Source organism: Xenopus laevis, chromosome 2L (genome assembly GCF_017654675.1).
Source record: "Xenopus laevis strain J_2021 chromosome 2L, Xenopus_laevis_v10.1, whole genome shotgun sequence".
In the NCBI taxonomy this organism is placed as follows: domain Eukaryota; kingdom Metazoa; phylum Chordata; class Amphibia; order Anura; family Pipidae; genus Xenopus; species Xenopus laevis.
In genome coordinates this window covers 160,861,223-160,933,311 of record NC_054373.1, presented here as the reverse complement: position 1 = coordinate 160,933,311, position 72,089 = coordinate 160,861,223, and the positions used below count along the sequence as shown (strand labels likewise).

At 40.3% G+C, this 72,089-nt stretch overlaps 1 protein-coding gene across 2 annotated transcripts; it reads right to left on the bottom strand.

The window, feature by feature from the left end:
* Positions 1-37,340: 37,340 nt before the first annotated feature.
* Positions 37,341-59,661, bottom strand: spart.L (spartin L homeolog). Of its 2 annotated transcripts, XM_041582638.1 has the most exons (9): positions 59,295-59,661; positions 52,369-53,189; positions 48,167-48,364; positions 45,505-45,637; positions 43,879-44,073; positions 41,727-41,885; positions 41,547-41,637; positions 39,603-39,648; positions 37,907-38,028 (listed from the first exon to the last, which is right to left on the bottom strand). In XM_041582638.1, exons 2-8 carry the CDS (start codon positions 53,185-53,187, stop codon positions 39,603-39,605), a joined length of 1,641 nt encoding a protein of 546 aa, XP_041438572.1. In that variant the 5' UTR covers positions 53,188-53,189; positions 59,295-59,661; the 3' UTR covers positions 37,907-38,028. The 2 variants fall into 2 exon arrangements, with proteins under 2 accessions (XP_018103167.1, XP_041438572.1); XM_018247678.2 differs by lacking the exon at positions 39,603-39,648 and having other exon boundaries at positions 37,341-38,028; positions 59,295-59,503.
* Between the last annotated feature and the right edge of the window lie 12,428 nt (positions 59,662-72,089).

Here is a 72,089-nt window from a genome sequence, read left to right as displayed (position 1 = left end):
GTACTATGCCCAAATTCGGTGAAAAATACTTCGACTTCGAATGTCGAAGTATTTCAATTCGATGGTCGAATTTTGAAGTATTTTACACTTCGAAATTCGACCCTTGATAAATCTGCCCTTCAGTGTTGGGATACATGGGAAAGATGAAGCTTCTCTCTGCTCAGGGCACAGCAAAGGAAACCAATGAGTAGTTACCAAACCAATTTGTCTCCTAAATAGCAAAAGGCAATTAGTATCAGCAGGGAGCCTGTTATTCTGAGAGCATGCGGCATCTCATGCCTTCTCTTAATAAGTCAAACATTTAATAACTAATATTTACCATTTTGGAAGGTCATAAAAAACATGAATTCTTTTTTTTGGGTTCCATTTTTAGAGGTAGTAGGAAAAAAAACGTTTGCAGCAAAAAACATCTATTGCAACAATGGTAAACAGATATTTCATTTTAAGCCCACTAAAGCAAGTATGCGGCTTACTCTGTGATCAGCAAAATAAGCAGAGGATTATACAAGAACTGGACATGTGGAAAGTAGGGCATTGCTTTTTTGTCTCTATTGGTATCATAACTTCAGTTTATATATAAACACAATTCTTTATTCTGTGCTACTAGCAGTCCCATTTCAGATATGGATTTCATGCTCTCATTACAACTGCAACAATCAGCCCTTTATCCCTCTGTTCCCTTTTTTCAATAAATGTAACAGATGTAGTTGAGTCAATGTTTGTGCACAGTTTAGAAATTAACCGTCTGGTTGCTAGGGTCCTATTTATCCTATCAACCAGGCAGCGCTTCAAATGAGAGCCTGGAGGATTAAAGGAGAACTAAAGCTTAACCAAAGAAATATGCTCGAAATGTTGTGCATTATTTTTTGGGTTTCAGTACCAGCCCAAGGCAACCACAGCCAGTAAAGATCTGTGTCTCAAAAGATGCCCCAGTAGCTCTCCATCTTCTTTTCTGCTGATTCACTGCACATGCTCTGTGCTGCTGTCACTTACTGAGCTTAGGGACCCACTCACAATATACAGTACACATAGAATAGAAATGTTACAATATAAGACTGATTAGTAATTAATACAGATAATTACTACATGGCAGCTCATAAACCAGTGCAATTAGCATCAGAATTTAAAATTCAAATCAGTGCATGGCGGCTAGCGTAACCTGGACCCTAGCAACCAGATTACTGAAATTGCAAACTGGAGAGCTGTTAAACAAAAATCTAAATAACTAAGAAAAAAAACTTAAAACTCAAAAAAACAAATAATAAAAAAGGAAAACCAATTGCAAATTGTCTTAGAATATCACCCTCTACATCATACTAAATGTTAACTAAAATGTGAACAACCCTTTTAATAAGGGTGGTGGCAGACAGGGAGCTCAGCGACAAATCTTCTCCACTTCGGCTGAATAATCTCCCCAAAATGCTTTCCCGCTGGCAAGATTACAAATCGCAGGCGGGATGGCATATGAATCACTTCGGATTCCGGAAGTTGCCCAAGTTGCCTCACGAGAAAAACTTTGGGTTACTTCGGAAATCCAAAGCGATTTGTATGCCATCTTACTGGCGATTCGTATTTTTGCCGACGGGAATGCTTTTGGGGAGATTAGTCACCCTAAGTAGAGAAGATATGTAGCTGGTTGACTAATATCCCCATCTGCCACCACCCTTAAAGGAAAACTATACCCCCAAAATTAATATCTCAACAGATAGTTTATATCAAATCAAGTGGCATATTAAAGAATCTCACCAAACTGGAATATATATTTAAGTAAATCTTGCCCTTTTACATCTCTTACCTTGAACCATTATTGTGTGATGATCTGTGTGCTGCCTCAGAGATCACCTGATCACTTGCAGCTCTAACTGTAACAGGAAGAAGTTTGGAAGCAAAAGAGAGAACTCTGTCTGTTAATTGGCTCATGTGACCTATCAAGTATGGTTTGTTGGCATGTTTGTGTGCATAGTGAATCCTACGATCCCAGGGGGAGGCCCTTATTTTTTAAAATGGCAGTTTTCTATTTATGATTACCCAATGGCACATACTACTAAAAAAGTTTATTATTATGAAAATGGTTTATTAACACGGAGCAGGGTTTTACATATAAGCTGTTTTAATGAGGGAAAAATGTGCTGGCTCTAATCCCGATCACTAATTACATAAGAATACTATTTAAAGCACAAAACTCCTATATATGCTGTAAAACTGTAGCTCACCCTTAGGGCGAAATGCCCTGGGTGTAAAAACCCCAAGCCCAACACTTCAAGGTTCAATCACAGTTAATGTGCTTGCAAAGTCAGCAAATAGGCGAATTCACCAAATCCATCTGCTGGCCCGGGTGCTGCACCCCAAACCCGTAGCTTGAGGTATAAATCACATCAGAAGAAAAAGCACACACTCCTGCAGCCAGCCAGTAAGGTAAAAGAAAAAGTTTATTTCATCTTATTAAAAGTCAATAGTCCTATCAGCGTGCTTTTTCTTCTGATATAAACTGTTTTATGCAATATCTTTTTATACCAACATTGTTCGGGGGTATAGTTTTCCTTTAATAAAACTGTTGTAACTGGGAAATAATGCAGCAGTGCAATGCCCTGTAGAAACTAGGGATGCACTGAATCCACTATTTTGGATTCAGCCGAACCCCCAAATCCTTCTGGAAAGATTCGGTCGAATACTGAACCGAACCCTAATTTGCATATGCAAATTAGGGGTGGGAAGGGGAAAAAATGTACTTCCTTGTTTTGTGAGGATTCGATTAGGCCTGACAGAAGGATTCAGCCAAATCCAAATCCTGCTGAAAAGGCCGAATCCTGGCCGAATCCGGAACCGAATCCTGGATTCGGTGCATCCCTAGTAGAAACCATAAGGAACACCTTGTTTGCAATATGAAAGAGATCATTTACAAACAAAAATGTGTCCAATGTTTTAAAACAAGCACCATTCTCCCCAGTTCATAAAAACATACAATCACAATTGTAGAAGTGGGGATAGCACCATTTCCATCGCTCAGCATTTAAATCTCAAATCACATCTGTATGTGACTCTTTAGGCACAAGTCTGCTCATGCAGCCCCTGGAACCTTGGCATTACAGTCATGTTCAGGGTGTTGGTAGCTCCATGGTCCCTGAGTCAATAGGTGCTCTACTGTGTGATACATCAGACTGGGCAGCCCCAGTGGTGCTTGGCACAGATACATGTGTAAGGCTATAGTATCATGGAGCCAAACCATTTCTCCTGAGCTATAAGCTTTACCATCAACATGCCCACATGAGACTCTTTACACTCGTGAAGATGTTGAACTACAACCATAATTTGTCACCAGTGGTTCTTATAATTTAACCATAGAATTTATTTATTAAATAACACAATCCACATAGGAGTTTATCAATAAAAATCAGTACCAAGGAACATTGGTGGATAGGCATATACTCACAGCACCAATGATGAATATATATCCACAAAGTAAGTAAATACACAGCAAAGGTTGAGACACTCTCAGCTTTTACCTGGGTGTATCCCTAAACACTAGCTCTGACACTTAGTCCCTACTTATGGGCAATTCGTACCAGCGATCATGGTCCCACTGAACACTAATCAGTGGATCCTGTGCTGCTCAGCTAAATAGCCCTGACTATCTATAACTCCTAGAGTGACCTATTAAAGTAAGTAGCCTAGCCTTACTAGACCTGACCTGTCTAGGTTCCACTGCAAACCCTTCCTGCCTGCTCAGGTAAGGGAACTGGCAAAATGGACCCTAAGCACACGTGTGCTCAGCTTATATATTGTAATGCACAGCCACCTTGTGGCTAAACTATGGAAAGCTTGGGGTCATGCTTTAGCCCAGAAAGAGGATCATAGCCCGTATAAACGAAGGGGCCCTATTGTGGCCAAACTTTTGGGGGAAACTATTTATCAGTCCCCTACACATGAAAGTGCAAGAAGTGTGAATGAGTGGCACTGTCCAGTTTTCCATGACTGAACTTGCAATGACTTCATAAATGAGCCTTTATTTCTCTTTTAATATGTTCCAGGCCCTAGATAGGGCAGTGACAATTGCAACAAATTAATATTGAAAATACAGAACAGAAACATGGATGGCACACTAGCCTTTGCTACAACTTATAATGCAGAGCAGATGATAGTCAGGTAGATTCAACAAAATAAAAGACAGTGGCACATGTAACGATACCTGACCACAGAGATCATCTCCAGCCCCAAGTGATGTCTTCCACAGAGATATGGTCAAAGGAAGACACCCTGATGGTACAAGTGGGCCTCAATAGAGGAAACTGCACCACATTTCCAATTTCCTCAGTTAGCGAGACAGGAAATTGTAATTTGCTCACCATTTGTCAAAGCTTTTATGTGGTTTACTTTATTACAGGTCCCTGTCAGCTGCAGCACAGTGTGTTGTTAGCACTAAACAGATGTGGATTATTACAATTGATGAACATCTAAACAAATAAGAATATTTTCCCAGAAGACACTGCTGTTATATCTGTTAATACCAGTAATTTGGGATTTATGAAAGACATAAATAAAAACTTGGATTAAATACTTTAAAGTAAAAAATAAAAACTAAATATTTTTAGCCAAAATGTAATCTATAAAGGCTGGAGTGACCGGATATCTAACGGAATAGTAGGGTTGCCACCAGCGTCGATCCGCGCCTATATGCCGCCTGAGGCGGCCTTCCGTTGCCGCCCCGACCCCTCCTCACGGCGTTCACATTTTCTGCGCAGGAGGGGGTCGGGGCGCTGCACGACGCCAGTGCAGAGAGCGCAATTGCCCTCTCTGCACTTGAAGAGCCGAATTTCCGGGTTGAACCAGGGGGGGCGCTGCCGCCTGAGGCGAGTGTCTCAACTTGCCTCATTGGTGGAGCGCCCCTGGTTGCCACCTTTCCCCGCTGGGAACGCCGGGTGAGCCAATGACACCATGTGGGGCGGTGGCATTGTGGGCGGGGTGGGGACATTGAGTGGGTGGGTCAGTGGGTGAAGCTATGACGTGGCGATCGGCAATCCTGCCCAGTTTCCAAATTAGGAAAACGAGGCAGGCAGTTTTGACCCGGACAGCACTCCTGAAAACTGGGCTGTCATAGGTCAAAATCGGACAGGTGGCAACCCTAAGTAATAGTCAGAACCCAACTGAATAAAAATAATATTAAAAATAATAATAAATTTTTCCTAAATTTTCCTAGATTTTTCCTAACCAGAAGAACATCAGAGCAGCCTCTTTCTTTCTCCTTCCAACTTCCTTGACTGCTTGGTTTGCAGAATGGTCAGAAAATTACCCACAGGTGGTGCTGCTGTAACAAAATTCAGTCATATAAACAGTACACATATCCCTTAATATCTTGGAACTAAAAAAAATAATTAATGTACATTGCAAAAGTTCTAAGAATAGCACTCTCATCTATTTTACATTCACTTATTTTAAAGGTTTACTTATCTTTTAATGTACTTATATTTTCTAAATGTCATTTAGTCTGTTTGCTATCATTATCAATATACCTAACGTAAAACATCAGCCATCCCCAATTATTCAGGTCACACACCCCAAAATGAGGAACACCTCACAATTAATACTTGTTTTGTACATGGTTTTAGTATATCAGTTAGGCACTATCTCAGACTCTGTGCTTGATGAAACAGCCAAAAGGCAACTGAATAACACTCAGACAAAGGTAGAGAGAAATCCTGTTGGAAGGCCAAGATATTGTAGTCACAGGGAATTCGGCACAATAATCAAGATTACTGAAAAACATACTTGTTATGTTTTGGGTAGCCGAGGATGAGTAGAGTATACTCATTCTGCTAATTCTTTATTAGCAGAATCATGCAGCCATTACACAACAGTAAGCAACTCTAACACCACAAGCTGTATAGAAAGTATGCACAGTAGAAGTCTTAAGCACAGTGACATCTACAGGCCATTTGTATAAACACCACAATACTTAATACATCGACATAATATCAACAACCCTTTGGAGGTATCTGTATTTGTAACATACCTGAGAAATTTCAGAGACATATATTCTCCTTTCATTGTTAACTTTATAGTATGCCTGAAATGCAGAAGGAAGATACAGTACAAAATGCCAAAAGAAGGTTATAATTCAACACATACAAAGGATAATGTGTACATTTAATAACAGATCTATTTGTCTAAATATACATTTTTAATATGTGTTATTGATCATAATAAAGATATGGGATCTGTTATCCGGAAACCGTTATCCAGAAGGCCATCTCTCATAGATGCCATTATAATGAATAACTCAGATTTTTAAAAAAAGATTTCCTTTTTCTCTGCAAATAATAAAAAAGTACCTTGTTCTTGATCCTAAGTAAGATAGAATGAATCCTTATTGGAGGCAAAACAATCCTACTGGGTTTATTTAATGTTTACATGATTTTTAAGCAAGGAGATCAAAATTATGGAAAGACCCCTTATCCGGAAAACCCCAGGTCCTTAACATTCTGGGTAACAGGTCCCATACTTGTAATACTATTTTTTTTCTATAGCACTTTGTCCATGTGGGGGGCTACTAGCTTGAAATGTTTGTGGGGATTAATACAACTGAACCAACAATAAAAGTTTATGAAACTCTGATGCTCTTATACAGGTTGGTAGAGCAATGCCCTAAACAAGGGCAGTGGGTTCCATAAAACTGAATATGTCCCACAGAGCTGTAGGGTAAATATCCTCCAGTTGGACAGTCCTTCCTTAGAAAGTAGTGATGAGCGAATTTGTCAGTTTCGCTTCACCAACAAATTTTACGCATGCAACAGTTTTTCTTGCTCCAAATGCATTAAAGTCAATGGGCGGTTTTTCTTATGGAGACTTTTTTTGTCCTAATGCATTTAAGTCAATGGACTTTTTTTATTATGCCAATTTTTTTTGTCCTAATGCATTACAGTCAATGTTCATTTTTTCTTGTAGCGCATTTTTTTTCCAAATGCATTCAAGTCAATGGGCGTTTTTTCTTATGGCGACTTTTTCTTCCAAATGCATTAGCGTCAGGGCACACAGGCAGATTCGCACGGTGACAAATCTCCTCTTCTTTGGGGTGACTAATCTCCCCTAACTGCCTTCCCGCCGGCTAAAATATAAATCGAGCAATTCGTTTTCTGAAGTTTCCCAGTGAAGCAACTTCGTGGACTTCGGAAAACGATTCGCTCCGAGTGCCATCCTGCCGGCAATTTACATTTTAGCCAGCGGGGAGGCAGTCTGGGCAACTAATTTTCGCGGATCTGCCGGTGTGCCCTGACCCTCAAAGCCAATGGACGTTTTTTCTTTTGGTGACTTTTTTTTCAAAATGCATTAAAGTCAATGGGCGACTTCAGAAAACAAATCGCTCCGAATGCCATCCCGCCGTTTACAGACAGAGGAGGCAGTTCAGGGACATTAGTCGCTCCGAAGAAGAGGAGATTTGTCGCAGGCAACTAATCTCCCCAAATCTGCCTGTGTGCCCTGACCCTTAGTCAAGTCAATAGGCATTTTTTCTTATGGTGACTTTTTTCTCCAAATGCATTAAAGTCAATGGATGTTTTTGTTATGGCATTTTCCGCACAAAAATTTGCACATGGTGAAATTTGGAATTTCGCCGCAAATCCATGGCTGCCGTATAATAGCTCATCGCTATTAGAAAGCTGTATATGGCCTTTTAGACAATCCTTTTTAAAAAGGCTAGACAGAAATATAAACCCCCACTATGCCTCATCTGGTTAGACATTGCTACAGAATATCCTGTAATGGTGGTTATTATAAAACAAACCAGTAATAGCAAAACCTAGAGACACACTGGGGCTCATTTATCAACACTGGGCAAATTTGTCCTGGGGCAGTTACCTATAGCAACCAATCAATGATTATCTTTTTAAAACCAGCTGCAAGTAGAACAATGAATGCAGCAATTTGATTGGTAACCATGGGTTACTGCCCATGGGCAAATGTGCCCAGTGTTGATAAATGACCCCCACTGTAGCTTTGATTACAAAAAATAATCTGGGCCTCATTTACAGACATGGCTCATCTACCCAAAACTGTTTTTGCACAGTGAAAGAAAATGTGATCCTCAGCAACTTTCCAATGCAGTTAATTAACATTTTTAGTCGGTGTAAAGTTATTTCCAATGTATTTGCTATTACAGGTATGGGATCCATTATCAGGAAACACGTTATCCAGAAAGCTCCGAATGACGGTAATAGTACTTGATCCAAACTAAGATAATTAATCCTTATTGGAATCAAACTCAGCCTATTGGGTTTATTTAATGTTTACATGATTTTCTAGTAGACTAAAGTTATGAAGGTATGATCCATTATCCGGAAAGCCCCAGGTCCAGAGAATTCTGTATAACAGGTCCCATACCTGTACTAAATAGAATGAAGAACACAAGAGTTGAATCTTGCTACCCTGGGTATAAATGTAAATGGGATTAAATGAAAAGATTATCATACTGTTGCTGGTGGGAGAGCTGTTAGGAAGTATAGAAGAGAGAATGTTAATAAGGTAAAAGCCTTCTGTAAGAAGATGTAAAGCTTTAGAAGGGATAATTGGTGCAATAAAAAGACAAATGAACATAGCTGTATAGGTTTGTATCTGAGAATGTAGGAAATGTATAGTGGGCTGACAGAAGTGAAATGTTCTTATCCCAGGGATGGCTAATGTATTTGTGTTCTGTGTGAGCCTTTTAAACTGTTCTGCAGCTCATTCAGCAAAACTATTATTATGAGTAGAGATGTCGCGAACTGTTCGCCGGCGAACTTGTTCGCGCGAACATCGGGTGTTCGCGCTCGCCGGAAGTTCGCGAACGTCGCGCGACGTTCGCCATTTTGGGTTCGCCATTGTTGGCGCTTTTTTTTGCCCTCTCACCCCAGACCAGCAGGTACATGGCAGCCAATCAGGAAGCTCTCCCCTGGACCACTCCCCTTCCCTATAAAAACCGAAGCCCTGCAGCGTTTTTTCACTCTGCCTGTGTGTGCTGAAGAGATAGTGTAGGGAGAGAGCTGCTGCCTGTTAGTGATTTCAGGGACAGTTGAAAGTTTGCTGGCTAGTAATCGTTTTGATACTGCTCTGTTATTGGAGGGACAGAAGTCTGCAGGGGTTTGAGGGACATTTTAGCTTAGGTAGCTTTGCTGGCTAGTAATCTACCTTCTACTGCAGTGCTCTGTATGTAGCTGCAGTGGGCAGCTGTCCTGCTTCTGATCTCATCTGCTGACTGCTGCAATAACAGTAGTCCTTGTAAGGACTGCTTTTATTTATTTTTTTGTTGTTTTACTACTACTACTACTACTACTACTATAAGAGCCCAGTGCTATTAGTCTAGCAGTGTTGGGGAGTGGGACTGGTGTGCTAATCTGCTGCTCCTAGTAGTTCAGCAGCACCAACTTTAATTTTTTTTTTTAATATTCATTTTTTTTTTATTTTACTTTTTTTTATTTTACTACCGCTGTAGTAGTGTATAAGTTGACCTTTTAGGCATTATTTGCCCTGTAGGCATTATTTGCACACTGTTTTCTTCAACCCGCCATCGAGCTGTGTGACCTTGTTCCCATTCTGTCTAAATATCCATAATATTACCGTCTCCAGAAAAAACACCGGAGTCACTTTTTTCAAGCAGCATTCATATATTTTACGTAATCCGTATCCACCGCTGTAGTAGTGTATACGTTGACCTTGTAGGCATTATTTGCACACTGTTTTCTTCAACCCGCCATCGAGCTGTGTGACCTTGTTCCCATTCTGTCTAAATATCCATAATATTACCGTCTCCAGAAAAAACACCGGAGTCACTTTTTTCAAGCAGCATTCACATATTTTACGTAATCCGTATCCACCGCTGTAGTAGTGTATACGTTGGCCTTGTAGGCATTATTTGCACACTGTTTTCTTCAACCCGCCATCGAGCTGTGTGACCTTGTTCCCATTCTGTCTAAATATCCATAATATTACCGTCTCCAGAAAAAACACCGGAGTCACTTTTTTCAAGCAGCCATAATATATTTTACGTAATCCGTATCCACCGCTGTAGTAGTGTATACGTTGGCCTTGTAGGCATTATTTGCACACTGTTTTCTTCAACCCGCCATCGAGCTGTGTGACCTTGTTCCCATTCTGTCTAAATATCCATAATATTACCGTCTCCAGAAAAAACACCGGAGTCACTTTTTTCAAGCAGCCATAATATATTTTACGTAATCCGTATCCACCGCTGTAGTAGTGTATACGTTGGCCTTGTAGGCATTATTTGCACACTGTTTTCTTCAACCCGCCATCGAGCTGTGTGACCTTGTTCCCATTCTGTCTAAATATCCATAATATTACCGTCTCCAGAAAAAACACCGGAGTCACTTTTTTCAAGCAGCATTCATATATTTTACGTAATCCGTATCCACCGCTGTAGTAGTGTATACGTTGGCCTTGTAGGCATTATTTGCACACTGTTTTCTTCAACCCGCCATCGAGCTGTGTGACCTTGTTCCCATTCTGTCTAAATATCCATAATATTACCGTCTCCAGAAAAAACACCGGAGTCACTTTTTTCAAGCAGCATTCATATATTTTACGTAATCCGTATCCACCGCTGTAGTAGTGTATACGTTGGCCTTGTAGGCATTATTTGCACACTGTTTTCTTCAACCCGCCATCGAGCTGTGTGACCTTGTTCCCATTCTGTCTAAATATCCATAATATTACCGTCTCCAGAAAAAACACCGGAGTCACTTTTTTCAAGCAGCATTCATATATTTTACGTAATCCGTATCCACCGCTGTAGTAGTGTATACGTTGGCCTTGTAGGCATTATTTGCACACTGTTTTCTTCAACCCGCCATCGAGCTGTGTGACCTTGTTCCCATTCTGTCTAAATATCCATAATATTACCGTCTCCAGAAAAAACACCGGAGTCACTTTTTTCAAGCAGCATTCATATATTTTACGTAATCCGTATCCACCGCTGTAGTAGTGTATACGTTGGCCTTGTAGGCATTATTTGCACACTGTTTTCTTCAACCCGCCATCGAGCTGTGTGAGCTTGTTCACATTTTGTCTAAATATTGATAATATTATCGTCTCTAGAAAAACCACTTGAGTTACTTTTTTTCAAGCAGCATTCATATATTTTACGTAATCCGTATCCACCGCTGTAGTAGTGTATACGTTGACCTTGTAGGCATTATTTGCACACTGTTTTCTTCAACCCGCCATCTAGCTGTGTGTATTATCGTTTCCAGAAAAACCAACTGAGTTTTTGTTGTTGTTGTTGTTTTTTTAAAAATAATGCCAGGCAAAGGCAGGCCGCCACGCAGAGGCCGTGCTAGGGGCCGTGCTGCTATGCAATCCTGTGGCCCTAGCAAATTGCCCAGTTTTAAAAAGCCAATGACCCTGAACTCCCAAAATGCTGAAGAGGTAGTTGACTGGCTTACACAGCACACCCCATCCTCTACCGTTTCTAACTTTACCACAACATCCTCCTCATCCTCCACTGCTATGGCCACCCCACGTAACACTTCCTCCACCACCGGTGCCCCTTCTTCACTGGGGTCAGAGGAGTTATTTTCCAATGAGTTTCTTGAACTGAGTAATGCGCAACCATTATTGCCAGAAGAAGATGAAGGAGATGAGGACCTTACACCAGATTTAATTCTGGCAGAGAACACGATAGAGATGGACATAATGAGTGATGAGGAGGAGGTCCCCGCTGCTGCTTCCTTCTGTGATGTGTCAGAAGAAATTGATGCATCTGAGGAGAATGATGATGAGGAGATTGATGTTTTGTGGGTGCCTAGTAGAAGAGAGCAAGAGGAGGGTAGTTCAGATGGAGAGACGGAGAGTCAGAGAGGCAGTAGGAGAATAAGACTTAGAAGAAGCAGGGAGGACAGCCCGCAGGGATCAGCAGGGCAACAACATGTATCGGCACCTGTGTTCAGCCGGCCAACGCACCCGCCATTGCCGCCAATACCGCCAACTCCGCCAACTTCTACTGTTACCGCCAGATCGCACACTTCCAAAAAGTCAGCAGTGTGGGATTTTTTTAATGTGTGTGCCTCTGACAAAAGCATTGTAATTTGCAATGAGTGCAGTCAGAAACTGAGCCTTGGTAAGCCCAACAGCCACATAGGTACAACTTCTATGCGAAGGCACATGAGCGGCAAGCACAAAGCACTTTGGGAGCAACACCTCAAAGGCAACAGGCAAACTAAAAGCCACACTCCTTCTGGTCCAGCATCTTACTGCTCTACCTCTGCTCTCCTTGACCCGTCTGAACCACCCTCCACTCCGCCTTCCACCTTGACCACCTGTTCCCATTCCCAGTCATCTGCCACCAGCCAAGTTTCTGTGAAGGCCATGTTTGAGCGTAAGAAGCCAATGTCTGACTGTCACCCCCTTGCCCGGCGTCTGACAGCTGGCTTGTCTGCACTCTTAGCCCGCCAGCTTTACCATACCAGCTGGTGGACTCTGAGGCCTTCCGCAAATTTGTAGCAATTGGGACACCGCAGTGGAAGGTACCCAGCCGCAATTTTTTTTCTAAAAAGGGAATACCACACCTGTACCAACATGTGCAGAGCCAAGTTACCGCATCTCTGTCACTTAGTGTTGGGCCAAAGGTCCATATGACTACTGACGCATGGTCCTCCAAGCATGGTCAGGGCAGGTATGTCACCTACACTGCCCACTGGGTGAACTTGGTAATGGCTGGGAAGCAGGGAATGGGTAGCTCAACAACAACAGTGGAGTTGGTGTCACCGCCACGGATTGCACGCGGTTCTGCCACCACCTCTACTCCTCCATCGCTCTCTACCTCGTCTTCTTCTTCTTCTTACTCTGCTGCTGGGTCCTCCTTCTCCTCCTCCACACCTGTGCACCCCCAGCTCCCCCTAGGCTATTCGACGTGCCAGGTACGCCGTTGTCACGCTGTCTTGGGGATGACGTGCCTGGAAAGCAAAAACCATACCGGATCTGTACTCCTGTCATCTCTGCAGTCACAGGCCGATCGGTGGCTGACCCCACACCAACTGCAGATCGGAAAAGTGGTGTGTGACAATGGAAGCAATCTGTTGGCAGCGTTGAGACTAGGCAATTTAACACATGTGCCCTGCATGGCACATGTGTTAAATTTAATAGTCCAACGTTTTGTCTCCAAGTACCCAGGATTCCAGGACGTTCTCACCCAGTCCAGAAAGGTGTCGGCCCATTTCAGACGTTCCTACACAGCCATGGCACGCCTTGCTGACATTCAGCAGCGCTACAACATGCCAGTCAGGCGTTTGATTTCTGACAGCCAGACTCGCTGGAATTCAACGCTCCTTATGTTGGAACGTCTGCTGCAACAACAAAGGGCCGTCAACGAGTACCTTTTTGAACTGGGTGGTAGGACTGGATCTGCACAGCTGGGGATTTTTTTCCCCCGTTACTGGGTGCTTATGCGCGATGCCTGCAGGCTCATGCGACCTTTTGAAGAGGTGACAAATATGGTCAGTCGCACCGAAGGCACCATCAGCGACCTAATACCCTTCGCTTTCTTCCTGGAGCGTGCCGTGCGACGAGTGACAGATGAGGCTGTAGACCAGCGTGACGAGGAGCTGGAAGCGCACGATTTCTGGTCGGAATCACCAGAACGAACCCAGGCACCTGCTGCAACGCAGGGAGAGGTGCCAGAAGTGGAGTCAGAGGAGGAAGGTGGCTTTGTGGAGGAGGAGGAGGAGGACCAACAGGAGCAGGCTTCCCAGGGGCTAGTGGTGACCTTTTGGGGACCCCTGGTCTTGTACGTGGCTGGGGGGAGGAGACCGTGGATGATGCAGTCCTTGATAATGAGGAAGCGGAGATGGATAGCTCTGCATCCAACCTTGTGAGAATGGGGTCTTTCATGCTGTCATGCCTGTTGAAGGACCCCCGTATCAAGAGGCTTAAGGAGAAGGACCTGTACTGGGTCGCAACGCTACTAGACCCTCGGTACAAGCATAAAGTGTCAGAAATGTTACCAACATACCACAAGTCCGAAAAGATGCGGCATTTACAAACCAGCCTGCAAAACATGTTGTACAATGCTTTTAAGGGTGATGTCACTTCAGGAACTCATCAACATTCCAGGGGCAGAGGTGCCAGTAATCCTGCCACGAGCACACCTGCAAGGACAAAGCCCTTTGGCCAGTCTGTAACGTCAGACATGCAAATGTTTTTCTGTCCAAGGCAGCGCCACAACCCTTCTGGATCCACCCTCAAAGAACGCCTCGACCGGCAGGTAGCGGACTACCTGGCATTAACTGCAGATATCGACACTCTGAGGAGCGATGAACCCCTGGACTACTGGGTGCGCAGGCTTGATCTGTGGCCAGAGCTGTCACAATTTGCCATGAACCTCTTGTCTTGCCCAGCCTCAAGTGTGCTCTCAGAAAGGACCTTCAGTGCAGCAGGAGGGATTGTAACTGAGAAGAGAACTCGCCTAGGTCACAAAAGTGTCGATTACCTGACCTTTATTAAAATGAATGAGGGGTGGATCTCGAGGGTTACTGCACGCCGGAAGACTTGTTCTGACTTCTATGCAGCTGTCCTTCTCTTCAAGCCTCATGACTCCACACACAGCTGTCCTTTAGCGTCCTCCTCCTCCCTCCGCCACCGTTACAAACTAGGGTGCAAACCCTACTGGTTTAATTTTTTCTGGCCTCTGTGCTTCAGTGGCTGCAACCAAAAAAACTGGGCAAACAATGTCTACAAGGTCAACGTATGGCAAAAAATGACTATTTTCAGCATTTAATATGCATATTTTTTCTGGCAACTGTGCTTTCAGTGGCTGCATCCAAAAAAATGCATATTTTCTGCATTTATATGGCATAATTTTTCTGGCCTCTGTGCTTCAGTGGCTGCAACCAAAAAAATTTATATTTTCAGCATTTATATGGCATAATTTTTCTGGCAACTGTGCTTCAGTGGCTGCGACCAAAAAAATGACTATTTTCAGCATTTATATGGCATATTTTTTCTGGCCTCTGTGCTTCAGTGGCTGCGGCCAAAAAAACTGGGCAAACAATGCCTACAAGGTCAACGACGTTGACCTTGTAGGCATTGTTTGCCCAGTTTTTTTGGCCGCAGCCACTGAAGCACAGAGGCCAGAAAAAATATGCCATATAAATGCTGAAAATAGTCATTTTTTGCCATACGTTGACTCAACGTATATGGCAAAAAATGACTATTTTCAGCATTTATATGGCATATTTTTTCTGGCAACTGTGCTTCAGTGGCTGCGACCAAAAAAATGCATATTTTCTGCATTTATATGGCATAATTTTTCTGGCCTCTGTGCTTCAGTGGCTGCAACCAAAAAAATTTATATTTTCAGCATTTATATGGCATAATTTTTCTGTCAACTGTGCTTCAGTGGCTGCGACCAAAAAAATGCATGTTTTCTGCATTTATATGGCATAATTTTTCTGGCCTCTGTGCTTCAGTGGCTGCAACCAAAAAAGTTTATATTTTCAGCATTTATATGGCATAATTTTTCTGTCAACTGTGCTTCAGTGGCTCCGACCAAAAAAATGCATATTTTCTGCATTTATATGGCATAATTTTTCTGGCCTCTGTGCTTCAGTGGCTGCAACCAAAAAAATTTATATTTTCAGCATTTATATGGCATAATTTTTCTGGCAACTGTGCTTCAGTGGCTGCGTCCAAAAAAACTGGGCAAACAATGTCTACAAGGTCAACGTATGGCGAAAAATGACTATTTTCAGCATTTATATGGCATATTTTTTCTGGCAACTGTGCTTCAGTGGCTGCGTCCAAAAAAACTGGGCAAACAATGCCTACAAGGTCAACGTATGGCAGTTGTTTAAAGAGAACAGTAGATTACTAGCCAGCAAAGCTACCTAAGCTAAAATGTCCCTCAAATCCCTGCAGACTTCTGTCCCTCCAATACGGAGCAGTATCAAGCAGATTACTAGCCAGCAAACTTACTATCATCTGTCCCTGAAATCACTAACAGCTCTCCCCCTACACTATCTCTTCCAAGCACACACAGGCAGATTTTTCAGATACATTTTTGCCCTTGATCCCCCTCTGGCATGCCACTGTCCAGGTCGTTGCACCCTTTAAACAACTTTAAAATCATTTTTCTGGCCAGAAATGTCTTTTCTAGATGTTAAAGTTCGCCTTCCCATTGAAGTCTATGGGGTTCGCGAACCGTTCGCGAACCGCTCGCGTTTTTGCGCAAGTTCGCGAATATGTTCGCGAACTTTTTTTCCGACGTTCGCTACATCCCTAATTATGAGTTATACAACCCCTAAATGCTGGCACACCATCGTCTGTTAGTTTGCTATATATCCAATGATAAAGTGTGCCATGAGGAATGACAGAGTGCTGTTAGATGAGGGCATGAGAGTAGTGAAACAGACACCCTACCTAGATTTCATCACCGGGGACTTTGGGAATTAACAGACTGAGACCAATGATTCAGCTGAAGTGATTAGCCAGCATATTACAGGCAAGCAGAAAACAGGAGCTAAATGCCCGCACTGCAGGAAAAGCCATAAACAGATAGAGAGAAATGAGAATTATAAAGTTGTTTTGGTAACAAGCCAGTCGTTTCAATAACAAAACCAGGATGTTTTGTCTCTGCAGCGCTGTGATGAACGTGTAGCTGTCTAATCATGTATGTTATTTGTATTAGATTCTGATATCTAATAATAACAAAGAGACAGGGCACTCAATACAGAATAAACTTCTTATGACCAATACAAGCCCTACAAATATTTTACCAACAGCCTTTGTAGCTCCTTCCTCGCTTACTGGTAAATTAGTCGCACGTTTATAATGCCAGCTCTCACATGTAAACAGGTGTCAAATGCGTGGAATGCATGGTTTAAAAAAAATTATGTTACATATTATTATAAGGCTTATAATGACTACATACTGCATAGCGTTGTATAGACGCAAAACTGTGATACATCGACGCCAATGTCCCTGCCAACCTGCTGTGATGAATTATGTGCAAGCAAACACAAAGGGAACACTCAAATTAGCCTGGCCCTGGCAGTAATTCTAGGGTTTCCTATGCAAGTTGAAACAATTTGTGTTGCACACCATTTCCAAAGCATTTGTGTTGGATTGGCGTCACTTGGATCTACCTTAGGGGTAGATTTAATAAAGGGTGAAGTGACAAACACTGGTGATGATTCGCAATCGTTACCGCTTTCAGGCACTTCGCCAATTTACTAACGGGTGCAGGCGTAACTTCACTAGCGAAAGAGATAGACACTAGCGGTCATTCGCACTCTATTTTCAGGCAAATTTTCGCTCTGGCCAATGGACGTTACTCCGCAAATTCACAAAGATGCGGATTTTACTGAACGTTACCTCTTTCGCCAGACTTGCCTTCGCCAGCTCAGACCAGGCGAAGTGTATTAGAGTGCATAGATCTTTCTCAATCTTCTGTTACTTACATCATATTTTTAGTGGAAAAAGTTTCTAAGTCCCAAAAATTGCTGGTGTCTTTTCCTTTTTTCAGAGGGATAGCCTGCAAAAGTCCTCAAACCTTTTTTTGGGTAACCGGGTTCCCCCAAACATTTTCTAACATATGGAATATTAACTATACAGTGGGCTCATGTGTAGGGCATTATAACAACTATATTTTCTTTATTAAGGTTCCCTGGTCTTGTGTAATGTAATGTATTTGCTGCAACATATACGTCCATTCAACTTTATAATTTCCCGCCGTATGCAAATTAGCCTGAGCGAAGACCTCTAACGAAGTTGCGCCTAATTGAACGCTAGCGCATCTTCGCTTTGATTGCCATAGTAACATTAGCGAAAACTCAACAGCGTTTGCCGCCCTGGACGCAACTTTGCATTTTAGTAAATTAGCGTTGTCTGTGGAGTTTTTCGCCTGGCAAAGTGTAGTGATGGGTGCGAAGCCGTCGCTGCCGAATTTTCACTGCTTTGTAAATTTACCCGTTAGGAGGTTATTTAATAAAGGTCGAGTTGTTGAAGGTAGTAAAAAGGTTAAAAAAAAATTTCTTACGATTTATTATTCCCCCGAAGCTGGAAATAGCTTAAATCCGAAAATACTCCCGCTAAAACCTGTTGAGGTTATATAGAAGTCAATGGCAGAGGTCCTTTGAACCACATGAAGATGTTAACATGATGTTCAAGTTTTTTTCGTTGGTTTTCACTCGAACACTCAATCAATTCATTCGATTCAAGTTTTTCACCCCGACTACACTAATTCAAGTTTTTTACATTAGAGTTTTTTTTGATAAATTAGAAAACATTTGAATTGTGAGTTTATTCTAATCATGTCACTTCCACCTAAGGAACATATCCAAAATACAATCATTTATCACCCAAGACGCTGCCAAAATTCTTATTCACTCTCTCGTCATATCGCGTCTAGACTACTGTAACTCTCTTTTAATTGGCCTCCCCCTCCAGAGACTGTCACCTCCCCAGTCCATAATGAACACTGCGGCGAGGCTCATACACCTCAGCAACCGCTCCTCCTCTGCCTCGCCATTCTGTCAATCCCTGCACTGGCTTCCGTTACCTTTCAGAATCAAATTCAAATTAATGACATTGACTTTCAAAGCACTTCACAACTCTGCTCCACCCTACATCTCTGAACTCATCTCTATATACTCACCCACTCGCTTACTACGCTCCTCTACTGACCTGCTACTCAACTCTTCTCTCATTACCTCCTCACATGCTCGCATTCAAGACTTTGGAAGGGCTGCACCCCTCCTCTGGAACACTCTCCCACGATCTGTCCGACTTTCTCCCAACCTTTCTGCTTTCAAAAAATCTCTGAAAACGCACTTCTTTCGAGAAGCCTACCCTCACTCTGCTTAACTACCAAACGCAACACCACATACAACACCACATTTCTCACCCACTTACTTCGATCTTGCCCACTCCCACACCTTGTGTATTACTCCCTTCCCTTTAGACTGTATGCCTATGCATAGGGCCTTCCTCACCTCTTTGTACCTGTATTGATTGTGATGTTTGTTACTCCATATATTCTATGTATGTAATTCATGTGATGTAGTTGTATAATCACAGTTACTTTACAGTGCTACGCAATATGTTGGCGCTATATAAATACATGTTAATAATAATAAATAATAATAGGTATAAAAAAACCTCAAAAACTTAAACTTTGATAAATAACCCCCTTGGGGGAACCATTTATTAAAACTCGATTTTTTTCTGGTCGAGTTTTTTAGGAGGACAACTCAAATTTTTCATGGAAAAATAAAAACTTGAATTTTTAGAGATTTATCATATTTCAAAGCTGCTAAAAATCTGAATCTGAAAATACTCCATCTCAAATCTGTTGAGATCATGTAGAAGTCATTGGCTGATGTCCCTGATGTTGTTTCTTGACATTGTAATCTGAGCTGGATAATCCAAGAAATTTTTTGCAGCGAAAATTCAATAAAATTGAGTTTTCGAAACGTCAGTCGTATGATACGTATTGATGCACAATTTTGTAGAGACATTTTTCCGCCTTGAATTTTTTGAGAAAAATTATTGATAAATGTGTTCAATTCATGGGTGGGAGTGAGGTCAACTTTGTTATAAAACAAAAATAGATAAATTCATGTTTTAGTAAATAGGCCCCATAGTGTTAACAGCTTTAGCATTCGATTCTCTGGCCAACGAATTAGTGGCACATGAATCATATGCCAGCGCTACTATTAACACCGTTTGTCAATGAGAAGCCTTTCCAACACAAATGCTATGGAAATAGTGTATTTAATGGGATTTACCAATAACAGATCCACACAGTTTGTGGACAAGGTGTTATGTTGAGGTGCATTAAATACATGCTCACCTTTTCATTACAAGTGGTACCATGTTGTTTTTTGTTTACAGTGTGTCAAAATGTCATATTCTAGTAAAGGATACAGTAATTAGGGTTCATTTACAAAAAGGGAGCAAAGTGCAAAAAAAACAGGCGCAAAGCCTCAACTTGGTCTTTTTTTTTTTGCTCTTATTGTAAGAAGCAAATCTTTGATTTCTCGGCATGTGGCACAAACAGTGTCGGACTGGCCCACCGGGATACAAGGACCTCTTGCTTCTAAACATTTGGCCTATTTCATGGTAACAAAGAGGCTTAATAATGGAAGAATAGAGTATAGTATGTAGAGAAAAGAGAGAATAAAGAGGTTGAGTGAAGAGAGGAGGTATAATAGTTTGGAAAGTGGGCCCTCAGCCTAAGGCTTTCTGGTGGGCCCCTGGCATCCCAGTCAAAGATTTGTACCTGGCATAGAATGGTGCTCTGGCATGTGCCCACATGTAAGGGCAACACATGGGGTGGCCAATGGGCCTGTACACTCCTTACAAACACAGTAAGGAGTAGCCATGGATGCAACGTAGTGTTTTCTCCAACAGACAATATCTGAGTTGCAAAAAGGAACAACCAGCAAAAAGGATCAGAATGCACTTTCCACTGTGGACAGACACAAATTCTCTGATTTTGGGCTGCTTAACAAAGCTACCACCTGCCCCTATATCATATTATATCAACTGCTGCTACAAATAAGCTGTATATTGTCCAACAAGCTATCTTTTACTAGGCACAGCTCCCACATTCAGATACAGTATTTACCTCCTTGAATTGATTCCAGAGGTCCATTTTCTACATTTCATTCAGCGGAGGAGAAATATTTCATGGTATATATGAATGGCTTGCATTAGGGATTACAAATGAAATTGTGGAAGTCAGAGGCTTGCTGTGCTTAAGTGCTGTGAAGTCACCTGCTGGCACAACATATACATTAGAATCAAGTCAGAAAGTGCAGCATACAATACTGTATATAGGCAAGTTTACTGTACATTTACAATGACCCCTATGTCTTTTAGCCGAAGTAATGGATTCACTAATCATACGTTACACATAGCGCTTCAGGAGCCCTCCCTTCTCTAACCACTAAGCAAGTGTGCTGCCATCTCATTTGAAATCAATATGAATAACACGGAAACATTAAATTCCTAAATGATTTACAAAATATTTAAATTGATGACAGAATAATAGTTTTCCTCAAAACAGCGTTTGCAAAGCAACTTATCACTGTATTATGTTTTGATTTTAAATGTGGAGTTCACCTTGATCTCTGGTAATCATAGCCCTAATTTTTGTATATGTGTTAAAAAATGTCAGCCTTGATGGGAGGTGTGTACAGCCTGGTGGTAGGGTCTCAGCAAGTCTGATATGATGCAAATACACTTCCAGGTATGACAGTTCCAGGTAAATCTATCATGATGTAGTAGCGGTGCTAAGCACGATAAGGGCAAGGGCATCAAAACAACCCAAAATAATTCCAAGTCCAAAACTGCACAAAAAATGCATCCTTCAACATTTTCATGTGTTTATGTAATACAAGTGTTGTGGATTTGGTGATTCCTGCAGCAGCAGAATGGGGTTTTTGGGTGTTTTTTGGTAGCCATTTAAAAATACCCCCCAAGTTTCTTGCCTTTTCTTGCCAGTAGTGCACCATACTTTGGATCAAGTGAGCCCTATTCTAAACACTTGCCTTGGGTCGGAGTTAATTACGGAGATCTCACTGCACTTTGCACCTATAACCCAATATAAGGTGGCCAGCATCAGGACCATATAGTCACTAGAACTAGGTAAAGGAGGAAACTGAAGCTATGAATTGCACACATAGTCAAATATCAAGGTACCAGGTAAAAACATAATGAAAACTCAGGCAAGAAGTCAGGGCAAGCTGCAAAGAAGTCAATCAGGAACAGGCCAAGAGTCAAACATAGAATACGTGTATCCAGTCACTCATTATAAATTGTACAATTGGCCAAGGTGATATGTTTGGCCCCTTCAGGTTTATATTTTTTCAGGGGAAATTACAGGTATAGGACCTGTTATACAGAAAGCTCAAAACCTGTGGTTTTCCAGATTAGGGATGTTACCATAATACTTTACCTCTACTAACAAAATCATTTAAACAGTAAATAAACAAAGGGCTACAATATTGTAGTTGGCATCAAGTACAAGGTACTGTTTTATTATTACACAGAAATAGAAAGCTTTAAAAACTTTACTTGCTTAAAATGGATTCTAAGTTAGACTGCCTTCCTGTAAACTTTCTAGATATATGGTTTCCGGATAAGAAATCCCATACCTCATATGGGGTTATGTAATAAAAGGCACTAAGTTTGCCCAGGAGTAGTAACCCATAGCGACCAATCATCATATACTGGTCATCTGTTTAAATGCAAATGGCTTTTAGGCAAATGTAATTCCTTTTAATACATATGGGGTATATTTTTGCAAAGCAAAAAAACATCTGTTATCATGATATACATTAGACAATGCATATTTCATTCTATATAAATATATGTCTAATCCATTAAACAAGTGTGTGTACAAACCCTGTAATACAGGTACGGGAGCTGTTATCCAGAATGCTTGGGACCTGGTATATTCCAGATAAGTAATTTGGATCTCCATACCTTAAGTCAATTTAGATATAAAACCCAGTTGGATTGTTTTGCTTCCAATAAGGATTAATTATAGCTTAGTTGGGATCAAGTACAATGTACTGTTTTATTATTACAGAGAAAAAGGAAATTATTTTTTTAAAAAATGATTCTTTGATTATAATGGAGTCTTTGGGAGATGGCATTCCAGTAAGTCAGAGCTTTCTTGATAACAGGTTACTGGATAACGGATCCTATCCCTGTAATACTATCTTTTTATTTTGCAGTTATCCATTATCTAGGCATTTGCTGTACAATACATTTTGGCATACAGAGCTTGCATACGCCACCTGGTGACCAATCGCCTAAATGAAATCTAACATTATAGCCTGGGGTTACCCAAACCTAAATAAATAAGGGGGAATTGTTTAATAATTGTCTAAAGGGCATCCTGTTAAGAGAGCAAATGTGACTAGGGAACAGAAATAAGTACACACACACATATTCGTTCTCCTGTCAGTGACCTTGCTGCTGCACAAGGACAACTGCTCCTGTAATTGTTTGTATGAGCTGTGAGTGTTATAGTGCAGGCTATTATCCTCCTTGTGCAAGTCAGTCTTTTTCCCATTATCATGACATCATACCTTATCACTGCAGGCAGGAATCCATTTGCCTGTACAGAGGAAGCTAATCAGGAGCTGAAGCTTAGCCTATTAAATGTGCTACAGTTAGACATCAGAATGGGTAGTCATTTCATGATTTGTCTGTTTCTGCCGTGTACTGTACTTGTATTTTCCCCCACTCAATTTTTATGAAGAAGAATATGATGTCGGATTAACTCAGTGGAATATTTTATTCGGCTGTTTGCCACAAATGTAATTAGTCAAATAACCTTAAACGGGTTGTTCACCTTTAAATTAACTTTTCGTATGATGTAGAGAGTGCTATTCTGAGACCATTTGCAATTGGTTTTCATTTTTTATTATTTGTGTTTTTTTAAATGTAGCTTTTTATTCGGCAGCCCTCAAGGAGAGCTTAAAGGAACAGTAACGCAAAAAATAAAAGTGTTTTAAAGTAATGAAAATATAATGCAGTGTTGCCCTGCACTGGTAAAACTGCTGTGTTTGCTTAAGAAACACTATTATTGTTTCTATAAATAAGCTGCTGTGTAGCAATGGGGGCAGCCATTCAAAGGAGAAAAGGATCAGGTTACACAGCAGATAAGCTCTGTAGAACATAATGGTGTTATCTGTTATGCATTAGTTAACCTGTGCCATATAGCCGTTTTTCAATTTCCACCATTGCTACACAGCAGCTTGTTTATATGAACTATAGTAGGGTTTCTGAAGAAAACAGATCAGTTTTACCAGTGCAGGGCAACTCTACATGATATTTTTATTACTTTAATCACTTTCATTTTTTGGTGTTACTGTTCCTTTAAAGCAGACCTGTCACCCACACATAAAAAGCTGCATAATGAAAGTCTTTGCAAATGAAACATAGAACACAAATTATTTTTTTCGTTAAAACATCCATACCTGTTATAAAGGTGTTTAAATATCTGAGCTGTCAATCAAATATTATTTTCCATGCCTCTATGCCTAAAGGTCCCCATAGACGCAAAGATTTCCCTTGCCGAAAGACCGATTTTAGGGAAGCCTGACCAATCCTTCGAAATTATCGTGCGGTTAGTGGGATTCGAACGATCGTACATCTTACGATTTTTCGCCCGACATCTGTTAGGAAATTGATCGGCCAGGTCAAAAAATCTTTGTCGGCCCCAGTGCAATCTATCTATGTTTGCAGGGCCAAGCAGGCAGCTCCCCTTTGTTTTCCTGGCAAATTGGTCTTTTTAGTTGATGGTCAATTTGTACGATCGCACGATCGTTCCATGAAGATCGTGGTCTCACGATCAGGATCTGATCTTTTAAAAATCAGTTTAAGCATAGAGGCAGGGCAGTCAATTACTTTCACTTTCCATTTAGCAATTCCTACATGTCACTGCTCTCCTCACATTCCCCTTCCCTCCTCACACTGTATAATTGTGTAGGACACTGTGCATGGATAGTAGGTCCCCCATTCTGGTGCATACACTAGATTTTGGGGGTGATACACAATTTGTTTTAAGAACGGTGTACACAAAATGTCAGCTGCCTGCTCGCTGTGATTGTGTCATTTCAAGACTAAAGGAAACAAAATGTAAATAATAAATATAGTGTAAGAAAAGTTTATGTTGGTCAACTAACATGATAGAAAAGAATTTGGAATTATTTCTTAGGGTTACATGTCCCCTTTAAAAGGGAAGGAAACCTAGTCGGCGCAAACCCCCCACCCCCCCTCCCGTTTGTTGCCCACCCTCCCTCCTCCCCCCTGGCCTACCCGTCCCGCTGGGCAAATGCCCCTAACTTGTTACTTACCCTTCTGCGCAGGTCCAGTCCAGGGAGTTCACAGACGACATATTCTTCCACGCGATCTTCTTCCTGCTGTGAATGGTGTTTTGGCGCATGCGCAGTAGGATCATTTCGCCGGTACTACTGCGCATGCGCCAAAAGTCACGCGCATGCGCAGTAGATCGTACCGGCGAAATGATCCTACTGCGCATGCGCCGTTCAAAGCAGGAAGAAGATCGCGTGGAAGAAGATGTCGTCTGTGAACTCCCTGGACTGGACCTGCGCAGAAGGGTAAGTAACAAGTTAGGGGCATTTGGCCAGCGGGACGGGTAGGCCAGTAGATAGACTAGAGATAGACTCTAGCACTACTTCGCTCCCTAACGCCAGACGAAGTTGAACTCTGGCGAAGGGACGTAACTACGCAAATTTACTACATTTTTTTTTCTTCTGAACGTTATCTTTCACCAGAGTTTATTTCGCCAGGTCAGACCAGCCGAAGTGCAATAGAGTAGATAGGAGTTTGTAAAAAAAAAAGTTGAAAGTTTTTCTAAGTCACAAAAAAGGCTGGCGTTTTTTTTTACTTTTTACTGGGTAATAGGCTGAAAAAGATCGAAAATAATTTTTGGGGTACCCTCCTTCCCCCTTACATTTGGCACCTAAATTATACAGTGGGCATATGTGTAGGGCAATATAAGACCTCTATTTAATTTTATTTAGTTTCCCTGGCCTTGTGTAGTGTAATTTAGTTGCTGCAGCATACACGTCCATTGTACTTTAACTGCATGCCGTATGCTAATTAGGCATCGCTAGCGTAATTTCGGACTGCTTATCGTATTATCGCTAGCGCAATTTCGCAAGCGTTCGGTAACCTGTACGCAACTTCAGATCTTTGATGTCCTGCCGAAGTGTTGCGGATGTGTGCAAAGCCAGTGCTGGCGGATCTTCGAAGGTAAGTAAATTTCTCCCATAGACTCCATTTTATTCAAATAATCAAAAATGATTTCCTTTATCTCTGTAAAAGGATCATTGTACTTGATTCAAACTAAGATATAATGAATCCTTATTGGAAGCAAAACCAGCCTATTGGGTATATTTAATGTTTACATGATTTTCTAGTAGACATAAGATACGAAGATCCAAATGGAAAACGGGTCCTAAATCTGTGTAATATGGTTTGAGGCCTGTTTTTCCACTGAAACTCCATGGGCAACAAAATGTCCAGAATTACTTTTCTTTGATTTCAACTGCAATCGATTGGACCTAAAGCCCTGGGATCTTATTGAATTATACTATTGGATTACATTATTATGGCACAGAACTGATGCAGCAACACCCAATCACTGTAGAACTTTGCAGACAAATTATTTTCCCTCAACTTGCTTTCTGGGTCCAGATCCCAGGCCCTGTGGCTGACGCAGCTTTGGAATATGCTATCCTAGGATGCAGGCTTCTGATGAACATCTAGGAATGGACAGTGTTCTGGTATTGGTAGTGTTCCTGTAGGTAGGAAAACTTTGCCTGGACAGCTTTCCTGTACCTAGCAAATGAAGGGCTCCCCATGTTTTCCCAGAATCTCTATATCCTGCGTTGGCCTACAACCTTTATTTTAGAACTCCATTGTATTTAGCAAATGTTGAGTTGTTTTTTTCCTGAAAAAATTTGAGTTTTTGAGTGTAGTTTTGGTAAAACTTGAATTTTTGGGGTAAAAAAGAAAAAAAACAAAGTTTTCGAGTTAAGTTTTTTCATAAATAAGAAAACATTTGAGTTGTGAGTTTATTCAAGGTATAAAAACCTCACAAACTGGACCTTTGATAAATAACCCCCTTAATTATTCAACAAGTTCAGTGTTTGATCTGTCCTCCACACAGAAGAGAATATAAAAGCATTTCAGATAATTAATCCTACAATCCATGTCTGATCATGACACCTATGCAGGGTCAGGCTGACATGTGAGAATACCAGAAGTTTTCCAAGTGAGCATTGACAATCCCCCCTTTTTATTTCTATCATAATCCTATATAAAACCTATAATATGTAATATTTACACTACATCTACATTTAACTGCTATGAGAATGGGCGCTAAATGCCGGGTTCTCTGATGGGCCCTTAAGGCCCTGTTCCAGTGAATCATTGTGTTTATGTAGAATTCCTGCAACAATGCAAGAGAGGACTGTTGTTTTATGCCCGAAAGGAAGTAGAAATAAAAACCCGCTGCTATTATATTTACACTTATATATTACACTTCTGATTCTATTGATTTGTGAAGTAGAGCCATTTACAATGGAATAACCACAAGAAGCTCAATAATCCCCTTACTGGAGGCAATAATTCTTTACAAATTATATAAGCATTCAGCGACTTAAACATTTTAACATTCCGTAGCTAAACATTTTAAAACAAGTAGGGTTTCCAGCTTTCAACCTAAATACACCAGTGAAGGTGAAAGCAAGAATTTAAAGGAGAACTAAAGTTTAACTAAAGAAGTAGCTAGAAATGTTGTACATTATGTTTTGTGCTTCTGTACCAGCCCAAGGCAACCACAGCCCTTTAGCAGTTAAGATCTGTGTCTCCAAAGATGCCCCAGTAGCTCCCCATCTTCTTTTCTTCACTGAACATGCTATTGCTCTGTGCTGCTGTGTCACTTACTGAGCTTAGGGGGTGATTAGTAAATAATGCAGATTAATGGCAAACTCGATTCTGCCACCAATATGGATCCATGCAGTTTAGAAAGGATCAAGTACAAGCTACTGTTTTACTATTACAGTGAAAAGGGAAATCATTTTTTTTTAAATTAGAATAATTTGCTTAAAATGGACTCTATGGAAGATGACCCTCCTGTAATTATAAGCTTTCTGAATAACAGGTTTCTGGACAAATAGGAATGCACAGTTGCCTGCCCTTGAGAATTCCTTAAAACCCCAACATTTATATGCTAAGTAAACCAATAAAAAAATCTTGCTATGCATTTCTGGGTTAATATTTTCACACAAAAAATTAACAGCATTCACTCAAACATTTCTGCATTATTCTTTAAATGCTTGTATCAAAGTACTTGGAATGGAATAATTGAGTAACTTGCATCCCCCACCCAGTAGCTGTAGAACCACAACACATACCAGACAGTGAAATATTTTTTACCCTCTTTCTTTATAATAACGCTTTATATACATATCTATGTCTCAGGGACTGGATATATCCAAAGATGACAGATAAGGAATTTTGTTTATTAGTCCGTCAGTCAGTATCTACTATTGGGTCACTGGGGATTGCTGCACAATAGACAAGGGGATGGAAAACACCCAATGGTGGGGACCAGGGCACTAGGAGCTCCCAAAAACCTTTTAATGTTCCATATACTCCAAGTTTAAGAGAAGCAACAGAAATAGTAAATTATTTTAAAAATTATATTTGGTACCAGATTATTTTTATTACAAGCATGTAAGGATTACTGACAAATAATGCAAACAACAGAAAACATTATGGGGCACATTTACTTAGCTGAGTGAAGGAATAGAATAAAAAATACTTTGAAGTTGGCTACTTCGACCATCGAATTGGCTACTTTGACCTTCGACTACGACTTTGAATCGAACAATTCGAACAAAAAATCGTTCGACTATTCGACCATTCGATAGTCGAAGTACTGTCTCTTTAAAAAAATTTGACCACCTACTTCGCCCCCTAAAACCTACCGAGCATCAATGTTAGCCTATGGGGAAGGTCCCCATGGGCTTTCGAAATCGTTCGATCGATGGATTAAAATCCTTCGAATTGTTCGATTCGATCGTACTAAATGCGGTAAATCCTTCGACTTCGATATTCGAAGTCGAAGGATTTTACTTCAACGGTGGAATATCGAGGGTTAATTAGCCCTCTATTTTCGACCAATAGTAAATGTGCCCCTAAATCTTGGTTTCTAGTAAAGTATATTTTCTTACCTGTGGGATTGCAAAACAAATATTTTCATACTTTTCTTGAAGAATAAAAATCTGCTTGTTGAGTTCAATTTGGGTTTCATATAAGACCCGTAAAATTTGCCTGCGAATTAACGTAGCAGTTTCTCGAATTTATTCACCGTCAGCAAAGCGCGGAAGTTCACCACAAATTCGCGCCTGGTGAATTTATTCGCCCATCACTACTGGTAATTTAACAATGTTTTCCTGCTCCAACAATTGCTCTGCAAAACAAAGGGGATGGGAAATAAAAGTACTTTCAATAAGCTGTTCAGCTCACAGTGTTACCAGATCTAGAGAAAATATAACACCGGTTTTTGTTACACAGATGTTTATGCAGAGAAACATAGCAGATGTAGCTCAGGAAGATGGCAGATTGTCCTACAAGCCCAGGGACATTTAAACATACTCATTTTAGGCACAACCTGACTTTGCTAAATATTCCATTAGATCTAATCTGTAAATATGTATTTTTATAGAAAAGCTAACAAGCTAACAAACGAAGAAGCTGCTTTGGAAGAACATTGCAAACGAGCCAGAGAACACAATGTGGCCCTTACTAACTAACCAAACAAAAGCTTCAATGAGGTGAGTTGGTGCTCACAGTGCTGTTTTTTTTTATATTCACAGCCAGGTAACTGACCAGAGAGACTACTAGGGCTCCTTCCTTAAATGGGTTGTTATAGTAGGTTATGGTATGGCACCAGTGTCGGACTGGCCCACTGGGCTACCAGGAAAAGTCCCGATGGGCCAAGGTGTCATTGGGCCCTCATGCTGCTAAACATTTGGCCTATTTCATGGCCATTCTCTATTTCTATGAGAACTAAGTGGCTAAATAGATGGAATAATAGATTATAGTATGTAAAGAAAAGAGACTAGGAGAATAGAGGTTGAGTGAGGAGAGGAAGAATAATAGTACTGAGAGTGGGGCCCTTGTCTAAGATTTATTGGTGGGCCCCTGGTCAAAAGTTTTTGGGTGGGCCCCTGGTGTCCCAGTCCGACACTGTATGGCACATTTTGAGCAACTTTGCAATTGGTTTTCATTACCGGTATGTATGTTTTATAGTTTTTGAATAATTTGCCCTTCTGATTTATTCCAATCGTCAAATGAGGATCACAGACCCCAGCAGCTAAGAAATTATTGCTGTGGTTCCTTTTTTTTTTTTTACTTCTCTTCCTATTCAGTCCCTCTCCTATTCATATTCCTCTCTCTTGTTCTAACTACTGTCTAGTTGCTAGGCTAAATAACATCCTAGCACCTAGATTGCTGAAATACAAAAAAAAAAATAAAAAAGATCTATTGCAAATTGTGTTAGAATAGCAATGTCTGCATTAGTGAAGTGTGGGCTGGCCCGATACCCATGTGTTTACCCATCTCAGCACACCCTTTGCGGGTGGGTTTGGGTTGATCGCTTCTTCCTGCTCTCATACTAAAGATTCATGTAAAGGCAATTGAACCCTCCCCAGCTCAGCACTTCTGTGACTTTAAGTAAGGCTGCTATTTAAAAAAAAAAAAAGTGATTGAGTGATACTAACACACTCCTCCCATTGATTGGAACATTTTATTATTGCACCCGTTTCATTCTTTGGAATCACTTGAAAATAATATTTACAATTATTTTTAACACTTATGCAGAAAAACTGCAGTTTAGGGATGCAACGAATCCAGAATTCGGATCGGGATTCTGCCTTTTTCAGCAGAATTCAAATTTGATCAAACACATCTGCCCAACCGAACTGAATCCTAATTTACATATGCAAGTGGGGAGGGAAATTGTGTGACTTTTTGTCACAAAACAAGGAAGTAAAAAGTATTTTCCCCTTCCCACCCCTAATTTGCATAAGCAAATTAGGATTCGGTTCGGTATTCAGCCGAATCTTTAGCGAAGGATTTGGGTGGTTCAGCCGAATCAAAAATAGTGGATTCGGTGCATTCCTAGTTCCATGTAGATACCTCATTAGAAATAATATGGTTTTACATTGAGGCAAACCAACATATGCTCTAGTGATGTGCGGGTCAGGCTGGTTTGGGCCGACTTCCGCACACCATTATCGGGTTCGGGTTGAGCTCTTCCTTCCGCTCTACTTGCCTGCGACCTTAAGGTGGCAGCTTCTACCTCCAGTACATGATTCTTATAGACTCACACCTGCTTGGCCCTGCCCCCTTCATGATGTCATAGTGGGACGGGCGTAGCCTATAAAATCAGAGGCGTGTCGGTTAGGGTGGGGGTTTTGGAGAAGTGGGTTAGGGTTTGGTGGTAGGGTTGCCACCTTTTTAAAAATTCTGTACCGGCTGGTGGGGGGCGGGGACACAAAGGGGCAGGCCGTGACGTCAAAATGGGCGGCCGTGATGTCACAAGGGGCGGGCCGCGCCACGGACACTAAAAGAAGCACAAGAAAAGCTAAGTTCCAGAGGATTGGGGGCAGGCCGAGGGCTCTTTTTAATTGTATTACAAATTTACCGGCAGCTACATTGCCGGTAAATTTGTAATACCGGCCCCGGCAGGTATTTTACTGGCTAGGCCAAACACCGGCCGGGTGGCAACCCTATCGGGTGGGCAGCACATCACTTATGTGCACATACATATTCTAAATAAAGATGATCAGAAAATACTTTGGACTGACTTTTGCTCTTTTACAGGTCCAGTCGAGACTTGAGCGAGTAGCAGCTATAAGGCCGGCTTTAGCCAAGTGAACCTATAAAGTATTCCCATAGAATTTTTCAGCTTTGGTTTTGAGAACCTTTTTGGTTGTCTTAAGAGTCTAATAGGCGAATTCCAAATCTGTCCATGTCAAGATGACAATTCACTTGCACTTTAAGTGGCACAAGAGTGAAATGCACTTGGACTGTCCTTCAGATTTACAACCTTACTACTGATCTCTTAATTGTGGCAAAAATTGTGCTGATAATAGGGATCTAAACAAGTGCTCAGTGTTCCTGAGCATTTTTTCTATTTTAAGTATTTTGAGATATTTGCTGTTTTAGACAAGTTTTTCAGCAAAATGCCCTGCATAGTAGACAGGGCATTTTGCTGAAAAGCTGTCTCTGAAAGTCACAGTCTTAAAACGGATTAGCAGGCAGCACACCGTCATTAAGGTTGCTGACTTTGAAAGATCGCTGTTTTTCAGAAAGCCCGGTATTGCAAGTATGTCACAACTGCAGAAAATGGAAAATACATTTAAAGTGGACCTGTCACCCAGACATAAAAAGCTGTATAATAAATGTCCTCTTCAAATTAAATATGAAACCCAAATCATTTTTTTTAATTTAACCATTCATAGTTGTTTTAAACTCATTTAAAAATCTCAGCTGTCAATCAAATATTGCCTGCCCCTCCTCTATGCCTTAGTCATAGAGGCGGGGCAAGCAATTACTTTCACTTTCCATTCAGCACTTCCTGGATGTCACTGCTCTCCACACATTCGCTGACTTCTCTTCACCATTTAATTGTGTAACCAGGGCATGGGGATGGATATCAGGTCCCCCGTCCTGGTGCAAATTATTTATATCAAAAGATATATGTCCCAAGGCTTAAATCCAGTACAAACTAATTGTTTATTAATGTTCACGTTTAAAGATAGATACATACTGACCCCACACGGTCTACCTTACGCGTTTCGTACCCTCCGGTGTCTCTAATATTGCTAGATGTCTCTAATAGTGCCGGAGGGTACGAAACGTGTAAGGTAGACCATGTGGGGTCAGTATGTATCTATCTTTTAACATGCGAACATTAATAAACAATTTGTTTTTACTGGATTTAAGCCTTGGGACATATCTTTTGATATAAATATTTTGTGTCGACTGCCTTCTGAACCGGGGCAGGTCTCTTTGGCTGTGGTAGAAGATACATGGCAAGCAGCTGTATGGACTCCCAATCACATAATGACCCCCGTCCTGGTGCACAAACAAGATTTTGAGATGATACAAGGCTTGTCTTAATAACAGTGTCCACAAAATGGCTGCTGCCTGCTTGCTATAATTATGAATTCCCAGACTGAAGGAAACAAGATTCATATAATTAATATAGTGTAATTAAAGTTCATCTTGCTTGACTAACATGATAAAATAGGATTTGGAATTATTTTTTTGGGTGATGGGTCCCATTTAAACTGCAAAACTGTTCAGCCGAGCACTCTGGGTAAGTTTACATCAACTAATTATTTTGGGTTTATATCCAAATTAATGATTCCCACGGCAAGTTGAAAGGCATTCTTAGGGCAACAATGGCACCTGTAGCTTACAAGCATTGCCAAAGGGCATGGCTAAATAGAAAGAACTTACATTGTAAGTTAAAGGTATTTTTTTCTTGTCTAATGCGAAAATATCTGAATATATAAAATATTTTTATATAGGGATTAACGCAAACCTTAAGTCTCACCAAAGCTTTCTGTAGTCGTATAATGGCACTTGTAGAACGTAATCACGTAAACACAGAAGGGGCTTGTCCCGTTTGAATCGCTCTGTGTGCCGGTCCTAATTCCATTTTGTGGTATAATTTCATACAGTTGCATGCAGCTTGTTTTTATACAGATCATGGAACTTGAGCACAAGGCCGAAGGCTACTAGGTGACTTCTAACATCCTGATATTTTGCAACAAGGGGTACTTTATTTATTATAATACACAGGTTACAGTAAGTCATGTGACAGAAATGACATCACTAAGCTCCGATTATAACCGATGACATCACAAAGCACCATTTATAAGGATATAATTTACAGGATATTTATGGCTCGTGTATTATGTCGCTGTAAAATGTATGTCTGTATGAGTTCCATTTCCATATAAAGGTGGCAGAGTACTCTTCCACAGGGCATAGACCTTTAAGATTATTCCTTATATTCACAAATTTTACAAGAATGGGAAATCTAAAATGTTTTAGAGTCGCGTGACAAGTTACATCACTAAGCAGCTATTCTAACGGACAGCAATTATATAGTCAATAAAGTACCCCCTATTGTAAAATATAAGGATATTATAAGTTTCCGAGGAGTTTCATGACCATATAAAAACACGAGGCCGAAGGTCGAGTATTTTTATACAGGTCATGGAACTACGAGGGAACTTCTAATATCCTCATATTTTGCAACTGGGGGTACTTTATTATAATACACAAGTTTCAGTGAGTCATGTGACAGAAATGACATCAGAACTCACCGTTTATAACTGATGACATCAGAACTCACCGTTTATAACGATATAATTTACAAGATATTCATGGCTTTTGTGTTTTATATAGTGAATAAAGTACCCCCTCTAGTAAACAATAAGGATATTATAAGTTACCGACGTTTTTTATGACCATTGTTTACATTATACAAACATGGCTCAGAAGGCCGAGTGTTTTTATACAGGTCATGGAACTCCTTTGTAACTAATAATATCCTCATATTTTGCAACTGGGGGTACTGTATTTGTTATAATACACACGTTTCAGTGAGTCATGTGACAGAAATTACATCAGAACTCACCGTTTATAACTGATGACATCAGAACTCACCATTTATAAGGATTTCCTTTACAAGATACGCCGACCCCCCCACAAAATGTAGATTATATTGCATAATGTACCCCCTACTAGAGATTTATAAAGATATCAGAAGTCACCTCGGAGTTTTGTGACCTGTATAAAAGCACGGGGCCGCTCACATAACTCCTCGGTGACTTATAATATCTTTATAAATTACAGAAGGGGGTACATCATCCACTATATACAGTATTTTACAGGATATTCCTAGTGCATTACAGATTTATTCATGGCTATCACGTATTATTTTTATTAATTTTTCCTGTCTTGCATTGTGGTTTCAGTGACCACTGTTAATTCCATTAGTGCTTTCAACTTAACACTTACAATATATGATGCCGTTTGTTAAACAAATAGGTTCTTTATTAACAGCAATGGAAAACATCAACTGCCAACGCTTTTCAGAATATTGCATTAAATAAAGCTCTTTTTATATTTGATAAAGTGCGGAAGTCATGTGAAAGATCATATAAAGTCATTCAAAGTTAACGGGTTAAACAGTTAAATTAAGTATGGACAACTGGCAGGCCTCCAAAATTTCAACTACAAATTCAGAACACCCCTACCACTATTGGAATCAACAACTGCAGGGCCTTTAGTTGTTCATGCCCGAGCTAAATGCTTTTAACTGTATTGAATTACATACTTATGCCTGTATGGGCTTATAATAGTAATTGTGTCTGTATAACCTACAGCAAGTAGTAAATTGTCAGGTATTGCTTATACATGTCCTTAAATCTAAAAGTGATGGGAACATATTTTCCAGTATTAAACATGGCCTGTGATTCAGGCAGCATTAAAAGGAAGTGCGGTGAATAAGCCTGCTTTGTATGTATGGTACACAATATCAGAGAAATTACATAGGGAGAAAATGTAAAGGTAGACATTTAAAACTTATGGTAAACATTCAGTGATGTGACTTTTAGTACCGGAAAACTTAGACATATGGGGGTAAATTTATCAAAGAGTGAAGTTCCACCACTAGAGTGAAATTCCGCAGCTCTCCATTCATTTCTATGGGATTTTGAAAGGCGTATTTATCAATGGGTGAAAGTTCACCCTTTGATAAATACGCCTATAAAAATCCCATAGAAATGAATGGAGAGTGGCGGAATTTCACTCTAGTGGCGGAACTTCACTATTAACTTCACTCTTTGATAAATATACCCCATGGAGGCCAGGACAGCTGCACAATCCTATCCGTGACACACGCACACAACTAAGTAAAGTTAATCAAGCTGTCCCTGATTATAATGCTGACAAACGTATAAAAGGATATTGCAGTCACTAAATATAACCTAAATATACTCATATGCTTTAGAGAAAAATTCATGAGTAAGTGTAATTCATGAGTATGAGTAAGCATAATACTGTCCTTCAAATAATTCCATGTACAGGCAGAAGTCTAGTTGCCTTTTAACAGTTATCAGATTTATGTGTTCAAATTTATGCAGAAAACACATAAAAACTGAATATTTTCATTATTCTCTCAAAAAAAAAAAAGTTCTTGGGATGTACTAGGGGTATGGGATCTTTTATCTGGAAACCCATTATCAAGAAAGCTCTGACTTACTTAAAAGCTGCCTCCGATAGACTAAATTTTAACAAAATAATCCATTTATTCTGTGTAATAACAAAACAGTACCTTGTACTTGATCCCAACTAATATATAATTAATCCTTTTTGGAAGCTAATCCCAACTAATATATAATTAATCCTTGATTTTCCAGTAGCCTTAAGGTATGAAGATCCAACTTTATACAGAAAACCACAGGTCTCGAGCATTCTGGATAACAGGTCCCATACCTGTATTACATGTATATATACATGTACACGTTTAGTGAATTAAGTACCCCCTCTTGTAAAATATAAGGATATTATAGGTTACTGAGGAGTTCCATGACCATATAAAAGCACAAGGCCGAAGGCTGCTTCAGGTCATGGAATTTCGAGGGGTCTTCTAATATCCTATTATTTTGCAACAGGGGATACTTTATTTATTGTAATACACAAGTGTCAGTGAGTCATGTCACAGAAATGACATCACTAAGCTCTGATTATAACCGATGACATCACTAAGCACAGTTTATAAGGATATAAGTTACAGGATATTCATGGCACTTGTGTATTACATAGTAGATACTGAACCTTACATTTCCTGTATCATATGTAAGGAAAATTGGAATTTGGCTAAGATGTTTGCATATACATTCCAATATAGTCTTGCTGGGCAACAAGCTAGAAATAACTAGGTGATACGCCTGACTGCTTCTAGGATATCTAGCATCGGCATAGGTTTGAGACCCAATGTTCTGTGATTTTGGACTCTACAACACTCTAAATGAGGCAGATTGGTGTAGTACAAGGACAAATTACTTTGTCCTTCTTCCCCTAATCTAATTTCCCAGCATTTAAACAGCTCCCATTTCTACACTCTGATCTACCTTTTTACTCTTAGCTTTTACTTGTTCAACTTTTCATCTCCTCATTTCTTTTGTACCACTGTGATATGCTTGGTTACAATGCTACTTACAGCTTACATTATTCTATACTAAAAAGGTCACTAAATTACAGCCTGTGAGTCAAATACTTTGGATGGAAATGCCCCTAACTTTTACTTACCCCTCGGTGCAGATTCAGGGATCGCAGTTCACGACAGCCATCTTCCGGGTCTTCGGTAATCTGAGACTGAGACCGGCGAAGCGGTGCATGCGCAGTTGGAGCAATTTTCATGGTCGCGACAACTGTGCATGCGCCTAAATAGATGGAAATTGCCGAAGTGGAAGTGCTGGAAAAAGACATGAAGACCCGGAAGATGGCTGCAATACTGAGATCCCTGAATCTGCACAGAGGGGTAAGTAAAAAGTAAGGGGCATTTTCCTGGGTTCGCAGCTAGGCTGGGAGGGGGGGGGAGGAGAGTCTACGTAGGGTAGGGTTAGAGAGCTGAAAAGCAGAAAGTTGGGTTCTGTTCTGTTAGACATCCAATCACTCCAGCCTTTATACATTACATTTTTGACTAACTATATTAGAAACATTTTTTTATTTTGCACAGCCTATTTACCCAGTTTTTACACAGAACTGTTAATGTAAAAGCTATTTTTATGTTCATCTTCACTTACTCCTTTTGCATATAGACCTGCTCAGAAAGTAATAGTTCAACACTCAGATGAGAGACCTGAAATGAATTGACAGTACAAACAAGGCATTAAACTAAACATATCTGGTGATGTAGTTTCTTGAAAATGTACTATTAAGCACGTTTCTAAGCACACACATTAAGGACAGCTCTCTTATAAAGAATTTCAGTATTGATGGCAGTTTCTTCTTTGCTATACAGAGACATACATTTGGAGATGCCTTATCATTGCAGCAGAGCTCTTGTTTGGTTATTGTTGTGGTGTTGGATCCCAGCATGTTGATGACCGAGCTGCTTAAGGGCACCCCTGTGGTGTTTTTTTTCCTTCTACAGTGAGAAAGTTAAGATTCACATGTTAAGGCAATTTACGCATGTTAGCGTTGCTTTTATTTTAGTGTTTTTCCCCTTTCTCCTCTTGCTTCTTAGTGATCTTGTATTCATCGAGAATCGCATGGCTAGTCTCTTTAGCAGTTTTCTTCACCAGTGCTTTGATACCTACGTTATCAATGTTAAATGCTGTGGCGCCCATGTTCATTGCAGAATTGACAGCGTTGTCAGTCGCGTGGCCAGCATCTTTCCCGTACCTGCAGCACAGACATTGAATAGTACATGCTTACATCTTCCATGTCATAAAATACCGTATGCAGTTGTGTGAAAATGTTCGGATCAATTCCATGATAATTACACTGTAACAATTAGCTGAATTATAAGGAGAAGCAGCAGCATTACTTGGTTCTTTTTCACGAACAAAATTATTTTCAAGGAAAATACAAAAAAGGCATAGAATATTTTATAAAAGAGAGAGGTGCTATATTGTACATTTCTTGTTGTACAGGAATATAAACAGAAATATCTGCTCTATACTGTAAAGCTTCTTCAGCCAAAGGTGATTTGTGTTTGATTTGTTCATTCCATTACAAATGAAGAATTTGTGCAATGTAAACTGATACAATAATACTTCATTTGCATGCTTTATACCATTATATGACTTTTTAATTAAATTCTTAAAAGGGAAGTTTACCAAAACATTGTTTCTAAGCATGTTGAAGACTGTGCTGCTTTAAAAAGCAATATGGGCATGGTCCGATGTTATTTCCTTAAATGTAGTCCAATGGGAGACAAATCACTGAAAAATACCTTAACATTTACAAGTTTGGGGATCGCTGCAGGAAAATACTGAATAAGGCTGCCATCTAGTTTCTAGAGACTAGATCACGGGTTCCCAACCTTTTTTTTACCCGTGAGCCACTTTCAAATGTAAAAAGAGTTGGGGAGCAACACAAGCAAATGAGGGCTGTGATTGGCTATCTGGTAGCCCCTGTGTTGACTGGCAGACTACAGGAGACTTTGTTTGGCAGTACAACTGTTTTTGTGCAAGTTAAACTTGCCTCCAGCCAGGAATTCAAAAATAAGCACCTGCTTTGAGGCCACAGAGAGAAACAGCCAACATGTGGTTGGTGAGCAACATGTGGTTTGCGAGCTACTGGTTGGGGATCACTGAACTAGATACTGTTTTGAATTACAGGCTGCAATGTAAGTGCGTGTGATGATAAAAGCATGTAAGGGTTAACTGGCACAGCTCAAGGCATTCAAATGCATCTTTTTGGTAAAAATAAGACAGGAAATCTCTCTCTCTCTCTCTCTATATATATCCGAGATATCTCAAATAGAAATATCTAGAACTGACAGTCAGTATGTTAACACACAAAGGTGTCATATTCTTTGGTCTAGTCCGTACAGACAGCAGATTGATAAGAAAGTCATAGCATTGGTGAGTTACATGCCCACAGGGGGACACTTGAGTTCACCTTAAATCATAACCTACTAGATGAAAAATGTACTATTTTTAGGTAAACTTCCCACTGATATAGCATGAAATTATATTGTGACCAAGAATTATTTCATGCAGCAGAAATAGATTAAATCACTATTAATACTCATATTCCTTTATCCAGATTCAATTAAAGGGAAAATGGTTTCATTCACTGCACCTTGGTGCTTTAATAGCCAGGATTTTTCTATAGGCTATTTTACAAGTGTGTTAGCCAATTGATGGGTTTCCTTGACATGCCAAAATACTGTATTGATTCATTTGGGGTGGAGTGAATGATCCCAGGAGCAATTTGCTGTATAAAACTGACAAATAAACGGTATTCACTTAAACGTGCTTAAGAGGTGGCTCATCCATATGGAATCTCCTGTATCTGAAATGATCAAACAAAAAGTATGGGTGAAGACAAAGACGGTTAGTAAATTGTTTCGAGTGCACAACAATTGTTCCTATTTCAAAGTATCTCTTCGACATTTGACTACGTTACCTGAAACATTAGTGTTATATACCAAGTGTTTTATCAATTATATTTTGCTATACAAAATGTATCATTGATAAAGGGAAAATATACCAGCATTGTAAGAATGGATTATCTTCCTTTTTATTTTCTCAAAAAGATATTTATGAAGCTTTTTTTTTTTTTTTTACTTTCAGAGCATCTGACCTCTAGTCTGATATAATCTAGTTGGACTTGTCATGTTTGCAATGGAATATGAAGTACCTTTACAGGACACCAAACCCTGCTGCACAACTACACTTTACTCAGTTGTTGCTGGACTACAGATCCCAGCAGGCCCGGACTGGCAATCTGTGGGTTCTGGCCTCTGTGTGGGCTCATTGGGCCTCTGTGTACCTGAAATGCCAGGGCCTATTTTAATTCTCAGTCCGGACCAGGATCCCAGCATACTTTAACATATTATAAAGGTTAAGGCATGCTGGGAGCTGTAGTCCAGTAACATCAGGGTTGCTTCCTTAACCTGCGGTAGCATTACATTTTAAATTATCCTCCAATGTGAATCCCAGCTGACCTGTGTAAATATTGCTCCTTGTTCTTAGTTACTGCATTTGGAGTAGAAAGCATTAAGCACAGTTTCCCATCACTGTACATGTCTGCCCTTTATGTCCATGTTTGATTCTTGTGTAATATAATAAAAAAATGACACAAAAATCTCTGTATGTAAGATAAGAGCAAGATGGATGACATAGTGCTGGGAATCAGCATTCTCACTGGTTGATTCTCTTGCACCTGTAATTAAGCTTTTGATCAGTTAAATTCTCATCCGTGAATTGGTTTCCATTAGTAATTACGTTTATTCTCAACTACTATAAATAACTAGGGGGCGCAGTGGAAGTAAAAGGGTTAACAGTAAAATGATTTGTATTATGTGGAAAACATAAGTTTGTCCTCAGTCTAAGGGAAATTTCTCTTAAAGCTTGTGACCTTTAAAAAAAAAAGTAATTAATATTAAACTAATATTAAAGATAAATGCATTATTAACATGGCCGTGAATGTATCAATTAGGATGAAATACATGCTGCATATATTTTAGAGTGCCATCTTCTCTTTTAGATCAGTGCAGTCTGGCCACATGACACAATTTCTGACTGTTGTATGATTTTATTGCTATTATTTTGTTAATTCTTTCACCCACAGACTGTGGTAAAAAGGTGGTTTAGAATAGAGGTTTAAAAGACAAAAAAGGCGGCACTCCGGTTAAAAAAGGTGGTTTAATCTAACAGGTCACAGACCAGCAACACCTGACGCATTTTGGGAGTAGCTCCCTTAATCATAGGCTAGGCATAGGTTAGAATAGAGGCATAGGTTAGAATAGAGGCATAGGTTAGAATAGAGGGGATGAAAGAAGAAACTGTTAAAGTGTAAATGGCCTTGGGCTATATCATGGCCCAGTTTGTATTAGTACCCCTGGTCACCTCCCCCGGGTATGTGAATACTTGGTATGCAAATCCAAAGCTGCCCCCAGAACTTACCCGAGCACAGAGTTTTTATACATGGAGTCAACTAAACAAGCTGGGGAAAGTTTCCCCACTTCATTGATCTCCACGGGCCTGCAAAACCACATTTTAGAGCGGTCAAAGCTCCTTGAACCCTTACACAAAGGAAGATGGGAGCAACATTGCACCTGGGTGATTTTACTGCACATGAACTTCCCAAACGAAAATGCAGTTTGAAAGTTATGCCCAAGGCTTCAACCAAACAGCCACTGGTGTAGCTACAAAGGGTTTCAAAGGTATAACAACATAAATACGCACTTGTGCTTGATGGTGTGCACAGTCTCTGATGCTACACTTTTAGCAACGTTCTTCCCGGCAAATTCCAGACCTTGCCAAACTGTTGCAAATCCTGGAAAATAAGCATATACAATTTGTAATTACAAGCACCAAAATGTATTAAAAACAAACAAAAAAAGATGATCATTTTGTGCTGATTACCCTGTACACCACTTGCTGCTACCGCCATGGCTCCATCCAACGGGGATTTACCATCTTTGTCTTTCTTCAGAGATTCTGGCAGAAGTTTGCTGCCATGTTTCTTCACATGCGGTGCTAGCTCTCTCCCAACACAACTGGCAATGGAACAAACACCATCCACTACATCCCAGTAAAGAGAAAGAGCATTGTCATTACACAAAATTGTGTTGGGCTTTAAAGAACAGGCCCAGTAAAATTTCAATTTATTTTTATATTTACATTTATTAGGCATTGCTCATACTGGTGACTTTCACCTGATTTGGTCAGATTTAATTTGGCAAGGTCTCCTTCTATATCTATCAAGTTAATTGTATTTTCAATCTTGGAAAAAAAACATACCGTACATTGCTTGAACACCCCCATTTCTAAGTAATAAGACAGATGAGCCTTTACTCATTTTGCCACCGTAGGATGAACAGGGCTAAAATTACATTCTACCCTCTGTTGTTGTCTTCCATTGTATTTTCAAAAAATGGGGGTGCAATTTAAGGTGTTTTTTTTTTTTTTTGCAAGACAAAGTATTACAATTATCTTGTTAGATATATAAAACTACACCCTCACTATGTATGCATTTGCACAAAGTATAGGGGTAGACAGGTTATTCCAGCGTGCATGTCCTAGCGCTTGGGGTAGTTGGGGCAAAGTTTCCCCCAACTAGAGTGTGGGTTCTATTAGCCTTCACCTCTGATGGGGGAAACAATTTTTCTGTAACAGGTGCTCTTTAAGCAGTATGCTCAGGGCTGCTGCACCTAAGACAGGCTACAGGACAGGTGGGCTACTAATTGTTGGTATACTGGATATATACTAGTGAAGCAGGTGGCTCAGGTCAGGTTATGAACTGGATGAGTCATGATAAATGGCAGTGGTAATGGTGATTATGATCTCAAATTAAATATATAATTTTTACTCATGCTGGATAAATGCCTCAAGTGTGAATGAGGCTTATAGTATGGGTACCAGATCACTTAAATACTTACGGATAATTTGCTGCAATTAAATTTAATCTGTGTAGCCCTTCTAGCTACATTCATTTTTCTAAAACTATCCCTAATTTTTTAACATGCTCTGGTTACATGCCTGAGCATAGGGTTGAACCAAGCTTTAGACACATAGGCACAATACAGCATCAGGAGACAAAGTTTGCTCTAGACGTATTACCCCTTAGCAACAAGTACCAGCTATCTGTAGCCAAGCTGCTATGGGTTACAACATCTGAAGCAAACTTTCAGCCTGTAATCAAAATGTAAAACATACAAATATAGCTGAAATGTTGCTATTTCAACAAGATTAAAAGGAAACGTCCTTTCTTTTGTCATTAAAGGGGACCCGTCGCCCAAACCAAATTATTCCAAATCCTATTTTATCATGTTAGTCAAGCAAAATGAACTTTAATTACACTGTATACATTATTTGAATATTGTTTCCATCAGTCTGGGAACTCATAATTATAGCAACCAGGAAGGAGCCATTTTGTGGACATTGTTATTAAGACAAGCCTTGTATCATCTCAGAATCTTGTTTGTGCACCAGGGGACAGGGACCCAATGTCCATCCCCATGCCCTGGTTACACAATTAAATCGTTAAGAGAGCTGGGGGAATGCAGGGAGAGCAGTGACATCTAGGAAGTGCTGAATGGAAAGTGAAAGTAATTGTCTGCGCCGCCTCTATGCCACTGGCATAGAGGAGGGGCAAACAATATTTGATTGACAGCTGATATTTTTAAATGAGTTTACAACAGCTATGAATGCTTTAATAAAAAAAAGAAATTGGATTTCATATTTAATTTAAAAAGGACTTTTATTATACAGATTTTTATGTCTGGGTGACGGGTCCACTTTAAGGAGTTATCAGCTGCAAAATATATATACACTACATTTTACAGTGTGGTGCCAAGCTGGAAATAACACATAATAGAACATATTAATCAAATAAACAAAAAAATAATTAGCTTATATCATAACATATGTCTGACCTATGCTTATTTAATTACAACTCCCAGCTGTTTCCAAGACCTGGAGGCTGTTGCAGTATGCTGGGAGTTGTACTTCAAGAAAAACCACAGTTTGAGATGAAATGTTTTCTGTACAGACAGTCAGTGTAGGGCTCGCTTACCTAGAAACTGGCTGACTTTAACTGCCCCACCAGTGGCTTGCTTTGCTACATGAAGCCCTTTGGCCACAGTGGGGCTGACCTCAAGGGGTTTGTCTTCTGGCTGAATGTGCTCTCGTAATTTAGAAGCGCCTTTGTGGATGGCCTTTTCGGTTAGCTCTGCTCCTTTTGCCAAACCCCAGCTAATCCAAGAGGCACCTGGAATGGTCAAACATAAACTTTACATGGTCGATAGAAGCAGCCACATAGACTCTTTAGAACTAATGCAAAGCCTGTTACTCTGCTAATTTAAAACTGTTACACACTGTTATATCAGTGATCACTTTATCAGCCTAATTATTGGTCTCTCTGCTGCCCATTTCCCATTCATCTACAACCTGCAATTCATGCTGCTGTTGGGATAATCCACATCCTTCTGCATTGACATTCGGTTATACACTAGACAATCAGCAGCCAAAATATCCCTTTTACACACAAAGCTCCCCATTCTTCTGGACATCTCACATGTCCTTACCCATGATCAGGCTTTATGTGCCAGCCAGTTCTCTTCACAATAAACACCCACGCCTCCTATATACTGCTTTTCTTTGCTTAAAAAGTCTGTATTCCAAAAAAACATTTTTTGCATACTAAAAGATAATGTAATTCTAAGCAATTTCACAGTATACATTAATTAAAAATGATTTTAGAGCTATTTGTAAATGCAACTGCAATTAAAAACAGTTTTTGTTTAAATTCTCTGCCACTGCAGGTTCTAACTCCTGAAACAATGTTGCCAGTTAACTAAAATATCTGGAGGTCTGGAAGTCAAATATCTGAAGATTTGACTCCTGTTAAAGCTCCCCATAGACGCGACGATTCTTCTTGCCGAACGACCGATTTTAGGGAAGTCCGAAATTATCGTGCGGTTAGTGGGATTCGAACGATCGTGCATCTTACGATTTTTCGGCCGACATCTGTCAGGAAATTGATCGGCCAGGTTAAAAAAAATCTTTGTCGGTCCCAGTGCAATCTATCTATGTTTGCAGGGCCAAGCAGGCAGCTCCCCTTTGGTTTTCTGGCAAATTAGTCTTTTTAGTTGATGGTCAATTCGTACGATCGTTCTGAGAAGATCGTGGTCTCACGATCAGGATCTGATCTTTTAAAAATCTCAACATCTATGGCCAGCTTTACACTGTTTCAAAAGTCAGGCTCAGAACAAAAAATGGTTAAACACTGCTTTCAGCTGCAATTACATTTCCACATAACTTTCAAACCAAGTGAAAATATTTAACCCATGTAAATTTGCTTAGAATTACATTTAAAAAAAAGTAAAACATTTTGGATGGGGATCCGCTTCAAACTTTTTCCTACGGCAGGCATATGAACTACCTTGTTGTCAAGCAAAGTGACAGTCTGCTGATGATGTAGCACATATGTATCTGTTTTTAAGAATATACTATGGATAAAACACATGGCCTACCAACGTGCTTTTTATGAAGTGCCCTTAACTCATGAAATCACTGGCAGGGAAAGTGTTAACACTATTCAATTGTTATATTAGACAAAAATAGATGCTATAATAAGTATCTGCTTCAGTTTGTATGTTTGATCTTTTATGCCTTGTGTCTATATAAATAGTAATAATACCTGAGAGAATCCCCTGAGCAACTTTCTCACTCCATTCTGGTAATTCCTTTTGCTCCTCTTGCCCATCTTCAGGAATAGTGATAATATGTACTGTCCGACTCACATCGATAACTTCACTAGCCGCTTCAGAGGGCTTTTACAGGGAAAATAAGAATACAGATATGTAGGAAAACAAGGAAACCACCGTCTATTATTATGCAGTTATAAAAGGTTAGGTGTCCATTTTAAAGGGGACCTGTCACCCTAAGAAATAATTTCAAATTATTTTCTATCATGTTAGTTGAGCAAAATAAACTTTGCTTACACTGTATTTATTATTTACATTTTGTTTCCTTCTGTCTTGGAATTATACAATCACAGCAAGCAGGCAGCTGCCATTTTGTGGACACGGTTATTAAGGGAAATTGTGCATCACCCAAAAATCTTGTGTATGCACCAGAATGGGGGACCTAATGTCCATGTGCAGTGCCCTACACAATTATAGAGCCTGGGGAGGGAAAGGGGAATGTGAGGAGTGCAGTGACATCTAGGAAGTGATGAATGGAAATGAAAGTAATTGACTGCCCCGCCTCTATGCCACAGCATAGAGGCGGGGCAGGTAATATTTGATTAACAGTTTAGATATTTAAACACCTTTATAACAGGTATGGATGTTTTAATGAAAAGGATGTTTTAATTTGCAAAGGACTTTCATTATGCAGCTTTTTATGTGTAGGTGACAGGTCCACTTTAAGTAGCCTGATTTTAAGTTTTCCTGCATTTTACATTTATTATTTGTATTTTACAATTTATAATGCATTTCTATGGGTGCGTTTCCCTGATTTTAAGTAATGTTTTCCTGGATTTTACATAAAAATTTTGTCCTGATGTTCCCAAAAACAGCTTTTTATGAATGTTATTATTTGTGAAATAAAGAGGTTTAAAATACTAACTGCATGTATATTTTGCCGTGGTTCTGCCTGTAAATGGTCAGTTCCAATGAGTCTGTCCCTTATACAATCCCGCACTAATGATTTATTGCTTTAGGTTGTGTACGTGACTGACAGAGAGTCTTGCACATGCCCCCCATAGTGTAACATTAACACCCCCATTTTTATCACCTCATCTATGACATCAAAATGGGTATATAAACTTATGTTATGTGGGAGTACCGTATATACTCGCGTATAAGCCGAGTTTTTCAGCACCCAAAATGTGCTGAAAAACTCAAACTCGGCTTATACGCGGGTCATACCTCTGCTCTTCCCTCTGTCCTTCCCTCTGTCACCTCTGCCCCAGCCGGACTGCCTGTGACTGCCTGTGTCGCCGCCCGGAGCAGGTCCAGGAGCTCCGGGCGGCGCGTCCTTCCCTGCCGGCGTTCGCTTTCAAAATGGCGGCGCCCATGGCCGCCACGTGGGTAGCGGCGCCGGCCGCTACCCACGTGGCGGCCATGGGCGCCGCCATTTTGAAAGCGAACGCCGGCAGGGAAGGACGCGCCGCCCGGAGCTCCTGGACCTGCTCCGGGCGGCGACACAGGCAGTCACAGGCAGTCCGGCTGGGGCAGAGGTGACAGAGGGAAGGACAGAGGGAAGAGCAGAGGTGACAGAGGGAAGGACAGAGGGAAGAGCAGAGGTGACAGAGGGAAGGACAGAGGGAAGAGCAGCCAGGGTGGGGAGAGCGACAGATGGGGGGGGAAGTGGCAGAGGGAAGCAAACATGAAATAGGGGTGGCAGAGGGAAGCAAACATGAAATCCGGTCGGCGACACAGTCAGTCACAGACAGTAACAGGTACCTGCCCAGTGTCCCCCAATTGTTGCGGCTGGGTCACATTCACATTTTGAAATCTGACATGGGGCCCCTAGGCTTATACACGAGTCAATACATTTTTCCAGTTTTCTTAGGTAAATTAGGTACCTCGGCTTATACACGGGTCGGCTTATACACGAGTATATACGGTATCTTTGGAAAGCATTCGTGATCCACCTAGGTGACACACTGACTGTTTTCCCAGGCAAAATCTATTGTCTTGTATTGGACTCAATAAACGACCTCATTGTATTTGTACTTGCCTTATCTCTTGGGTTTGCTTTACGTACGAGGTCATAGAGGTAAATATATAACAACAGAAGTTGAAGGCCTTAAGCGGGGAAAAGACCCAAAGTCATGGAAACAGCCAAAATTGAAGTCCTGAAGCGGCGAAAAGACCCAAAGTCATGAAAGGAGGCGAAACTGAAGTCCTGAAGTCACGAGTTCAATTCCTCTGAACACCAATGTGTGTTTTTTGTTTTTAATCCCGTGGCCACCAGTGTATTATTTTAATACTCTACAGGCCACTGCCACCAATTTTTTTTTTACTTGTAAGGGGAGCCCTGACACGAAAACTTTTATGGGGGGGGCCTGGCGCCAATGTTGTTTTTTTTTTTTAATTTATAGGGGTCCCTGGTCTCCAATAGCTTTTTATAATTTGTGGGAGGGGGGGGTTAACTTTTTTTAACGCTGATGTCTGTGTGGTCTTTTAACTGTGATGTGGAGTGGGCGGGATCTGGAGTGGGGCCTGGATGGGCGGGGCCCAGAAAATTTTGTTGTATGTAGCCCTGTGATTTCTAATGGCGGTCCTGCCCACAAGCATTTGAATGAATGAAAGGGCTAGGCTGCATTTGACAGTACAGTGTATTTCATGTACCTCGATTCTCAGATCCGACATTTGTCTCAGCAGGTCTTCAAACAGTTCTTGGTCAGCAACGGGCAGCTCAGAAGAGAGAACCACTCCCACATAGGATCCAGGTACCTGGGACATCATGTCTGGGAACATGTAGACTCCAGTGTTAGTGCGTAAAACTGGCGACTGAGTACACATGAGGGGATACAACCAATCACAGACCTGAAAGAAGCCCAGAGGACATTTTTGAACTTTAGATTGCATTTAACTCAACAGAAAAACTATGATAATCAAATAGTAGCCACACTTTACACTGTCAGCCTAAATCAGAGACAGGCAACGTCTGGCAGTGTAAATCAGAAAAGTTTAGCTAGTCCCTGGAAGCTGATTGCTACGGATTTTTTAGTATTTGATACCATGACACTGGGCGTCAAGGGTCGAATTTCGAATTTTAAACTCCTATAAATTCAAAATTTGACCAATCTAAATTTATTAATAAAATCAAATTTTTTCAACTCGGAAGAATTTAAACGACATAAAACTCGAATCAAATTAGATTTGAGTTAGAAAAACTCAATTTGAATTAGAAAAACTCGAATGTCAGGAAGGCTGCAAACATCACCCAATTGATCCCTTTCCCATTGACTAATACAGTAATCTGGCAGGTTTTAGGTGGCAAATAGTTGAATTTGAGTTCTTAAAGGACCAGAGTATGATAAATCTCAAAATGCAAATTGAAATTAAAGCTTTAATCGAGTTTCGACAATTCACAATTCGGAATTTGAGAGTTGTGACCAAAAATTTTTTTTCAAAAATTAGAATTTTCACTTTGACCCTTAGTAAATCTGCCCCTTGGTGTAATACGTTTAATTTTTTTTATTATTATAACTCCCTTCTCAACTATCAGCACGCATGGGTGTCATGGAAAGGACAGTATGGCCTGTTACAGGATTTTTTTCATAAGTTATTTGGCACTTGAACCACTTGTTACAATTCCTTTAAAGTTGCTTCAGTAATGCCTTGTCTAACTGCTCATATTGTTCTTTTTCTCGCTCTGTCGCCTTTTACAGCAAATCCTGATGTCTGCTGTAAATCACTGCTGGGAAACACAGGCCAAATCCTAATACCTTGTCAGTAAATGCTGATGATCTAATAACCAAGAGAGAATCTATTTAGAGATTAGTGTTATGTAACAACCTAGTCACCAATATAAACAAGTCACTTATGTCATGTCTTACATTAGCTGATCACTGAAAGACATACAGAGGGGCATTTTTTAACTGCAGACCGAGCAAGAATAAAAAAAGTCACTAAAAGCAAGTGTGTCTGCTGAATCATTCGCTCAGGAGACAAAATATCAGCGTATTTGTTCCTTAAAACATTCCAACTGGATCATAGGGGATGAGATTATAAGACCCAAGAGGGGTGTGGTTGGCATTTCAATACAAATAACTATGGGAGGGAAACTAGAAGAAATGGGAGTTGTATAAAATACAAGTACAAATTTATGTTAAGTCACTTTCAAGTTCTTCCCCATGTATCTGGTACAAGGTGCTAGTTTGTGTATATTGTGCTGCCATGCTATAAAATGCTGAACATTTTTACTACTTGGGCAAGGAAGAAAAAGCTTAATAACCCAAAAACAAGTGTATTTGATGTATTTGTATAGAATGTTTTGTTACCCTTTATTCCTAAAAGAATCATTAACTTTCTCCCACTTCTCCACTTTGCTTTTGCCCTACAAACCTCTCTGTGCCAAGTTAAAGCCACAGACTATAATCATCTCCTCTCTCTAACTCATCACTAACATACCTATACCATGTCAATGCTTACCTCTGTAGCCCATCATAATTTCATCCCTGCCTCCAATAAAGAAGGAAATAACCAATGACTGAAGCTTATTTATCAAGCCTGAACCCATCATAAAGGAGTGGTTCACCTTCAAACAACTAGTTGTTTTCAGACAGATCACCAGAAATAATAACTTTTTCCATGTGTGACTGTTTTTCTAATATTGAAGTGTAAAGTGTCATTTTTCAACTTCTAAAGCAGCTCTGGGGGGGGGGGTCTCTGACCCTCTAAACTGTACTAAATTGATATATTTAGTTGATACACTTCTTATCTTTGTCCCTGTGAGCAGAATCTCTGGGTTTCATTACAGGCAGCTGTCGATACAACTAAATGCTCTGTGAAATATGCTGGTGCTATATAAATAAATAGTACGGTAATAATAATGTTAATAAAAATACTCCAGAGATGCTGCTGAGAAATGTATCAACTAAGGGGCAGATTTATCAAAGGTCGAGGTGAATTTTCGAATTAAAAAAATTCAAATTTCAAGCTATTTTTTTTGTGCTTCGACTAGGGAATAGTCCAAATTCGATTTGAAAAAAATTCCAAAATTCGAATATCTAAATTTATCATGTACTGTGTCTTTAAAAATTCGACTTAGACCATTCACCATCTAAAACCTGCCGAATTGCTGTTTAAGCCTATCGGGACCTCTCTTGTCTTGAGTGTGTGACCGCGGTAAGGACCAGGATAAATCATCTTGTTGCGGCTCGGTCTTGCCTGTCACTCCTGGGACGTCTATACAGCCCTCGCACCTGCTGGCGGTTTCTTGAGTGTGCCACCGCGGTAAGCTAACGGTTGGCTTACCGCGGTCGCACACTCAGGAAGCCGCCAGCAGGTGCGAGGGCTGTATAGACGTCCCAGGAGTGACAGGCAAGACCGAGCCGCAACAAGATGATTTATCCTGGTCCTTACCGCGGTCACACACTCAAGACAAGAGAAGGAAGATCAGCATGGAGCTTCAGAAACAGAAGTCACATTAAACAGATGAGAACACTAGCATTTAATAGGGCTATTCAGTGTTTCATTTATTTCAAAGTAGGGCCTACACATACACACTGCACTTCTATTTGTTGTATTCTTTTGTTGTAACAGTTACAATTAAAAAACTTTTAAAAGTTTACAAGCTGTGTTATGTTTTGCGGCTCCAGACTATTTTTCTTTAGTGGAAGAGGGGGCTAAATGTCTCTTTTGATAGTAAAGGTTGCTGACCCCTGCACTAGAACATGCCCACTAACCATTATTCTTTTTATTATAATAAAGCGAAAACATACCAATTAATCATCATTATACTCACATTCAGTGGCAAAAAACTTGTTTTCTGAGCACACTTTCTCTTTGCAAAGTTTGGTAGGAAAATTGCCATAGTTTTGCCACTTTTTAACCGCTGGGTCTGCCTAAGAGGGATATCCTACCTTTTGACCTTCAACTCACGCTTAAAGGAGAAGGAAACCCTGTAGAAAAAAATCTGTACCCCCCTCCCTCCAGGCTAACTGCCCTCCTGGGGAAATGCCCCATACTTTATACTTACCCCTTGTCGCAGATTCTGGCAGCGGACTTAACGGCATCCATCTTCCAGGTCCTTGGTAAGCTGACTGGGAGATCGGTAGGTCGGCGCATGAGCAGTTGGAGCAATATGCCGGTTTTCGACAACTGTGCATGTGCCAAAATTGACAGAGATTGCCGATCTCCCAGTCAGCTTACCGAGGATCCTGAAGATGGATGCCGTGAAGTTCGCTGCCATGAATCTGCGACAAGGGGTAAGTATAAAGTATAGGGCATTTCCCCAGGAGGGAGGGGGGTCTACGTGTGTTTGTGTGTGGGGTACGTTTTTTTTCTACAGGGTTTCCTTCTCCTGTCAGTCTACTACTGTCTACTAGTGATGTTAGGAGCTGTTGAACAACAACTGTTCAAGAGCTACAGGATGGATGTTCATATCATTCTCAACTAGTGTAATATATACAGGTATCGGATCTGTTATCCGGAAACCTGTTATCCAGAAAGCTCAGGATTACAGATAGCCTGTCTCCCATAGACTCTATTTTATCCAAATGATTAAAATTTTTAAAGATGATTCCCTTTTTCTCCTGTAATAATAAAGCAGTACATTGTACTTGATCCCAACCAAGATATAATTAATCCTTATTGGAAGCAAAACCAGCCTATTGGGTTTACTTAATATTTACATGATTTTCTAGTAGACTTAAGATATGAAGATCCAAATTACAGAAAGATCCGTTATCCGGAAGACCCCAGGTCCCGAGCATTCTGGATAACAGGTCCCATATTTGTACTTATAAGGCATTTAGGAGTTGGCTTGTGAAAACTTTTGGAACTAGAAGCAGAATGAAATGAACGACTAACTACTATCTTACCTGAAGAAAGGCAGGTGGGCGATTCTGAGCCATCTCACTAGTGGTGTCCATAAACTTTATAATGCGAAGGTACCCTGGATATGAGGGTGCACTGACAAGGCCATCTCCTGTCACAAAAAAAATCTGCACTCCTTGTGGAATCAGGATTAATTCTTCTGCATCCACCCCAAGACTTTGCACGGGTGGTGGTTGTGCCGGCATGGAGTAGAAATCAACTCCTACAGTGGAAAGCTCCCCTGATTCTGTCCCATATGAAACTGTAAAATGACCTTCTGTAGCCTGGGGAGTGTATGCTGGAGGCGCAGCTGTTCCCATCATGGGATCTATCGGTTGAACAGTTTCGCTGCTGGGTAAAGAGGAAAATCCATTTACTGGACCTGGTACTGGGGGGCAAACAAGAGATATGGGAGGTGGTGGCCTCTCTGGCTTCTCTTTCTGCTTAGGCGGTAAGGCGGGGTATAAAACGGGCATCTGGGCCGATGCATTTTCTACAGCAGAATTAGAAGGAAGTGAAGTCAAACCCTGCTGTAGGATATTCAACCGTGTGTTTACATTCTGCAGGGTCTCCTTCATCTTAGCCTGCATTTGTCTGGCATTATCCCAAGCTGGGCCAGTGAACTCTGGCCTCTGTAAGGATATATTTAATCCTCTTATCAGGTGCTCCTGTCCTTGCTTGTAATAGTTGCGAGCCTCTTCCTTATATCCTGTCTCATCGGTACTCAAACCTTTATTTATGTATTTAAATGCTTTCCTGTATTCATCTTCAATGCTGCGAAGCAAGGTGTTTTCTAGATTTTCAGGGGGTGCATTTGTCTCCATTGCTGAAAGAGAAAAACAAGAATGTTATAGCTGCATAAATTATTGCTTCCATTACATTTTTAAGTGATCTAGATGAGTAGTGAAACGTCTTCAATGATTACTCAGCAAGCCCAGTTGTTTTAGATTTGCCTATACTAGATATACCATGACCTGGATAAATGAAAATCTTCATAGTCACATTTTTAAGTTATTAGTCAGAGAAGGCTGAGGCCAAGGCATTCGGCGAGTTATGCGTTTTCCCATTGGCTCCACAAGTCATGCATATTCATTTGGTAATATTGGAACATGGTGGGATAAAGAAATCAGCATGCAATGTGTAATTAGCACAGCATAAAATACGTTTACAGCTATATGACTTGGGATCAGCCCTGTAGATGTTTTATAATTGCGCATAATATGGAACAGAACCTCCATCTAAATAGGTCATCTGCAGCATTGCATCTCCTGTACTTACTGAAATGTAATTCCTAAACCCAGACACTGGCTCCTGTGCACTGCCAGTACAAATGAAGACATATACTGCATAGGTGTTTGATAAAGGAATTGATAAGGTTTACCTGTTTCTTTGCAGTTATCAAATTTCTTTTAGGGTTAACCACATGCACAGTCTCTTTAAATGCACCAGTTAATAGTTGTTCCCAAGCAAACCCATGTGCTAGAATCCATTTTCCAGAAGAGTAAGGAGCCCATTCATTAAGTTCGAGTAAAGGAATAGAAGAAAAAAAACTTCGAATTTCGAAGTGTTTTTTTGGCTACTTCGACCATCGAATGGACTACTTCGACCTTCGAATACGAATCGAACGATAGCCGAAGTACTGTCTCTTTAAGATAAAACTTCGACCCCCTAGTTCGCCACCTAAAAGCTACCGAAGTCTATGTTAGCCTATGGAGGAAGGTCCCCATAGGCTTTCCAAGTTTTTTCTGATTGATGATCGATGGATTTAATTGTTCGATCGAACGATTATTCCTTCGATCGTTCAAACAAATTGCGCAAAATCCTTCGACTTCGATATTCGAAGGATTTTAATTCGCCAGTCGAATATCGAGGGTTAATTAACCCTCGATATTCGACCCTTAATACATCTGCCCCTAAATATTTTCTTTTTTTAATATTACATTTTTAATAGTAAATCATCAAAATCCATTGCTTTGTCTTTCTGTGTTTCCTGTAGCTTTTTGAGCTCTGCTTTGATATACTGCTTACCACTCATCGCATAATGAACCCAATCTGTCACTTTTATTATAGAAACGTTGTTGAATTTGTTCTGTCACATTAGAGGTCCATATTAAAACTTTTTTCTTATGTACTTGAAAAGTTGAATGGATTGGTTTGCTCTGACACATGTTTTCTCTTCCATGTTCATATCCATGTACCCTTATCTTAGACATATAACTAGCAGAACTGCTGAAAATAGGAAAACGAAAAAAAGTGTATGATATGTATGGCAAGGGCATAATAATGTATTCAAAATATTAAAAGCAAGATATTTTTGAAAAACATTCACAGTTATAAATGGAGGCCTTAGCCTTTTTGGTTCAGGGATGTCCGACCTGTAGAGCTCTATTTCAGCACGCCATACATAAACAGATACTGGCAGCATATGGGGTCAAAATGATGGCCTTCCCAGTGGACATATGATTAGGGACCATTTAGATATTGCTTGGCAAACTAGGGGATAGCCTATATAGTCTAATCCCCCACCAGACCAAAAAATCAAATCATCCCAATATGGCCGACCATTTGGGTGCCAATTAGGCAAATATCTGTTTGACAACCGATTAATAAATAAAATAACTTTCAGTGCTCCTGACAGATCATCGCCCATTTCTAAGGATTTAGTTATACAGAACCCATATTTTAAATTTTTCAGGGGACCAGAAAAAAATGGTGTAAAATCCAGGAGAATTTAAAATCAGGGAAATGTATTATGCATAATATATAGGTGGGACCACTAAACAACAATGTAAAATGAGGGAAAACTTAAAATCAGGGGATGTAAAATTAAGGTTCTAATGCACTTGAATTGGGAACAAAGCATCACATGAAAGGGGCTGATACTAAATCTAATTTGGAGGCAAGTCCTCTTCTTAATCAGATTATATCTGTCCTTCCTGTAACATGCAATCACCAGTCAACCAATCCAACTCAATGTAAAGGGGCTCTGTTCAATCAAATGGGAATTGAGAAGGGGTTACTAGTGATATACTCTGCACTAAGGGCTCATAGTCCGACAATCATCTCAATTGGCCGCTTTCCATTTCAAACATGTGACATCTGAAAAGCTGACAAAAGTCCACAACTGTTATCTCTGATCATGTGCAATTACAGAGCAGCCTTACTCTAATGAATAGTTTATGTGCACTGAGCAAATCCAACTATTTACTGGAGGAAACACTGATTTCTTTATGATCGTCAATAAATTTCCTGTAGTGGCCTATTAACTAGAACAAGCACCGGAATATTATCAAGCCCGGATTCCCTCAATGAGCAGTATCAGGACCGAGCACTCAAAATCTTTAGTACCCCTGAAATAGCAAATTAACCTTTTTAGTGTGCCTCTATTTAATGTGGTTGCTGGGGTCATTGACCCCTTATTAGGGGTTAACTGCCAAAGCTCAGAAATTTCTGCACAGTTCAGCTTTGGTAGAATATTAAAGGGCACCTATATAAAAAAAAAAAAAAAGTTTTCCCCACCAGAGGTGTGGGCTTTTATGTGCTCTGGAAGGGAGGAACTATTATCTTTTTTGCAGAAAACCTCCCTAGCCTGCGCTAGACCCACTAAAGCAGGAGTGAACTTGGGGAGGCCCATTTATCAAAGGTTGAATTTCGAATTCATGCACATTTTGTTTTACTCTAATAAATTCGAATATACTCGCAATTCGACTGAGAGGTTATTTAAGAAAAAATTTGAACATCTAAAACTTGAACGAATATTGCTGAACCGAAAACAAAACTCGAATCGAGGAAAAAAAAAACTTGAATATCAGGAAGGCTATTAACATTTTCAAATTGGTCCCTGGACCTCTGCCATTGACTTCTACATAAACTCGGCAGGTTTTAGGTGGCGATTTGTTCCCAGGGTCCATGTATGATAAATCTCAAATTCGAATTTATTATTCCCAATTTGAATTTGCGAGTTTTGACCAATCATCCAACTCGAAAATTCGAATTTCCAATTCTAACCTTAATGAAGCTGCCCCCTATATTGTGGGTGGCCACATTGGGGCCCACCCATGTGTATAATGAGACAGTGTCACAACTTTTCCATTAAGCCCACGGTGTGATATAGGACAAGGGGAGACGTCAACTGATCCTAAGTCGCAGGAATGTGCATAAGAGAGCTGGGGTACTTTCCCCCGCTGTGGCTTTTTGTGCATTTCACTGTATGGGAGTGCAGGAGTTAACTGACCAGACTTTTCTCTATGGGGACTGTACCAATGGGAGTTTGTGTACATGACAAATGTAGATAAAATTATGTATTTTATAAAATTGCGTATGTCCGGCGATGCCCTCCCATCAGTAAATAGAAGACTGGGGTCTGTTATCTCTATAGGGTTGCCACCTGGCCAGTATTTTACCAGCCTGCCTGGTAAAAATGTTATTACGGTAATAGGAGAAAAAAGCTAAATATATAGGAAGGCCTGTTTTTTTTTCCAAAAAAGGTGGCAACCCTAGTTATCTCCTGTTTTCATTGTGGTGGAATGGCACTTACAAACACATGCAAGTCCTTACGTTGACGGCAATCAAATTTCCTGCCATAGCCGAAACAAAGTTAAACCAGTAGACCCTTTTTCATTGATTGAGTACACCTTTATTCATACTAGAGACCACATTCCTGTGCAGACACACCTTAACCCGTAGCAAAAAATACAAAAGCACATTGTTTCCCATTGATTTGGAACGGAGCATTAGTACCTGCATGCTCATATATATATATAACCTCTATCATTCTGGAACTCCATTTCCTGGTCTACACTCACTGGGACCCCATACATTTAGATGAATTAAAACAAAATTAGCTTTATTATCAATCTAAAATGTCTACAAAAAGACTTTAGCAGCTTTGGGAAGCACACTATAAGCTCACCGGAGTGTGCGGCTGATGTCAAACAGGTCTGTCTGGCGGCTGATAAAGGGCAGAAAGTGGGTACTTACAGAATGTGTAACCGAAACCCCAGGCAGGGAGAATCACGTGCTGTCTCATTCAACAGAAGTAACAGAAACAAAGGTAACGTGACACACACACCCACTCACACATTGCCCATCCCAGGTGTACCCACCCACATATGCAGTTCTTGAACTAGCTAGTCTCTGTATGAACTGTCTGTATTTTCCTTTACTAATGCTTTATAAGCACAGCATGCCTGGGTTCTGGCCCATAGCTGTTACTGCATTGCAATTTTGGCACACTGAGATGCTGAAATTTGTGGTTTAAAGGGGTGGTTCACCTTTAAGTTAACTTTTAGTATGTTATAGAATGGCTAATTCTAAGCAACTTTTTTCATTTTTAAAACAAATGCTCTATAAGGCTACACATTTATTGTTATTGCTACTTTTTATTACTCATCTTTCTATTCATGCCCTCCCCTATTCATATTCCAGTCTCTTATTCAAATCACTGCATGGTTGCTAGGGTAATTTGGACCTTAGCAACCAGATTGCTGAAGTGGCAAACTGGGGAGCAGCTGAATAAAAAGAAAAATAACTCAAAATCCACAAATAATAAAAAATGAAAACCAATGGCAAATTGTATCAGACTATCGCTCTAGACATCATTCTAACAGTTAATTTAAAGGGGAACAACCCATTTAAAACAGCATACAATATGTCAAGTAGAACAATATTGAACTGTATGCACGTGTGACACATACGTACTATCACAATAATCTCAATAAGTGTCTCCCAGCAGTTATTATAGCATGTTATCAGTGTTGGACTGTGTTGCTGTAGGGTTGCTTGATACATTGGCAACCTTTGGCCCACAACTGTTGATGACACAGAGCGCCCAGCATGGACTTCCCCTGGCACCAATTGAGGTCAGGCACATAAGACACAAGAGACGCTCACATTTAATAAACTTTAGTTTGCTCTATGTTCTTTGGAATGAGTAAACTACTTTCCATAGTTACCAATAAAGTTCATAACTAATACATGGCTCTACAACTCCCAGCATCCTCCATTAACTCTAATATGAGCCACTCGCTGCTATTCCCTCACCCAAGCACCTTGGAAGTAGGTGTCACAGTGTGTTTCTTATTTTCTGGTTTTGTTTCACCTTTAAAGGAAACTGTAATAATCATATGCATTGGAACGGGCGTATTTAAATGCCAATGCCATTAAATGGGTTGTTCACCTTTGAATTAACTTTTAGTATGATGTAGATTGTAGAGAGTGATATTCTGAGACAATTTGCAATTGGATTTCATTTTTTATCATTTGTGGTTTTTTAATTATTTGGCTTTTTATTCGGCCGCTCTCCTGTTTGAAATTTCAGCGATCTGGTTGCTAGGGCACAAATTACCCTAGCAACCATGCATTGATTTGAAAAAGAGACTGGAATAGGAACAGGAGAGGGACTGAATAGAAAGATGAGTATTAAAAAGTAGCAATACATTGGCAACCTTACACGGCCTTTGGTTTTTAGATGGGGTCAGTGACCCACTTTTCGAAAGCTGCAAAAAGTCAGCGAATAATTCAAAAAGAAAAAAAATGATGCCCAATCGAAAAGTTGCTTAGAATTAGCCATTCTAATATACTAACATGAACTAATGATGAAGTGTAAGAGCCCAGGCAACACGTTGCTTTGTGCAGAAGTGTAATAATGAGCAAGACTCTTGCACAACTACATTTCCCTCCCAAACATAAATCACATTAGTACAAGTGAATGTTAGGCAGCAAATAAAGTGCTATAATGTGCCAGCTCCTAATAACCCGGCCTCGCACCGACAGTAGCTGACAGACAACTCCATTATTCATACAGTGTGTTCTAATCCCACCAGTTTGCTACCTCGCCTGATCTCCCTCTACTCAACAGCCCTTTCCCTTATTAGTCAGAAACACCCCCTGCAATAGGGGATTTGGTATCGCCGCGCTGGGGGGTACTCACCAGCTCAGGTGGATGGGCAGGGAAATTAAATCCTGCCGTGGGGAGAAGAGCTTGGTGCTGTACGCACTTACTCAGCTGACTCCTGAATTTCTCTCCCAGCATGCAGTGGGCGGAGGGATCTGTCACAGAAGGCGGCTGTTGTCCAGTCACGCAGCTAAAGCACATGCGTATGCGCTCCACCTGCTGGTGATGTGTAGGCGCCATACAGGATCTGACAGGGGCATTTTAGGTCATTGGTGGGGCCCGATTAAGTCCCTAAAAAACACCTACGCAGTAAATATGTGGTTCTACTTTATCCACGCACCCTTGTTATGTTAAGTGGTGCGACCGTCAATAAAAGCGCTATGTAATTACTAAAATAAATTAATAGTTTTTTATCAATAAAGAGTAGAAGTGTTTTACGTTCTCGTTAGGCCAGTGTTTCGCCAACTTCTATGATGGGCCCAATATACTGTACAGTGCAGTCAGGTGACACAGTCCTGTCACGTGACACTTCTAGATGTTCCCTTGTTTCTTCCGCAGGCTGAATGGGCAGAAAATCCGGTCGTTTCCAGGTCCCTTTGTGACAAAAGCAAAAGTACTGGAGCATTTATTTGGAAACTGCAAAATTCAATGTAACTCAGTCTTTTTAGTCCCCACCCCAGAACCCTGCAAAGCAACATAACAACTAGTATAATTGGTGTGCTGGGGTGCAAGGCGGGAAAAGTCAGGGGACTGGAATGTGACAGTGCATTGTATCATACATATCATACATATCATCAGACTTTTAAATCCCAGGACTCTGCAAAGCAGCATAAAAACTATTTTTTGTCCTGAGGTGAAAGGTGAGAAAAGTCAGAGACAATGGAATGTGGCTGAAATTTTAACATCATTTACATACATATTTTAAGGATAATTGTATTGTGCATTTTGTTGTGGCTATGCACAATGTAAACTCCATTATTTGTTCAGCCTCTCCCCTCCTTTCCGCATACATAAAAAGATTAATTTATCAGTCAACCTGTTATGGTTCCAAGCAGGCCCAGACTTGGATTTAAAATAGGCCCTGGCATTGTAAGTACCAGCCCAATAGAAATAGTGACTGTCTATGACATGTTACAGCAGCCCGTCTGGCATTTGCCAGAATTCACAGAATGGGACTGATTCTAAGAATATTAAGGACAGAAGTTCAGGGGGCAATTTATCAATGCAAATCAAGTAGAACACATTCTACCAAATTTAATCATTATTCAAAGTGTGAAGAAATGAGGAAAATATCTAACTGCTGGGAGTGTTGTTAAAAGAAAAGGTGATGCAACACAGTGGGAAACATTCCCCTTGCCCAACTTTTTTGAATATGTTTGATATGTTGTCTTTGAAATATTTTCAATTAAAAATAGGGTTTACATTATTTGTATTTATATTTTACACAGTGTCCTAACGTTTTTGGCAACAGGGTTGTAGTATAGTCTTAAATTTGAGCAGGTTGACCCATCCCCAGATAGATTAATGCAAAATTTTACAAAATGTTCTTATCTATCAGAGGGACTGAATTCTTGATAATATACCAATACAGTTTGCTGCCAGGTTTGCCTTAATCTACTATTACAACTTCTACCTGACCATACCTAGGACCCAAAAGAACAAAGAGCAACTCAACATGAAACAGACAGCACTTGAACCAATCATCCAAGTGAACTGGGTGCAGATGGCAGTTGTTCACCTATTATTCCCTGTAAATAATAATCAACAACAAATTCTCAATTTAACATAAATTAACATTGATAGCATACTCTTGACAGAGCTCTCATTGCAACTAATCTGTAGCCTTCATTTATCACTTGTCTCATCAGGTCATCACTATATTATACTGGAAGATTTCTGATTACAATTTTTTTTAAATTTCACAGAACTGTCTGTAGGGACCCCTACTGGGTAATCTGCCCTGCAGCTTTAAGGCCCCCACCTTTTTTCTTAGAGTGATCTGCCAGGAGAGAATGACACTCCCCTGCTACACTGCTATATAGTGAGTGTAGGGAGTGGCCACTTCCTCTTTGGCCTGTGGATGGTGATCCAGTTGGGTGTGCTCAGGGGAGCCTGGACACAGCTAGGCCCAGAAAGGCCCATGTGCTTTGGAAGAAGAAGTCGGGGACCAGGTAACCCCGTGAATGAGGAATAGTTGCACTAGGGCAGACTTGTTATAGTCTCTCTAGGAGAGAAAGGCAGAGAGGTGAGAGAGAAAGAGCAGCTGAAGCTCCAACGAGGATTTGCAGTAAGGGAGTAGCTTCCCACTCCAGTCAGGGACCTCAGTGAAGAGGGACTGTAGGGTAGAAGCTGCTTTCCTGACAACTTCCAGGAGGGAATGTGTGAATACTGCAAATGCCTAATGGAGACCTTTCCTCTGTGAGAAATGCCTAATGCCTGCAGCTCTGTGTGAGAAATGTGCTATTGCCTCAGCTCCTGTGTGAGTACTAAACCTGTGGTCACTTGCCTCGTGCATAGTAAATAAACCGTTTTCTGTTTTACTGCAAGAACCTCCTGGCGCCCATCTTTTGTTGTATGCACAGTAGCCTGGGGGATGTAGTTGCACTACACCATAGAGGGAACACTTCCACATGGCGAAGGCCCTGACCCTGTTGTGTGAAGTCGCGTGTAACCCATGCTTCTACTGCTAGCTGGACAGTTTAACTATTTGTGTGCTATGCAGCCCAAATAGGTATTACATGTCTATTAAATGAGGTGACAAACAGATATATTCATAGTAATAGTTTCATTCCATTTGCCACTTTAAATGCCTCTTTCAAGGTATCCTTTGTAAACCTTTTTGGCCTTTTAGGATGCCTTAAAAAAAGATGGTAAGGATGATATGATATGTTCTCAAATTGTATACTACTTCGGGAAGAAGCTCTTTACCTTCCCAATGGCAATGGTGCATTTTCATGTAGTTCACTGTGATAAATACAAGCAGTTTTTAAGTAGTGTAAGAACTAGGCTGTATTCTGTTGAACCCCATTGTGTAGCTACATAAATGTGTGTCTGAGCCCCAAACAGGAATGTAATTCTTAGTGCCCCAGTATATGCAAATGGTAAACTATTATTATAAAGAAGGTATGTAAAAGGACTGTAATAAATTCATATTAGATTGAGACTGTGTAATGCTCCAAATTCTAGCTTCAGCTTATGGATTCTGTTGCACATTAAGATATGGATTTTGGTGTGGTTCTTAGAATCTAAATAACATTGCCTGATTTTTCTATTATTGTACCACACAGAAGGCTTTGGGTCATCCTGATGAAGGGAGGGTTAACCCCCCGAAACGTTGATGCCCAGGTGGTCACAATAAAAGCGGAAGTTCCCCACCTTTAATATATATGGTGTCTGTGTGACTCTCTTTAAGAATATATCTGCATTTGGGTCAAAGGAGCCAGGGCCAGGGAGTCCAGGTAAAGGAGAACTAAAGCCTAACAAAGAAGTACATTTTTTCAGCAATGAAGATCACAGTACAAGGCTAAATAGTAATTAAATCAGGTTTACATTACATGACAGCTCAAAAACTAGTTTGATTTGTAACAGAATCGTTATTATCAGCCCTGTAGCATCAGCCTTTATAACTGACAAACCGTATTTTCTTCTTGATGATTTGAGATGATCCCTAAGCCTAGGTTTTTAACAGCTGTCCAGAGGACACTGAGCATGTATATGTAAAATATAGCAATTCTAGCCATATTAGTTTCAGGATTTAGTTCTCCTTTAAAGAGCCCAGTGGGAAGAGGCAGAGGCAATTTAAGGGCATGCCCTCTACCTTGGTGTTCATATTCACTTTTTTTCCTGAGGTTTATTTTTCTGTTCAACAGATAATTGCCAATACATTGTATATCCAGTAGATGTCAGTGTCCCTTCTTCTTTAATAAGTGAATCGTATCTTAACAGAGAGACAGCAATGATTAAATGCTTCTTACTCTTAGGCTAAGGCCACACTAGGCGATAGCGCGGCGATTTGACTCGCGGCGACTTTTCGCCGCGACTTTTAAGCCGCAATCGCTGTGGAAACTTTTGCGCTGGCGTCTATCGCCTAGTGTGCCCTTAGCCTTATGCCTTACACTGTAATTTGCAGTGAAGCTGTTGGAACAGAGATTAAACAAAGGCCCCGTCAGATTTTAGGGGTCATTTATGAACACAAGTGCAGACAGTTGTACGTAAAACCCCATTATTAAAGGTACTTGTGTCAAAATGCACTCTTTGCACTTTCGTATAGTCAGTCCTTCCTGCCTCCAAGCACAGTTGCACCTATTGACGCAGAGGTTACCCCTTGACCAGGGTTCCCCAGCACCCTGCATCAGTAGGTGCACTTGCATCTTAAGACACACACACGTGCCTCTTGCTGCGAATGCCAGAAATTATGGATTTGTAAAACTTTCAGTGCAATTGCATCTGGTTTACAACGAAGAGCACAATGGCTTTCATTTTGTTGCATTGGCTGCAATTGCATCAGGTGCACGCTTCTTGAACCAAAATGATGCTATAATTCTGTGAAAAAACACTGCATTATGAGAAAAACTTGCCGATTGTGCTAGAAATTGCACTTTGCTCACTGCTCTTGCGATCGTAGAACAAGCCTTTTATCTTGACGGATGTAAATGCATCATGCAGCATTCCCTTCCTACAAGCGTGTTGTGCCCATTTTTACACATCAGATTTTTTTTACCAGTCCCATTGTATATTGAAAATACAAAAAGAAAAGACCCATCTAACTGCACCTTCCCATCTGTTGAATCCACAATCTCATATGTACACATAAGTTTTAATAAATACTAAATTAAAATGTGTCCAGTGAAAATTTCATTTAAAACTGAAGTTAGGAGCAGGGAGCCGAAACACCAGGAGGCAAGAGGTTTGGTGTCATAACAAATAGAACAAACAGTCTAGTCAGTATCAAACGTGTGTGTGCTGCAGCCTAATACACGCTCTGATCGTTATTTATAGATCCAAGCAGGTTTAACCCGTTCATCCACCTAGAATACCAACCCCTTCACCCACATAGAGTCTCCTCCCAGGTGGTGGATAGTTTGAGGTAACCAATTCTAGATATAATACCGAGTACTACAGATCTCTGTTAAAAGGCAACTAAAGTCTAAAATAGAATAATGTTAGAAATGCTGTATTTTGTATACTAAATATAAACATGAACTTACTGCACCAGAAGCCTAATTAAACAAATGATTTATGCTTTTAAAGTTGGCGCAGGGGCTGTCATCTTGTAACTTTGTTAAACATCTCACCAAGACTATGCACTTGCTCAGTGTGGTCTGGGCTTCAGTTGGGAGGTTAAGCTTAGGGATCGTCATAAATTATTAAAACAGCACAAGTTAAATAATATCTGCCATAGAAGCTGATACAGCAAGGCTGAATAATAATCAGAATATACAGACTGCACTAGGTCTGTGGATACAAATCTACACAGTTGTTACAGGGTAACAAACAAACCTGCTCAAATTCTGGAAAGTAAGGTGTGGGGGGGGTTCCCCCCTGCCGTTTGAAAGTATGATCGTTTCCCTGCAGAGCAGTTAGGGACCGTCTGAAGTTTCCTAACTGCAGCTGTCAGAGCAAGTAAAACGAAGGGTGAATTTCACTTATAAAAACGATAGACATATTTTAATTAAAGTATATTGGAGATAGGTTTCTTTTTCATGAAAGTAAAAATGGGATTTTATTTTTTTGCCTTTATATACCATTTAATCCTGCCCGATATGAGGTATTCCACATCAGATGTAGTTATGTAGTTAATTCCGCTTAGATTTGTTAACTATATCAGACCATTCCACTCCGTTCCAAACACCAACCCCTTCACTCACACGGAGTTCCCTCCCAATTAGTGGAAAAGCCGATGCCCCTTATTAAAGTTTCAGTTTGAATGCCCTGCCTAACTAGAATTAAAAATGTGCCTGATGCTTGTTTCACCCATTACTGTTGGGGAAAGTCTAGTTCTAGTTAGGCAGGACTTTCGAACTGAAACCTTTAAGTGATACTGACACTAACTCATTTTTAAAATATAAATCTACATTAAAAGTTACCTATAGGTCATGCTGATTGTTTTTTGCCCTTAGAGCAATGGAGCAGTGATCCCCAACCAGTGGCTCAAGACCAACATTTTGGTCACCAGCCCCATGGATTCCTGACTTGGAGACAAGTTTGGTTGCATAAAAACTAGGTGTACTGCCAAACAGTCTCCTGTAGGCTGCAAATCCACATAGAGGCTACCAAAAGAACAGTAACGGTCCTTATTTGGCATCCCCCCATATTTTTCCCATGCTGTTGTTGCTCCTTAGCACTTTGTACCTATGAATGTGGCTGACGATTAATAAAGGTTGGTGACCCCTGCCTTAGAGTGACAGGAGGGCATTAAGAGGAAGTGACCATGTCGAGTGGGGCTCAGCATGTTGGTCATTTAGGGTGAAATTTGGGGTGAAGGCTTATTTGCTGCCTTAGATGTTATTGTTATTCTACCCTAATGAGTTATAGTTATTGTGTATATGCAACTTTGTTACGAGCGAAGAGCTTCCAGACCAAATGTTGAATTAAAACAGACTGAAAGCCTCTAGGGCAAATTTACTAAGGGGAGAAGTGGCCGTCGCTAGCGAAAATTCGCCAGAAATACCATCCGCAGGGACATCACTAATTCACTAACAGGCGTCTAGGACAATTCACTAGAGAAAGTTCATCGCTAACAAAGTTTCACATCCTTTCGCCAGGTAAATCTTTGCATAGGTGAATGATCATTACTCCGCAAATTCACTAACGTGTGAATTTTCCATTGTTACCCCTTTGGCCAGAGTTTCCTTTTGCAGGTTATACCTGGCGAACTGATAAGATGAAGCTATATCCTCCTCAATCTTATGTCATTGCATGTGACATCATATCCTGTATGTCGCAAAGTTATAAAAATTAAAAAAGCTGAAGTTTTTTCATATTTTAAAGTGGGATTGTGTTTTAAAGTTGTAACTATTAAATATTTTTGTTTTTTAACCATTTGAGCGGCATGCCACATTTGTTTTAGGGAGGGCTCATGTCTAGGGCATTATAGGATTTCTTTTGTCTTTATTTTGCTTTCTTGGACATTTGTAATAATAAGTGGCCACTTCAAGCATTTGCACCAACATCTCTAATAAAGACATATATATGTCCTATATGTACCTGCCCTATTCAAATTGTGTAAGTGTACTAATGAAGTTTCGCTAGGCAAAAATGAACATTAGCCAAAGTTCGCTATGAAATGTTCTCACTGACCAATTACGCTAGCAAAACTTCTCCAGCGTTCGACTGCCGAGACGCAACTCCGCATTTTGATGAATTAGCATATGTGCTGCAAATTAACGTCTGAAGAAGTGGCACCAAGTGTGGAGAAGCTTTCCGAGGCAAAAATTTACCCCTCTGAGTTACAGCATTTTTATACGATGTTTAACTCAAAATAGTCAATAGGTGGCAGTAGCAATTCACATTCAAAAACAGAGTAATTGCAGGCTCTACATCTCAAAGGAATAATAAACAATGCGCCAAAGAGGGAGAAAAGAAAGGGAGAAAAATTTTGGAAAACGAGATAGCATGCTAACGATTTTCAACAGAATAATGAAATGGTATGTTATAGAATAATGTTTGTTTTGTAAAAAAAAAACAATAATCAAAAACAAAGCAGCAGAAACAAATTAGTTGAAATGGATTCTTCTCCCATGTCATTCCTCTGTATTTGTGAGCGCTAGTGTAAGGTCTGATCCAAAAGACAAACCTGGGAGTATATCAAGCTATTATACCACGTTTGTCTCTTTTGACTCTGCTTATTCAGAAATTGACCACCCCAACCCAGTCTGTTCATGAATACAAGGCAGTTACAGATAAATAAAGAAGCACATTCGCATCCTCCAACCAGCTAGCAATGTGCCCAGGGCTTCAGCTACATCCTATGTTCTAGAACCAAACATGTCCCTTCGATAGGAATTTCAGGGAGGCCAATGGATTCCTGCATATTTATAAACTGACCCTAACAGGTCACCAAATGAGTGTTTTGTTGCTGATTTGGCCACCCCCATATGCAATGTCAAATGGGACTGATGTTATGTTTTGGCCCCCAAGCAAAACATTGAATCCAATGCAGACTTGTCAGGAGAGAGCCACATCAATGCACCAATGAGTTCTCTACTCAGAGGGATTTTCAGAACTTCCAGATATATAGACCATTAATATGTTGACTTGGTCTGGAGTGCAGGTTTTCTCATCCTGTGTATGGACACCTTTAGTTTAAATAGTTCTGTATAAATAACTGCCTTCTGTCACCCCTTTGTTGTGTCTCTTTTGTAAAAGTGTTATTTGTTATACTATGGGGTATACTGCCCCTTTCCTTCAGCTAGAACCTCAGCCAGTAAAGCAGTAATCCTTGGAATCCTATATACCCAAATATGTTACACTCATTGTCTAGCAGCTGGGAATAGTTTCATCCTTTAATTCTTTGGGAATTTTTCATATGTAGTCTATTTTAAACTATTCCTATGTAGGTGGGACAGTACTAAATCATGCATCATGAGTGATGGGCTTTACTTGGAAAAGGCTGGCAGCTAAAGTAGATTGGCAACATGGCATAAAACATCTCAATATCCAAGGTATGTTGGGAAGTGGGCAAGATTCAAGTTATAGTTTACACAACTTGTAAACATCCCTGATGACTGTTCTGTATCCATACTGTAATCTTATGGTTTACCATGGTACTTGGCTAAAAAATCTACTAATAAATTATATTGTACTTTTACTTTTTTTACTCCCAATTTCTTTTTGTAGGATATGTGGGTTAGTGTAATAGTTTTCTGTAGCCATGATGAATAGACAAGAAAATAAAAATGTTAAGTATATATATATATATATATATATATATATATATATATATATATATACAGTATATACAGTATATATATCCTCTCATACTCTATATATAACCAATATGGATAAAAGCAGTCTAATAAAATGGTAAGTATAATAAAACATTGGAATAAGTGCAAAAACCAAATCATACAGAGAAAATTATGGGAAGCTCTGCGGGATAAATTGAAGTTGTAAGTGACTCACAGTCACTCCTGCTGATATGCTATAAATACCCAGAACATGATAGGTAACTGGCTATGCACATTTATGGCTAATCGTTTGCTTAGCAGGTAGCACTTTATTACTACAAACTTTCGCAGTAGGAACATATCCCGCTAGAGAGTGCCAAGGAAAAATAGAGAGATTGGTAAATTAGAGATGGTATGGGAACTATTATGCAGAAACCCATTATCCCTTTGCAGGCAGTGCAAAAAAATGCATTAAGAGCTGTACCCTTCTAATGAGCACCTTCCATAAGTCTAGGCAGGGAGGGATTTACATAGTGGGCACCCCTAGGCCCACTGCTGTTCTTTGCCCCTGTACCCTCCCCTTTTTCGTGCAAATTTTCATCATCTGGACTGGAGCTGAGCAGGGATTGTCGCACGGAAAATTTAAAAAATGATTGTATCTCCAGTGCATCCCCAGTGTTTTTGAACCAATGTGGGTGTGGTTGGGCAGCATGCCGCCCCCCTAAAATCCTGCCGCCCTAGGCCCGGGCCTAGGTGGCCTTTCCACAAATCCGGGCCTGAGTCTAGGGAGGTGTCTAACATTTAAAAGCGAATGAAGTGGGAAGTAAAGTTGTATTTTCCCTGCTCCAACTATGCTAATTAAAGTAAAAGTTGGATTGAAAGGTAGCTCTCAAACACTACGCCCTTTCTAATACCAGTCTTGTCTTGTGTTTTCGGAAGGAGGTATACAGTAGAACCCCCATTTTTACGTTTTTTTTTTCAATGCAATTTATTCTTCTACTACTCAAAGGATATAAGCACAGGAGCCAGTTTTACTTTGAAATACAATATTTACTGTGGTAATGACAAGGGTTAAAGGAGAGCTAAAGCTTAACTAAAGAAGCAGGCTAGAAATGGTATACATTGTGTTTTGGGCTTCTGCATCAGCCCAAGGCAACAACAGCCTTTTAACAGGGAAGATTTGTGTCTCCAAAGATGCCCCAGTAGCTCCCCATCTTCTTTTCTGCTGATTCAGTGCAAGGCCTCTCTGCCAGTCACATGCACAACCTAAATCAATAAGTGATTGGTGCATGATTGTGATGCAGATTCATTGGACCTGACTATTTAAAGACAGAACAATGGCAAATATACATCTGTTATTATTTTAAACCACTTCATTTTAGTAAAGACAATATTCACAGAAGACCAACAGCAATTTTTGGGAACTTCAGGACAAAATTTTGGTGTAAAATCTGAGAAAATATAATGTAACATCCAGTCTTTATCAAAATCACTGTATGGTTGCTAGGGGAATTTCCCCTTTGCTGAAACTGCAAACTGGAGAGCTGCTGAATAAAAAGCCATATAACTAAAAAAACACAAATAAAAAATGAAAACCAAATCATTTTATGGTGAACAACCCCTTTAGCCTTTAAAGAAGAGCCTGCTCATGCTACACCTGGGCATTGCTAAGAACAAGTATATTCTTAATTAATTTCACTCAAAATAGAGACTTATTTTTTGTCTCTTTAAATCAAATAAACACACATGGTAGGACCATTTATTTCAACTGCAAGATGGAAAACTGCAGCCCAAAGCCATTGCAAGTAATCTGCCATATCTAAATAACGTGATACCTGTACATTGGATCAAACAGTTTGAGACAGAAGAGAATAGCATGCCAGAATTATGTATTCTAGGTACTGAGCTGCTCAGATAATTATACAGTCATTGTGATGTGTCATACCAGGCCTTAACAGAATTGAAAATTGCAATATGATAATTAAAAAAAGTTTCAATAATGTGGGCCATAAAATTAGGTCTGTTCATAAAGCAATTCATCAGACCTAGTGCAAATTGTCTGTGTGCCGTCTGCCCTTTCAAAAGCTATCTACAATAAATAAGAGCTGTGTTTAACATGGAATTAGCATGAAACATGATATCTAGGGAGCAGTCTTTATGTCAGCTATTTACACAGATCATAGCTTATTCTAATATGTATTTTATTTTCGTAAACATGCCTGGCTTGGTACAGAAAATGATTTGTGTGCTCAATTAAAAATGATTGATAACTTCTTGAATGTATAGTCCTTATACATGAGAAAACATGCACAGAATGCTTCAATCAGGGCAGGAACTAGGGGTAGGCAGAAGAGGCATGTGTCTAGGGCACACTGCTGGGGGACGGGCCCTATGCATACACCTGTTATTCCAGCTAACTCTGGTCTGGACCCTTGTTTCCCCCACCACTGCATGCTCACCTAGGGCACCTGGCAGCGCAATTGCGCCAAGAGCATCATCCCATTGCAGCTGCAATGACGCCTGAATTCTGGGATGAAATGCCGCATTTTGGGGATAAAACATGGCGATTGCGCTCAAAATTGCACTACGGTCGGCTAGGCCAGTGGGACGCCGGGAAAAACCTGGTGGGCCCTGCAAATTCAGGCCTGCTCTCATGGCACTGCAGATGCTCCCCCTGCCGCTCCCTCTTGCCCAATCCAAGCCCAAGTTAGTTGGGGATTGTGGTTACATGAAGTAAAGATTGCCAGCTTGGCGGTTTTCCATCCAAATTGGGCTACTAAGGTGGGTTTTGAATGTACAAACTAGCCATGGTATGGATTTGGGCTACTTTTTTGGGCCTTTGGCTGGTTTGTACATTAATGTGCCAAGCCTGTGTCTCCCAATGCATGTTGGGTAATGTTGTTTTTGTTTAACAACTTGCCAAGTTTAATGTAAGACTACAATACCCAGCATGCAATAGGACTGACTTGTGTAGATGTCGGGAGTTAACAGATTTTAGGCTCTGTACCCCAGTCTCCCGTCACTCTTAAGCATTCTCGCATTTTCCAGTGACTTTGTTGAGTTTCAGAAAATTCTGGCCAAAAATCTGCTGGCTAACAAAATGTCTAGAGGTTGACCATTTGTATTTTACCAACATTTATTAAAATTGTTTAGGGAATTAGTGCAAACCCCCCTGAAAGGGCAGAAGAACAGAGCCTGTGTCTGTGTGCTGTAAGCTGTTACCTAGCAACCAACTGTTCAGTGCAGTAGCAGTTAGTGACTTGCTGGCAGGAAAAGGAAGTCACAGAGACTGGCAAAAGAAGAGAGCCTGGCAGAGAGAACCACATGGTGGACAGAGAAAGAGGCCAGAGAGCTGCTGGTGGGCCCAGAGAGCTGAGAGGCTGCACCACAAGCATTCATTTGGATCAGGCTGGCACTAGGAAGCCAGTTAATGTGCCTGGAAAGACAGAGAGTGTGAAAGGAATACAGACTGGAGGAACAACCAGCAGGAGATTCCTATCTGAGCAACCAAAGGGGCTGGTAATCGCACTGTATGTCTGAATGTGCTGATTCAACTGGAGAGAAATCTAAAGTATCTGAAGAGGATTTGTGTGAGTATCCTGTTTAAAGGGACAGTACCCTAAAGTAGCGCTTGACGATAAAGAGAATGTTATTGAAATGACATTAAATGACTTTGTTTCTTTTAGTTAGCTAGACAGATTGTGCTAGCAAGTTAGTTAGTGAGGCCCTATAGCCACCGGTTAGGAGTGCTGCCTGTATTAGGTGCCCATTTATTTTAGATAAACAGTTATTCAGTTTAACCAATAAGGTGTGTGTGTGTTATTACTGTATTCCTAGTGGGGCCATTCCCGGATCCCACTAGGTGGAGGCACTGGTAAAAGGTACCGAGTCTCTCCCAATAACACTGCGGAGTGGCTCAGGTTTGTCCCGTGTCATCAGGTAA

Bases quoted from the DNA above. Each gene is read 5' to 3' on its own strand.
- spart.L (XM_018247678.2), bottom strand. From the start codon at position 53,187: ATGGAGACAAATGCACCCCCTGAAAATCTAGAAAACACCTTGCTTCGC. The intron at 48,365-52,368 runs GTAAGATAGTAG...GGCTTCTTTCAG, and splicing joins GCCCACCTGCCTTTCTTCAG to GTCTGTGATTGGTTGTATCC. The intron at 41,886-43,878 runs GTAAGCGAGCCC...ACTGGGATGTAG, and splicing joins TAAAGTCAGCCAGTTTCTAG to TGGATGGTGTTTGTTCCATT.